A 70,341-nucleotide genomic window follows, 5' to 3' on the forward strand; every position below is an offset into this window, starting at 1 on the left:
TGAACAATGGGTTGTTACCTAATAAATAGGAGGGGCAGATCTTTTGTCTTCTACCTCCATGGCACTGACTGTGCTTCCCCTTTAAAGAGCTGCCAGCCCTGGGATGTTTGCTCCCTTTGGTGCCTGCCCCGCTTTCTTACAATTCTAAAATCTGTTATCATATGACCACACATCATGGTGCCATGAATCTCAAGCTGAGCTGAAATAAAAATACTGGCCTTGGTTCACAATGATGTAATAAATCAGGAATCTGTGGTGATCAGCACTAGGCCCACTGTATGTAGCTGAAGGCAAGATCATTCAGGGTCAGACTCCACATGAGGTGAGGGAGTTGAGCAGGCAGTAGGTGAGTCTTGGCTGGATAGGACTGGGGGTAGTGGGATGCACATTTCTCTCAGTGACCAGGAAGGAAAGGTTATACAGCATAGGACATTATAGTGGGGTACCCCTCTTTACAGGGAACACGGGGCAGCTGCAGCTTGGTAATGTGACACCCATGGAGCCTGCTGCTGTGGACTGGAGGGGTTTCTGTGTTCCAGAGCTGGCGTGGAACCCCAGAGTCCTGTGTAGATGGCCTTGATTTCCTGAGGGCTCCTTGGGATCTACTCGATTTGGGGGTCAGGGCAACCATGTTTTACCCTGGGAGGGAATGATCTGGCCCTAGGCTATTATTAGTACTTAATGGCTATATAACAGTGTGGTATTGTGCATTAAAGAGCTTTTTATAATGTTCCTTTATTCAAATTAAATAACCTTTATATTTGAAACTTTGAACAAATATTTAAAGTAGCTGAGTGAAAAGGGTAGAACATTCCTCCATAATAACCTTTATTCACTTCTCTTCTCCATTTTTCATTCTGTCCCTTGGACTTTGCTGTTTACAAGAGTGATATCAAAGCAAGTTTCCCCACAGCTCTGGGTTACAGTGGACCAATAATCTAGCATCTTTTTAGCCACTGGAGTTTTAAACTAGCCTCAGTGTTTGTGCCAGGAATTGAACTGCTGTTTTTAAAAACAGTGGTAGGTTCTCTGGCCTCTCCTGTGTTACGTGATGAGCCAGCAAGCCACCTTCACATTTTAATTTCTGATTAGCTAAACACACCACAGCAGAGACTGCTGCTTTGCAGAGCTGTGACCAGACTGCTGTATTTCCCGTTTGCAGATAATTCATAGATATTAAGGTCAGAAGGGACCATTATCATCATCTAGTCTGACCTCCTGCACAATGCAGGCCACAGAATCTCACCCACCCACTCCTGCGAAAAACCTCTTACCTGTGTCTGAGCTATTGAAGTCTTTAAACCACGATTTGAGGACTCCAAGGAGCAGAGAATCCTCGATCAAGTGACCCATGCCCCATGCTACAGAGAAAGGCGAAAAACCTCCGGGGCCTCTTCCAATCTGCCCTGGAGGAAAATTCCTTCCAGACCCCAAATATGGTGATCAGTTAAACCCTGAGTATATGGGCAAGATTCACCAGCAAGATACTACAGACAATTATTTCCTGGGTAACTCAGATCCCACCCCATCTAACATCCCATCACAGGCCATTGGGCCTATTTACCATGAATATTGAAAGATCAATTAATTACCAAAATCATGTTATCCCATCATACCATCTCCTCCATAAACTTACCGAGTTGAATCTTAAAGCCAGGTTGGTCTTTTGCCCCCACTGCTTCCCTTGGAAGGTTATTCCAAAAGTTCACTCCTCTGATGGTTAGAAACCTTCATCTAATTTCAAGTCTAAACTTCCTGGTGGCCAGTTTATACCCATTTGTTCTTGTGTCCACATTGGTGCTGAGCTTAAATAATTCCTCTCCCTCTCCGGTATTTATCCCTCTGATATATTTACAGAGAGCAATTTCATCTCCCCTCAACCTTCTTTTAGTTAGGCTAAACAAGCCAAGCTCCTTGAGTCTCCTTTCATAAGACAGGTTTTCTATTCCTCGGATCATCCTAGCAGCCCTTCTCTGTACCTGTTCCAGTTTGAATTCATCCTTCTTAAACATGGGAGACCAGAACTGCACACAGTATTCCAGGTCAGGTCTCACCAGTGCCTTGTATAACGGTACTAAAACCTCCTTATCTCTACTGGAAATACCTCGCCTGATGCATCCCAAGACTGCATTAGCTTTTTTCACAGCCGTATCACATTGGCGGCTCATAGTCATCCTATGATCAACCAATACTCCAAGGTCCTTCTCCTCCTCCATTACTTCTAATTGATGCGTCCCCAGTTTATAACTAAAATTCTTGTTATTAATCCCTAAATTGTTATTAATTAATTGTAATTAAAATTCTTGTTATTAATCCCTAACCTTACACTTCTTACTATTAAATTTCATCCTATTACTATTACTCCAGTTTACAAGGTCATCCAAATCTTCCTGTATGATATCCTGGTCTCTCTCTAAATCGGTAATACCTCCCAGCTTTGTATCATCCGCAAACTTTATTAGTCACTTTTTGTGCCAAGGTCAGTAATAAAAAGATTAAATAAGATTGGTCCCCAAAACCGATCCCTGAGGAACTTCACTGGTAACCTCCCTCCAGCCTGACAGTTCACCTTTCAGTATGACCCGCTGTAGTCTCCCCTTTAATCAGTTCCTTATCCACCTTTCAGTTTTCATATTGATCCCCATCTTTTCCAATTTAACTAATAATTCCCTATGTGGCATGGTATCAAACGCCTTACTGAAATCTAGGTAAATTAGATCCATTGTGTTTCCTTTGTCTAAAAAATCTGTTACTTTCTCAAAGAAGGAGATCAGGTTGGTTTGGCACGATCTACCTTTTGTAAAACCATGTTGTATTTTGTCCCATTTACCATTGACCTCAATGTCCTTAACTACTTTCTCCTTCAAAATTTTTTCCAAAGCCTTGCATGCTACAGATGTCAACTAACAAGCCTGTAGTTACCCGGATCACTTTTTTTTTCCTTTCTTAAAAATAGGAACTATGTTAGCAATTCTCCAATCATACAGTACAGCCCCTGAGTTTACAGATTCATTAAAAATTCTTGCTGATGGGCTTGCAATTTCATGTGCCAATTCCTTTAATATTCTTGTATGAAGATTATCTGGGCCCCTTGATTTAGTCCCATTAAACTGTTCGAGCTTCGCTTCTACCTCAGATATGGTAATATCTGCCTCCGTATCCTCATTCCCATTTGTCATGCTACCATTATCCCTAAGATCCTCTTTAGCCTTATTAAAGACTGAGGCAAAGTATTTGTTTAGATATTGGGCCATGCCTAGATTGTCCTTGACCTCCACTCCATCCTCAGTGTTTAGCGGTCCCACTTCTTCTTTCTTTGTTTTCTTCTTATTTATATGGCTATAGAACCTTTTACTATTGGTTTTAATTCCCTTTGCAAGGTCCAACTCTACCTCAATAAGGTAGCTTTCCTTGCTGATCCCTCCCATCTTCCACCCCTGTACAATTTCTGCTTTTTCTTTATCAGCTCTCTGAGATGCTTGCTCATCCAACTTGGTCTACAACTCCTGCCTATGAATTTTTTCCCCTTTCTTGGGATGCAGGCTTCCGATAGCTTCTGCAGGTTTGATTTAAAGTAATCCCAGGCCTCCTCTACCTTTAGATCCATAAGTTCTTCAGTCCAATCCACTTCCTTAACTAATTTCCTTAATTTTTGAAAGTCAGCCCTTTTGAAATCAAAAACCCTGTTTGCAGATTTATTTTTGTTAATCCTTCCATTCAGTTTGAAGTGAATTAGGTCACGGTCACTTGAACCAAGATTGTCCCTTACAACCATTTCTCTATGAGGTCCTCAGTACTCACGAAAACCAAATCTAAAATGGCATCCCCTCTTGTTGGTTTTGCAACTACTTGATGAAGGAATCAATCAGTTATCACATCTAGGAAAATCTGAGCCCTATTATTATTACTACTAGCATTCGTCCTCCAATCTATATCTGGGAAATTAAAGTCTTGACATGAGTTAATTTTAATTTAAGAATTAAAAAGCCATAAATGTGTAGCTAAAGCTTACCCAATAAAAGCTACCTATTCTAAGTATGATTTGAAATAGGTCTACTGGTATTCAAATACAGTCAACATGTGATTTATATGGACTATCTTATTTCATGGCAATGCTTGACTGGTACCTCACTATAAAGTGATTGAGTCCATTGTTCAGCATGCCATTTAACTACATCACAGTTGCCAAATGCTTAATCCTTTAAAGAGGAAGTTCTAAAATTTAATAGTTTATTTTATTATTACTCTTTTGGATATAATTAACTGGGGCTGCACTTTAAACTGATTTTTTCTTTGCTCTTGAAATGGTTTTTTTTATGTTTTACACTGGGGGGGAAAAAAGTCTGTCAGACCATGGGTCTCTCCCTTGATGCACATTATTAGAGTCTTTTTAGAGACAAGCAAGCAATTTTGCTGTCATTGATCTTGTTCAAACAGAGTATGTTTGTCTATGCAATTCACTTGGGGAAGGGTGTCAAAAAAAGATCACTAGCTAGAAGCTGACATAGCTACTGCTTACTTATCTAAAATCTCCTCAAACAATGGACTTACACAGAGAGTTAATTTTTTTAATATTGCTGATAAAACATTATATCATTAAGTCAAGCTAAAACAATTGGGACCTGATTTCTTATTTTTTCTGAGGCCACTTTATACTGCTTTGGCACTTAAAGTGGGAGTAAAGTCTTAAAGTGGGAGTAAATGATAATTATACTGCAATAGAGGGACATAAAGCGGCCTTAGTGTAAATGAGAATCAGATACTTTGTCTCATAAAAATTTAGTTTAAAACTAAGTCACACCTTTGATACAAATTGGAGCTTTATGTTCAAGTAGTGCACTTTTGCTTTGATGTAAATTTAGAAGCCTTTTGCAGGCACATGTTTCTATAACTATTAAATCGCAGTGCTTATTAACATTATTATTTCATATTTATGTTGTAAGCTTGCATGATGCTTTCTTTACAAGAATAAAAGCATGGTCCCTCGCCCAACAAGCCTACAGTTTAATGCCCTGACTCTACAAAAACATAAGTAACTTTACAACCTGAGTAGTTTCATTGAGTTTAGTGGGAGTACTTGAATGCTTAATTGTTCGCAGCATCAAGGCCTAAATTACACAGACTCAGGGAAAGGCAAGTTCTAGGCTTTGATGCTACAGCATGTTTCAGAGCATTTGAGTATCAATTTAATTTTGAACAGAATTCTTAAATACTGATGTTGTAATAACACCCTTGGGTCTAGAACTCAGGCCTGGTAGCAGGCAGTAGATAGCTTAAGGCTGCTAGCCAGGAGCAACTGCAGCCAGCTTGCATGCAAATTCCCATGACCTTCTGTAGACACAGGCCATTGGAAGTTTTTGACAGACAGAAGCATCCTGGCTCCTGATTGACTCCCTGCCCTATGTAAACCCAAGGGGCAGTTCAGGAAGTGTCCAGGGAACAGTGTGGATTTTCTGCATTTGTAATGATTGCTCTTACATCCCTTGCTTGATCTGGACTTTGCCTCTTGACTCAGATCCTGAAACCTGACTTGGACTCTGACCCTTGGTATGGACCCTGGTCTGGACCTGACTATGAACTAGTCTGCTACTCCCAGCCTTAGATTTGCCCTTGCTCTGACCATTAGCCCTGGCTGCCTTTGTTGGGATTCTGATAGCTGTTATTGAATATATTGTTTGCTACCTGCAACAACTAGTAGGTTGTTTTGTTTTTGCATCTCTATGTGTAGTATCTCTTCTACACACACCCACACGCACACCTTAATATTTATTAAAACAGCCTTTCTTTTGTGCATTAAGAAGCAGGTCCTCCTCCTACTGAAGTTACTGGAAAAACTCCATTTGACCTCAGTGGGAGAAGGATCGGTCTCACAGTTTGCAAATCTGGTGTACAAAGATCAATCTACAAATCAATCTTTTTGTCATTCATTTGAGCAGCACTTTTTTTTTTTTTACAATGCACTTCCCCCCACCCTCCTGAGTATTTATTAAGTATAACTTGTGATTTTCACTCAAATATTTCACAAACATATTTGTAAACTAACTGGAAAGCCTCTATTTTGAGGAGACTTATTTAGGATCCTATCTACTAACCTGAGGGGGCCTTACAACATCAGTATTTCAGAACTCTGGTCAAAATTAAATTGAAACTTAAATGCTCTGAAAGGCGATATAGCATCAGAGCCTAGAATGTTCCTTATGTTTGTGTCTGTGACACTATGCCCCATATTCTTCATAGAGATATTGTTATGATGTGAATATGGCATAACTAAGGTGTTTTATGCAAGATGGATCATGTGATGTATCATTGGAAAGGTTATGATGTACTGACTATGATTATCCTATTTGTATGCACATATCATTTTTGTATCTGAAGTTGGGAATATTGTCTTTGTACCTATTACAACTGTGTTTACACCTAGGGAACACCCACCAGACAAAATGCAATCAGCCTGGATGGGCCATTGGGGGAACAATAGGACTTTGAAGATGCTAATCTCCCACCTTCCCGAGAAGCTTCCTGGCATGCTGCAAACAACCTTTGACTCCTGGCTGCTTTGACATTGCAGGGTCATGTGATCATGTCACCTGGTACTGGATACCATCTTGGACTATAGTATTTTTCCGCTAATAGGGGGTGGGGATCAAACTGGGAAACAAAGGATTCCCGCCATATGTAAATCCTAATTAAGGCAGGGAAGTGAGCTAATCTTGGTTCGTTCTTCATTGAATCCCCACCCAGGATGACTGCTGAAAACATCTAAGGGGGGGGGAGAAGAGAAGGACTGAGCCCAGGCTGGAAAAGGTGTCTGGCCTGTGAAAGAAATGCCTAAAACAACATTTAGGGTGAGAAATTACTACTTGTAACCAGCCTCTCTAATGTATTAAGCTTAGTTTGTGTGTTTGTTTTATTTGTTCAGTAATCTGCTTTGATCTGTTTGCTATACCTTATAATCACTTAAAATCTATCTTTTGTAGCTAATAAACTTGTTTTTGTTTTTTCTAAACCCAGTTTGTGGAATCTATAACTTGGGGGGAGGGAGAATCTGTGCATATCTTCCTCCACATTGAAGGAGGAAGTGAATTTCATGAGTGTACGTTGTAGAGTTTTCTGTGAAACACAAGACAATCCAATATTAGGTTTACACTCAAGAAGGTGTGCATTTGAGTGCGGGGCAATTCCCTAGCTGAGTCTTCCCATGCAGAGCTGATTTCAGTGTCTGTGTCTTTCTGCAGCTAGGTGTGTCCCTACCTGTATGTGCTAGAGGAGGCTTGAAGTCCTGGCTCAGCAGAACAGTGTAAGGAAGCTCAGGCTGGTGGAACAGGCGGGCTCAGTGGTACCCTAGTACATCAGGTGGCACCCCGGAGGTGGGAGGGTAACCCATCACAGTGTAATTTAGACCTTAATCCTGCAAACACTTGTTCACATGAGTAACATTAAACACAAGTTCTCCCAATAATTTGAGTTGAGGTTGCAGGATCATCTGGGAGTTACTTAAGTTGTAAGCTCTTTTGGGGTAGGGATTGTCTTTTTGGGCTGTGTTTGTACAGCACCTAGCACAATGGGGCCCTGGTCCATGACTGGGGCTTCTAGGTAGAACTGTGTTAATAATATATTTTTTTCAGCTGACTGGCAATTCCTAAATGGGGGTGGGGGGGAAATGATATCAAATGAAGCACAATCTTTCAAAATGTGGTGAATTGAAAAGTCATCTATTACTATTATGTTGAATGAAACATTTCACTTAGGCATTTTCAAATGGATCATTGTCAAGATGACCATTTAAAATGTTTTAGATAATTTTTAAATAAAAATTTGTAGCAAAAAGTCACTTCAAATGGAAACCCTTCCATTCAAAAATGTTGAAATGAAATGCTTTGATTTATTTTTTGGGGAATTTTTTTGACCTAACCAGTTTAGTGAAATTAGCATGAGTTTGTGAAAAGTTCTGGTGTCACTGTGTCTGCATTTTTCAGAAAACAAACAAAACCCTCAGTCAAAAAAGTAATTGGTAATGTTCTATAATTAGATTTTACTAACCAAGGAATAAGTGTGAACTCCTAAAGCCCTACAACAGCCTTAACATGGACTCATACAGTCCCTTTAGGCACCGTAGTCTAGCTTGCCACCCAGGCATGACTGCCTTCCTGATAGATGGTACCTTATACCAAAAATCAAAACAATATTGAGATTACTCCCAATCCCCTGGGACCAGTCACTTATCACAGGTCAGTTGTACCTCAGATCTCAAACCAAAGACAACACTTGTAGCTAATCCTATAATGCTAACAAAAGATTTATTAACTAGAAAGAAATGAGTTGTTCACAAGGTTAAAGCATGTAAACATACACACACAAATGAGAGTCTCAGGCTCCAGAAGATAATAGAGCTTGCATATTACAGAAGCTACTATATTTCCTTTAGGACTAAGCCAAGCAGCTACAGGATCCCTTACTTATGCTTAGAAATATTGTCTTCTCCAAATTCCAAGCAGCACAGTGATAACAGTTTCTCCTTACCGGGGATTTTTATTCCCTTCCCCCAGATTTCACCTTGCTCTGATGGGATGAGGACTTGTGCATGTATGCTATTCATGGGTTTGGGGGGAAGAAATCAACCAAGTATTTTGTACACTGATGTTCCACAGTCGTTTGATTGATATCTATAGGCCTGTTTTTGTTGGGGAGAAGGTTACACCTCTTGTGGTAATTTCACACTTGGTAATGTTTCTCCCCTGATTGGGGGTGGGGGAGGAAGGGGCATGAGTGAATCTTAGCAAACATTTTTATAATTACAGAGCAAAAACTAATTCTGGTATGAATACGCAAGTGAAGGAGCTTAGAAGTCACTTTCTGTCTGACCATACATGAGAATAAAATACAAGTGCTTGAATGTTCTTAGCATACAAACCCAGAAGGGACAGAAGGCTGGGGAAAATGTTTGGAAATGCAATACAGAAAACACTGACTTAATACATCCATTGTAGAACTAATTGTAGGGTTTGAATCTTTTTATCTCCAAAAACCCAACCAAACTCTCTTCACACACTGCTTTAGAGCATGCAGTACCAGGGCCAACAAAGATGTGGAGGTGTTATGAGCATTGTGGGTAGAGTGAAGCCACAAAAAGGGGAAAATATACAACAAATTGTTCATTCTGTTCCATCAGTTCATTCACTTTCTATAACTAATGGATGGCTCTCTGGGATGATGCTACTTCACATGAACAAATACTTATTTTTGTTTTTTTTCTGGTGCATTTTTATGCATCACATGGCAATGGAAATCAGAAAGTCCTGATGGTACACAAATGGGCTGCAGCCATATCAGCGAAGAGCTAGCTTTATAGACTGAGAATACGTAGTTTCAAATATTTATGAAAATAAATTGGAATTCATGGCTCTAATCCTGCTATCAGATCTCTGCAGGTGGACCATTAAACACACATTGAAGTGAATGGGGATCCTCATGAGCACAAAGGCTGGCTGCATAGATCCAGTTGCAGAACTGGGTCCTAGGTTTGTAAGATCTGGGTCCCTGAAGAAGCACAGCAGTTATGCATATGTTTAGTTTCATCCTATTCATCTAAGCACTTCTCTTCAGTGAGACTTAAGCATGTGCTTAAAACTAAGCACATGCTTAAGTGTTTTGCTCAGTCAGGGCCAAAGCTTTCCGAGATGTAGCAGAAATTTCTAGGAGACTTGTTTGAATAAAGCCATGTTTGAAAGTAAGTGTCTGGAATGAGATGGGGAAGAACTGGCAAAATTAACTGATTTTTAAATTTAAGCAAGTACTGATGAAAAAATATAGATGTATTTGCATATGACTGCGTTCTCTTAAATTATAAATCTAGCTCTTACTGTTTTGTTTTTAAACAGTGTGAAAAAATAGTTAGTTAGTGACTGGATTTAGCTTGGTGCAGTGGATTATTTTAATTTGCTGACTTTCCATCTTGGCAACACAAATAAAACCTGCTAAGAACCTGAGTTTTGGCCTCTTTTTAGTCTGTAGTGCACATTATCGGTTAGTGGTTGTATACAGTATAGCAGAACATGGCACAGAATATGAGGCAGTTCATCATGCAACATCAGAATATAGCAAGAGACACTTTAGGAAAGACCTAGAAAAGAATTTCATAGCTGTTGCTAGTCAGGATTTGGGTTAATTGACATGACATGTAACAATGCTTCTACAGTGCCTATCTGAGCCATGCATGCTCTGACCACTGCTATCAGTTACTTGCTTTCTTTTGAACTAATCCCTCAATGCACTGGTGTTCTAAAGTGTTTGAACTTCTCTTGCATTATATTGGTCCATATCTGAGTTGTGCATGACAGACAGTTTTTCAAATCTTATAGTCTCATGGGTTCATGGTGTTATATTTCAGACGTTTTTTATTTGCTGAATACCATTCAGATAATACACCCACCTGGCCACACAGATCAGCATATGTACACCCCACCCTCCGCAAAACAAAGCTCTATGACTTTCAACCACATATAGAATTTTAGGCCACCAGTTTGGCAGGCAATCAAGTTCTTCCATCTTTTGAAAACCACAATTAAGTAAAACAGAAGTGTGAGACGTAGTGCTTGTCTGCAGAGTGTTAGTCCACGCCATGTAGACAAGCCCTATGACGAGGTACAATGGCCTGTGTATCCTTATAGAATGTAAGCTCCAAACAATAGTTTAGGTGGTGTTATGGCCAGAAGAAGTAGGCTCTCTACCAATCCCTCATTCTAGACTTTTCACTTAAGTCTTCCACTTCTTTTTATTCTCCTCTTATTCCTTGTCATATCCATTGAATATGCCCATGAGAAATGCTGTCACTGTGGGCAGGCTGAAATGAAAAGATGAGTCTTGTATTTTGATCTTGGCATGCTCAGATTTCTGTTCATTCTGATCTTTGATTTAAAAAAAGCAGACATTCGGCAGCTGGCCCCCTCTGCCGAGAAGAGTCTGGCTCTGAGGCTTGAGATTCTTACTCTGGGCTTCTGTAGAATCCCTGTGGAATTCACCTGGCTCAGTGGGTCATGGATGGTGAGTCAGCCACTGAGATAGTCTGGTTTTAACCCACAGAGGGCCGTATGGATTGGGATTTTGTGTTTCGTGTGGAAGCAGATGGAGCCAACTGTGTGTGCGGAGCACCAGTGTGAGGTGTTTACCCAAAATTTTGCTATGATAGACAGGCTTCTGCATGTTGTGTGGCTTGTAACTTCCAGGGCATGGTAATATTTGACAACTCCAGATGGTCTAACCTGGAAGAGAGGAACTCATGGAGCACAGCAAAAGATCCTCATCTAAGAAGAAAAGACCCAGTCTCTTGGTAAGAGAGAGATGGAAAACAGTGTTTCTTGCCACTGTTCTACTGTGTGCCTAGGGGCAGTGGCAAGTCTAGGGTACCCATGAGGCCACACATGATCTGTATAATCAGAGGTCAATTGCTGGTGAGATTACTATGGCCATGATCTCTGTGCCTTCACGAAGCTCTATCGAAGTCAGTGAAGCTGCTCCACACAAGTCTCTTTGGAGAATCGGAGCCTGTATCAGTAAGATGCTTGAAGTTTTGTCTTTCTTCTACCATCAGTTCTGTCTTTCAGTGTTTGAATATGAGACAGCTACTTTTTATGCATCATGGTTATTTCTTCCAGGCACTGGATCATCTTAATGATGACAAAAGCTGCTCTTTTTGAGGAAAAATCAGCTGTATGTCTCTATTTCTGCATGTTTCTAAGTGGCCTCATACTATATGTTGAAGAGGGATGAAAACCTGTAGTATTCTGCATGTGAGTGGCCTTGTGAAGGAGCAGGTGCCTTTCATATTTCCTGGGAACTCCCTCAGAGGAATATGATTTGATCCAGAAAGGTGTTTGTCCTTTACTTTTGCTAGGTCTAGTATGCCTCTGATGGCTCCATAATGAAAATATTTTTAATCTAGAAGAAGCACAGAGGTTCGTTTTCTGTTCAAGACTAAAAAGCCTGTTTATAAATGCTAGCAGTGCTGTCCCTGTGCCATGTCTCTTCCTTGAAGAATCCAGGATATTAAGAGGATAGACATTGGTATTGGTCACCATCACCTTATAAGAACGACCATACTGGGTCAGACTAAAGGTCCATCCAGCCCAATATCCTGTCTTCCGACAGTGACCAATGTCAGGTGCCCCAGAGGGAATGAACAGAACAGGTAATAATCAAGTAATCCATCCCCTGTTGCCCATTTCCCAGCTTCTGGCAAACAGAGGGTAGGGATACCATCCCTGCCCATCCTGGCTAATAGCCATTGATGAACCTATCCTCCATGAATTTATCTAATTCTTTTTTGAACCCTGTTACAGTCTTGGCCTTCACAACATCCTCTGGCAAGGAGTTCCACAGGTTGACTGTGTGTTGTGTGAAAAAATACTTCCTTTTGCTTGTTTTGAACCTGCTGCCTAATAATTTCATTTGGTGACCCCTAGTTCTTGTGTTATGAGAAGAAGTAAATAATACTTCTTGATGTACTTTCTCCACACCAGTCATGACTTTATAGACCTCCATCATATCCCTCCTGAGCTGTCTCTTTTTTTCAAGATGAAAAGTCCCAGTCTTATTAGTCTCTCCTCATATGGAAGCTGTTCCATATCCCTCATAATTTTGTTGCCCTTTTCTGAACCTTTTCCAATTCCAATATATCTTTTTTGAGATGGGGCAGCCACATCTGCACACAGGATTCAAGATGTGGACATACCATGAATGTATATAGAGGCAATATGATATTTTCTGTCTTATTATCTATCCCTTTCTTAATTATTCCCAACATTCTGTTTGCTTTTTTGACTGCTGCTGCACATTGAATGGATCTTTTCAGAGAACTATGACTCCAAGATCTTTCTTGAGTAGCAACTGCTAATTTAGACCCCATCATTTTATATGTATAGTTGGGATTATGTTTTCCAATGTGCATTTCTTTGCACTTATCAACACTCAATTTCATCTGCCATTTTGTTGCCCAGTCACCCCATTTAAAGAGATCCTTTTGTAGCTCTTCACAGTCTGCCTGGGACTTAACTAGCTTAAGTAGTTTTGTATCATCTGCAAATTTTGCCACCTCACTGTTTATCCCTTTTCCCAGATCATTTATGAATATGTTAAATAGGACTGGGCCCAGTACAGACCCCTGCGGGACACCACTATTTAGCTCTCTCCATTCTGAAAACTGACCATTTATTCCTACTATTTGTTTCCTATCTTTTAACCAGCTACCAATCCATGAGAGAACCTTCCCTCTTATCCCATGACTGCTTACTTTGCTTAAGAAGCTTTGGTGAGGGACCTTGTCAAAGGCTTTTTGAAAATCTAAATATGCTATATCCACTGGATTCCCCTGGTCCACATGCTTGTTCGCCCGCACAAAGAATTCTAGTAAATTGGTGAGGTATGATTTCCCTTTATAAAAACCATGTTAACTATTCACCAACAAATTATGTTCATCTATGTGTCTGACAATTTTGTTCTTTACTATAATTTCATTCAGTTTGCCCAGTACTGAAGTCAGGCTTACCGTCCTGTAATTGCCGGGGTCTTCTCTCGAGCCCTTTTAAAAAATTGGCATCACATTATCTATTCTCCAGTCATTTGGTAGAGAAGCTGATTTAAATGATAGGTTACAGACGACAGTTAGCAGTCCTGCAATTTCGCATTTGAGTTCCTTCAGAACTCTTGGGTGAATACCGTCTTGTCCTGGTGACTTATTACCATTTAGTTTATCATTTTGTTCCAATACCTCCTCTAATGACACTTCAGTCTGGGACAATGAGTTTGGCCAGGAAAGAGAGGTTGGGAAAAGGGCTGTCTTTTCCAAGGTCGTGGAAGGGTGTGCAGTATGGTTAACTTTGGAATAGGTCAGGCTATAGAATTATTTAGGATAACTGGTAGAGCAGGGGTGGCCAACCTGTGGCTCTGGAGCCACATGCCGCTCTTCAGAAGTTAATATGCAGCTCCTTGTATAGGCACCAACTCTGGGGCTGGAGTTACAGGTGCCAACTTTCCAATGTGCCAGGGGGTGCTCACTGTCTCTGTCACAGGCCCTGCCCTCACTCCATCCCTTCCCGCCCCCTCCCCTGAGCTTGCCATACCCTCGCTGCTCCCCCTCTCCCCCAGAGCCTCCTCCATGCCACGAAACAGCTGATCGAGAGGTGCAGGGAGGGAGGGGGAGGTGCTGATTGGCAGGGCTGCCGGTGGGTGGGAGCGCTGGGAGCAGGGCGGGGGAGCCCATGGTGGGGGCTGCTGACGAATTACTGTAGCTCTTTGGCAATGTATTTTGATAAATTCTGGCTCCTTCTCAGGCTCAGGTTGGCCACCCCTGTGGTAGAGCGTCTTCTCTGAAAGATGCTTTGATAATTTTGGTTATCATGGAAGCCAGATGTAGTTCACTAACCTTTACCATCTCTGACCAGGGTGTGCCTGGCCTTCATAGCCACCTGTTGGAGGCCCGGCTCTGCTACATTTATCCTAGGAAATAGCTTTTTGAGGCCTGGTATAAGCTGTAGCTCACGAAAGCTTATGCTCAAATAAATTTGTTAGTCTCTAAGGTGCCACAAGTACTCCTTTTCTTTTTAAGGCAGCTTATGTTGCCCTAATTGTGCATGTGATGCATCTACACTTAAATTTGCCTCTCACCAATGCAACCACTCCATTACACTAACATAGTAACAAGACCTCCCTAAACGGTGCAGAATCACGGTCGATGTACTTAGTTCAATGCAGTGCAAGTGTAGAAATTGCATTACTTATGTTGACCCTAATGGTCTTCTAGCAGCTGTCCCACAACTTCCCATGCTGACTGCTATGGCCACCATTGTGAACTCCACTGCCCAGGGGTCATGGAGACCAGAAATTCCCTCCCCTTTAAAGTACTGCAAATTCTTGAAATTCCTTTTCCTGGTTATCTGGCTTAGTGGAAAGTTGCTAGGTGTGTTCACTGAGTGAAACCTCCCAGCTGACCATGCTGGTTACATGCTCCAGACTCTCTCCTGCTTGGAGTAGACAGATATTGGATCTTCTGGGTCTGTGGGGTGAAGAGGCTGGGCAGACACAACTCTGAACCAATCATAGAAACATTGAGATGTGTGAGCAGATTGCTCAGGGGATGCAGGAGAAGGGGTACGCCAGCAGCAGTGCTTCATGAAAGCCAAGGAGCTGCAGCAGGTCTACTAGAAGGCCCAGAGAGGTCAACAATTGATCTGGTGCTGAGCCACACACCTCTGCCACTGTTAAAAAGAGCTGCACGCCAGACTCAGTGGAGGGCTCACCTCCCAGCACCATGGATTCCTCTGAGGAGCCCAAGTTGCAGGCCCCTGAGGTGAACAAAGAGGAGGAGGTGCTGGATGAGGGATATGGGGGACAGGCGACTGGGGGTGGGGGGAACCAGCTGCACAGCAAGTCAGAACCTGTTTTTTGACTCCGCCACAGTCTAGCCAGTCAAGCATGGGCCAGCCAAATGCAGGGTAAGAAACCTCAGGTATGTGTGTGTAGATAAATTTCCAATTACAGGGATGGGACCCCCAAAGTAGCAGGATACATCTTTTGACTCTTCACTAATTCTCTGTGCTAGAAGAGGTAGCGTTGCTATTCAGTCTTCATTCCCCTCTCATGGGCAGTGGGTGGAGCCCACCTTCAGGGAGGCTAGCCTCTGGTTCTGCCCCTTCCGCCCAAGCTCCCCCCACGTCCAGAGGCCTGAGTGTGTAACCCCCCTTTCTGGCCAGACGAGCCCTGGGGAAAAGCGTCTCATGGTGTCCGTAGTGTTTGCTAGAAGCTGGGAATGGGCGACAGGGAATGGATCACTTGATCATTACCTGTTCTGTTCATTCCCTCTGGGGCACCTGACATTGGTCACTGTCAGGAGATAGGATACTGGGCTAGATGGACCTTTGGTCTGACCCAGTATCGCCGTTCTTATGTCCTGAAAAAGCTTTTGATATGCCCCATGAAGTTTCCAGGGCAGCTGTGGAGGCGGTATTTGCTATTCAGCTTCCCGGGTTCATCAGTAATTTCCCTGGACTTCATCCCAGTGTATTCCCACTATTCAGTGTTTGTTTTTTAGGCCTAGAAGTGGCACTCCATCATCTCATGCAGCTGCCCTACGAAGACCACCACCAACCTTAAATTGGTTCTGGCTGCGTTCTACGGCAATCTGTCCTCCAAGGAACCATCACGTTCCCCACTCATTCGGTGGTTCTTGCAGCTCTGTGAATACTCCAGGATCACACACCCTGTGCTTGCAACACTCATGACAATGATGCGGAGCTGTGCAGGCTCTATGCTTCTGTCAGAGATGGCAGACACCGAGGTGGGCTGCACAGGTTTGTGGAATTTTGGAAGAATGGCATGAAAATTATGGGATACTGATAACACTCAGAGACAGTTACAAACTAAGAAGTTGCCCCCATGCTCCCAGTCACCCCTGCATGACTCATTTTGGCCTCATCCTGCATTGCCAAAACTTCCCAAAAGACAGTGAGCTGAACAGTGATGAGTTACACAGTGGGATTCCTACCCATGGTGTTACCCAGATGTTCTGTAATATAGGTAATGTAATGTAGGTCTCCAACGAACCAAGGTCCCAACAGACCCACAGGATAATGATGGACGCACGGAAGCAGCTGATGTACGTAGGTAGTCATCTGCAGCTGGGCTAGGTGGATCCTGGACCTACCACTGCCTCCAGCGGTTACCAGGGAAAGGAGGAGCACAGATCAGGACCTTCAGCAGATCAGGAGCACAGGAACAGATGGTAAGTTCACTGAGTTACATATGACAGGTAAGTCTCAGGCATAAGATGACTCAGATCGATGGTGAGGTTCGGTGATGACGATGATCTGTGGTGAAAGAAACCTCCTGAAGCCGCAAATAGACTGTTATTGGCTGCCTCTCTAATGGACAGCAACTGTTGACAGGTATGCAGCTCTTATAAAGGTTCTGAATCATAAAGGTTCCACAGAGCCAGTCCCTGCTGGAAAGTTCCAAGTCCTTTAAATGTTCCATAAGCACAACAGCATGAACAACATTAATAAACCCAGTAAACATGAAAATAAACACAAAGGAAACAGCCCCTACAATGGTGCACTGCACCCTGCATCAACACAAGCACTCCTGGTAACTATGTGCACCACTGACACAAAGACCCAAGTATGAACAGCACACATGATGTACTAACTGTGGCAACTATGTGCCAATATAGTTTGTCAACATAAGTTTGTAATGTAGACATGGCCTGGGAGGAAAAGAGCAGCAAGTATTAGACCTCTGGGCTTGCCTAGAGAAGCATCCTGGGAGCAGCCACTTTGGGAACCACTGAGATCTGTTCCTTCAGCAACTAGAAGGGTTGGGGAACAGCAACAGTCAATCAAGGCCCAGCAACCTGAAATAAAAGCAGCTGCCTGGTGTGAGCAAGGCAGCTTGTGCTGGAGCCTTTGGAGCAAAGAGAGAGGCTCCCTAGGCTACAGCCAAAAGAACCAGGTCAAGGCTAGGGCCTATTAGTGGCTACAACTGGAAACAGGAGTTCAGGAGGAACCCTACTGATTTAATTCCTCAGGGGCAATTAAGCCTCAGAAGGGTAAGAAACAATTTTATTTACAAATGACCCTGCAGGGAAAGGAATGTCTTCTGAGTTTATTGTACCCCAAAAGGGGTTTAAACTGTGTGGCCTGGCCAGGGGCCTGACCCACAGAAGACTTGCAAGAGGTAAAACTGACAGCTTGCAGGGGGCACTGGGAACTGAAGAGAGGGGACACCTGGGTGTAGTCAAAGAGGTGTGTGCAGCTCCTCACACCATCCATGAATGGTGTGGGATGCTTTCACAGATGGTGGGCCTGGCCTCCCTTAAATTCTCCAGGGCTTCTGTTTGTTTCAGTGGTACAAACTCCATTAAGGCAGATGTTTTGCGTGAGGATCTTGTTTATTGTTTGGTTTCTTCAGTCCCAAGGAGACCCTCTCTGATTCTGTTGATCTTGTCAGTGATGTAAGACTACAGCACTTTGCATCAGGAGTTAGTGTGGGAATGGAGGCATTTCAGATCAATTAGCTGGGTTTCTATATTGCACAGTTCTGCAGTCATGATCTGGGGGATGCAACTGTAAATTAGAAGAATGGTGTAATGGTTAAAGCAGGAGATTTGGGTTCTTCTATTCCTGGGTTTGCCACTGGCTTGCCATGGGACCTGGGACAAGTCACTTAATTGTTCTATCCCTCAGTTTCCCCATCTGTACAATAGGGGTAATATCTACCTCCCAGTGATTTGCGATGCTTAATCCATTAATGCTTGAGATCCTCTGATGGAAGGTGCTACAAACATACGTTGTTTGCGTTCTGAAAGGTTATGCAATCCTGCTTGTGACTGTAAATCCTGTAATGAAAAGATGCATGTTCCATGAAATATTCTCCTTAGCCAGACATGAGAGAATGGGGCAATACAATAAATGAATGAATTGTTTGATTCCTTACAAGTAGACTTATGGTCTGGGTATGCATGATCTCCTTACTCCTTTCAAATTCAAGCATGTAGAGAAGCTGAAAAATTATATGCATATCATATCTCTCAACTCATACACTCTTGTGATGTAAATTTTCTGCATATTAAGTAAAATGTTCATGATAATGGTCAAAAATAGTATTAGCCCTTTCTCCCAGTCTCGTAGATGTTATCATTGAATAAGTGATATAGAATTATGACGTGTAAAGGAATATGTTTAAGGTGTACATTGCTGGTGTGATAGTAGGAGATTTGGCTCCTTGTTCCTTCATTAAGGACGAATTCAGCCCAAGGGTGTACTATGATCTTGGAAAATAGCATTATAATAGTGAGACTATTGCCCACTGGATAGCAGGAGTTGATGATTAAATTTAAGTGTGTACTGTCCATATAAAGCAATTTTTTTTTTTACATTTACTGTGAACATTCATCACTGGTGCTGAAGATGTGCAGTTGCTAATTATTGTGTTTTTAACTTGTAATATACTGTAAATTTTGTATACTACTACTGTGACCTTCTACAGAATAGAGGGATGACAGGAGGCCCATAATTGTAGCATAGTGAAGAAATGCCTATAATTATCTACTATTTTTAGGACCAGTGTGCATGGCCTCTTAATTTACATAAGCTTTAGACATTCACACATTTTCTGTCTTTGCTTGTGGATGATAAATTTTCTTCAAATGAAATAGGACCACGTTGTGTTAAATGAGAAGTTAGCTGCCTGGGAGCTTGATTATTGGGAACAATAAAATCTTCAGTGCCAGCTTAAAAAAAGGAGCATTTATTTGGAGAAGACTTGTTTAATCCATGATTTAAAACATTTTAAAGAAAATCCACTTATATTGGGTCCTGATAACTTGTGATTTGCTTTTAGAGAATTAGTTAAATTATCATGTGGAAAAAGCATTAGCCTAACAAAAAGCAGGGGAAAAAGAGCAAACTCTATAATCTATTTATCTAATCTAATTTATTTACATGGAGGGAGATTATGACAGTATGTTCTTATTGGAGATGAATATTTTGTGCTCATTAAGGTTGCCCCCTCAAGTACTTGAGGCTATAAAGTGTGTTTCCATTAAGTACTATGGTATAGTACTTCCATTGTCCTGTGTGTCTTTGCTGTTTGCCTTGCTATTTCCTTCAGTATAACTGGTCCTATTAAAAGGAAGAGGCCTGGTAGTATGGGCTATAGGGTAGCAAGTAGGCAATGCCATTTCTGGGAACACTAGGCTAATTACAGACTTTTTTTCAGGGATGTTAAATAACACTAAATACCTTTCAGCTCTGGAATCTGATTTTGCGTGTGCGCACACACACACACACACACACACACACACACACACACACACACACACACACACACACACACACACACACACAAATAGTCCTTAAGGCTCAATGGGGCTACTCATGTGAGTAATAGCTATTCCCCTACCTGTTTGCAGTGTCAGGTCTTGTGGTGACGATTGATCAGCTGAATTTAAACCAGCCACTCAAGTTGTTGTCTTCTGATAGAAATGACGGATCCCAGTTCAACTCCTAGTGGAAAGATACCTATATCACAATTAGCATTGAGGGCCTGATCCTGCACAAGTAAATTTCCCCTCCATTGTGGAGGCCATCATTCACATGGACACAGAATGATGAGGTGAATGTCTGTTTAGACTTTAAAGTGATGACTTTGCTATCGTGTTTGCTTTTCTCAAGGGATAGGGCTAAATTCTAAATAGTATTCTGACTGTAAAGAAAATCCAAGCTCTAGAACTGCTCACTTTCAGTGGAGTAGAGTTTGAGTACTGGTATATTTGGATGCAGAATTCAACAGAGGCGTGAAACATTCAAGCAAAGAAAGTTAACAATGAATCCTTGGCCCCACTCTGGCTACTTTGCAGCCAGAAAGCTGCTGTAAGGGCATAAACCTGGCATAGTTGGTCAATGTCACCTACTCCCCACCCTCTGCATAGCCAGAAGGGCTTGGCTAGTAGGTAGGAACAAGATGGAGTGCATGATGTTCCTCATAATCCTTGGCTGATGCAGCATTGTTATGGGACTGTTGCAGCCACTGAGTTTTACCGGGAGCTGTTGCTCAGGCTTGGGAGAGCAGAAAGGTGACTTGGAGGCACCTTCACCCCCAAACAACCTGTCCAGAAGAGCCAGGCATAAGTTCAGGTCCGCTGAGGACTAAGCCCAGAGAACCTCCATTTTTCTCAGTATTCAAGAACACCAATTCATAGTGATGAGCATGGTATAAAAACTAGGACATAGAGTGGTGAGAAGTATGATATTAAAAACCTGCCTAGATCAATAGCATGATGATACTCAAACCTCCATTTATGAGCACTTATTAGGATGTGATCTATTTTTATGGGAAATGGAAGTGGGGGGGAGAGGATTGAACTCTTCTTACATGGTACCTTAGTGACTCAGGGACTTGACAATGAGATAGTCTTTTTATCGTAGCTTGGTCAAACCCAGCCTGATGTAGTACAGACCAAAAGCTTTTGCCATCTGACAGCTGTTAAGTGGCATACAGCAAAAGAGTGTGGTAAGAGCTGGATCACCAAAACATCACCACTCCACCTGGCACTATAACAGCAATCTATAATACTTTTCAGCTTCAAAGTGTTTTAAAGTAATCCTCACATCATCCATGTTTTATGGATGGGGAAACTGAGGCAGGGACATTGTGTTGGCTTAGGACACAAAGTTAGTGTCAGAACCAGGATAGAATCAACAGATGGGGCTGGATACTGAACTACGCTGTTATCCTTAGAGGGAATCTTTTATGATCAGAGTTTGGTGTAGTTTGGCAGGACAGTGTAGGAAAGCTGGCAGCGTGTTTCCTATACCATATTGATTCTAGAATCCAGAGCTGTCAGGGCAGCACCTTTCAAAAACTGTAATTTTACAGAGGTAGAATGTCACTCGGATTGATTCTTCTTTCCATGGTCATTATCCACCTGTTCCTTGAATTAAAAGCAAATAGAAACAGAAAGAGAAGAAATACATGACTGAAGGAGAAGAAAAGCCTGTTTGCCTTAATTACACAGGAGGGTATTTCAAGAACAGTTGATCCATTTGAAAGTCCGACCTCTTCTAATACTGAAAAATGAGGTCAGTGTTACCTCTGGTTCTCTGATGAGACAGTGCCTTTGTTTTGGAAGTTCAAGCTGCCTGGAATGGAAACACCTTTTACTGCTTTGCCCAAGATATCCAACTTGGGACTGGGAGGTGGGGGGTGGGAAGAGAATTTGCTTATTAGGGCTTTATCTTTTGCTTTTCTGCTTATCCTATATTTAGCATTTGTTTACATAGGCACTATTGTCCCTGCAGATGCTTGCGCATTACTTCCTTTGGAATTTCATATATGCCCCTGAAGAAACTCTCTGGCAGTGTTTTCCCCAGGAATTGAAATTGGGGTGGGGGTGTTCGAATTTACTGGGGTGGGGAGGGGGTCAGGACCAATGAGGGGTGAGACCATGAGGGTGAAAGTGAGCTGTATGGCACAATAGTAAAGACTGAAAAATGTTTCATGACCATTTTTTAGTTTTAACTCATGTTTTAAAACCATCACACAAAATTAAAGTTGGCTACTCAAGCCCTCTATGAAGCACTACATCTACATCCTTCTTGGTTTCTTCTTATAATTTTGCACAACTCTGTTAATGAACTTATTGAATGCAGTGTGTTCATCTTTGGTGGCTTCTCATGCATCCGGTACTTCCATTCCTTCAACTGATATGCTCATTAGTTCATTCACATGATCAGGCAGAAGGTGACTTCTTTCAGAACATAAAATTCTATTAAATGAGGCAGAAGAATGCTCAGCTGTAGCTGTTGTGACTGGGAGTAGCCAGAGATGAATTCCTACTTCTTTCATCCCAGGAAACAAAGCACAAAGATTGAGTCAAGCCACTAGTGATGATAAAAAAAGAAGTGAAGTTGAAGTCAAATTTTCATTCACCGTATGATATTCCACTGTGTTCAAATTCTCTGTTCTGTCCTGAGCCCATGGCAGCCCCATTGCTGGTAGTGCCTTACTCCACTCAGTTGTTGGTGTTTTATAGGACAGGGATCTGTAAAAGCTATGTAGAGATTGAATAGAATCTAGAAGTTGCTGTTACAGATTTTTAAGAATCAAGTCTGTGTACTTTTTCAGTTGTCTTAACAAACACTTCTTGGCCTCTTCACTTAAGGATTCAATATAAATGCCTTCATTAGTCAACTTCTGGACTGAAGTCTTTGCTTCTTCCAGTACTTTTTCAAATGGATAGCTCTCTGATTGATCTAAATGTAGCTTCTATTGCTGGACAAAGATCTACTACTGTTGTAGCGGATGCCTGGATGGCATTGCTTAATGACCCAAGTAATTTCAACAGTAGACTTACAAGAGAGAGAACGGCAATAGTCTTTTCTGAACATAGTAGCAAAAGTAATCCACCAGCCTTACTAATTAGATCTATCCTATCTTGGTAGATACTTTCCAAAGCCAGTAATAATGGCTGGAGTAATTTTAAGACAACAGTCAAGGATTGCTCATGAGAAAACCTGAGGGTTTTCCCAGGTTGGACAAATTTGAATTTCAGTTCTAGAGTATCTTCTATATTTTCCAAGATATTCAGTCTTTTTGGACTCTTGCTGAAAAAAGAATATAATGAAGTCATTAAATTTATAGCTTTTTTAATGCCTTTTGAAGAGTCTGCAGTGCTAGTTGGAAAAGATGGCCTCTGCAGTGTAGGAGAGATTAGGGTTACACTTTTCTCTGAGCAAAGCTTGTACTCCACCATGTCTTCCAGTCTTGCAGCTCCATCAAATGCACAAGCAGCCATCTGTCTGAGGTCCAATTGACAAGCATGTAACTCTTCTAAGATGTGGGTTGTCACAGATGCAGCTGATGTGTCTTCTATAACTTGAACATCTAGAAATGCGTCTACTGGCCTACCACTGACATCAAGGTAACATACACAATGACTTAATACTTGATTCCCATTTGCATCGATGCATTCATCAGCCATGTATGCAAATTTTTGAATGTGGTGAGAGAGTTCTTCACTTTTTCAACTGTTGAGTCTTTCACTGTTGCACCACATACTTCTAGCCAGTCAGTTGAGTTTCTTGCAGAAAGACAGTGAGCATTTGCTGGTCTCGTTTGGAACCAGTATTCAACTTCAGGATGAACAAGGGACAATGCACTTAACGTTGGCCTCCAGTTTGTAGTGTGTGGTATCTCTTGCTTAAATAGAAAGTATGATGCCACGGCCATGTTTGTTCACATGAACTCTATTGTGTCTCCAGCATTCTTAACAGCCTCATTAACATTAATCGGTGTTGTCCTTGGTCAGTGGAGACTCAGACTTCAGAGGTGCTTTCACATGAGTTCACCTCCCACATAGGGGGCAAGAAGGCACCTTGCTCATTCCTCCAGCTGCTCACTGTTCATTCTGGCTGCTGTTGTTTGTTGTGGCACCGTTGACTCCATCGCTCTGTTGCCAATGGCCCTGCACCATCACCTTCTGCTGCCACCTGCCACTGTGACCTCTGCGAGTTGGCCTCTTGAGGTTCCATCCAGCTCTCTGTGATTTCAGCTGAGCTCTCAGTGGGGGAACCTTGCTGCTAGTGCAGACTGAGCCGTCTCTTCCACAGAGAAACTGTCCCACAGCAGGTCTAAGCACTTAGACCTGATTATCAGTGATTTCAGCTGTAGTGGTTACTTAACAAAACAAAAGACTATCTATTGAGCCTAATCAGCTCTGTCTTTAAATAGTGGAGAGGGGTAAGTCAAATAGTACTTGTGACTCAGGCAGACCATCAAGCAAAACACCTGTCCCCATCCTTTCTCTCGATGCCCTCAATCAGAACAGGCTAAGTACAGTTCTACTCTCCTTTACTCATACAATAAGAATAACAACATTTCATTACCCCTCCCCTTCCCCCCCACATTCAAGTGATTTGTAACCCAACCCCAGCCAAAATCTATCACCTGGGCAACGCAGCTGTGTTTGCTGGACACCTAGGTAGATTGGGAATGAATATAAATACAATCTGGTCCTGAAGCCTTCCCCCCCAGCCCCTAGCTCATCACTAGCTGTCAGGGAGAGCTCATTTAGACTTTGCTTACGAATAATAATTTGAAATTATTAGGCTGGCCAATATCACCAAAATGAATGCACTGACGTTGTCCTAGAAAACAACAGCTGTATAAGGAAGCTAGTCTATGTTCATACTTTTCAAATCTATTATACTTTTTCAGCTACCCATGTTTTATCATACACTGTATATGCTTTTAAAGTGTGTACTAATGTTTCAATTTCAATTCAAATTTCCAAACAATCACTAAAATGGCAACACTGCATGTAACTAGTTCACAAAACTGGGGAGGTGCTGGGGAAATTCAGGGGAGTGTAGGGAAATCCCTGCTCTCTGGTCCCATATATTTAACTGTATAATATAACAATGGGAGCCAATGCATTCTAATGTTTATGTCAATGAAATGCAACTGCTGTGGAGTATTTTTGTCTGTGTAGGCACTGCTTTAAATAGCACATGAAATTCATTTTAAAAAATCAGTAACACTACTAAATATCAAGACTTTATTAACAGCTAAATTGCATCCATTGTTGGGGACTGGATGGCTCCCGGCTTTCATGCCTGTAGTGGTTGTAACACTTCATGCTGTGGTCACTTAGTAAGAGAGAGGGCCCCCCTTCCCTGCTTAGCTGCATTAAAAACAAAACAGCAACAAAATCCCAACATTGGGACAGTAGTAAAGGGACAAGAGGAAAATACACTAATTTGAATGCAACAGGTGTAACTATTTATTTACATCCTCTCCCATAGCATACTGACAGGTTTCAGAGTAGCAGCCGTGTTAGTCTGTATTCGCAAAAAGAAAAGGAGTACTTGTGGCACCTTAGAGACTAACAAATTTATTAGAGCATAAGCTTTCGTGAGCTACAGCTCACTTCATCGATGAAGTGAGCTGTAGCTTACGAAAGCTTATGCTCTAATAAATTTGTTAGTCTCTAAGGTGCCACAAGTACTCCTTTTCTTTCTCCCATAGCATAGGACTTCATATCCACTAAAACTGAACCTGCTTTCATTGACTGTAATCCCCATTACTGTAATCCCTCCATGTCACTTTGCAGAATGGCTCTGTCCTCCTATGTGCTTGCCTACTCTCAAACCTGTGTATTTCTGTAAACCTGCTCAGGGCTGGATTTACACTTGATAAAGGAAGACATGAAGCCGCCATGCAGGACAGAGAGAGGAGCTTCCACTTTTGTTTTGTTTCTTTATTTGCTTAAAAACCCTCTGGAAACCCTAAGGATCCTTAGTAGGAGCTACACAGCAAAACCGATCACTGCTTGAAGGGTGGCACGGCTGGCTATGTGGAGGTGCTCCATGGGAGCACAGTTCGTTGGGAACTATTAGCTTATAGGATAACAGTTCCCTGTTTCAAAATCAGCCCAGCTCAGTAGTATTGAGTGACCTAAAACCATGAACCTCTGGTGGTCTATCATGGTATAGATGGGCAGTACCCACGCTGTCAGTCTCAGCAGGGAGGCCAGCAGCCATGGTCCCTTCAGAGTTGGGTGGAGGCATACTAGTGGGGAGGGGATGTCTGAATGACTACTCTTTGCACTGTACCTTTTGTGGGGATAAAAAAAAAATCTGACTGTAAGGACTGTCTGGCATCTTCCACAAGTACTACATTTACTGCTGATAAGGAATGAAGTGTTGCACACAATTTCCTGCATACAACAGTAAGGGAGGAGCTTCTGGAACATGGGAAAGCGGAGCATAGACAAGACAACGGGCAGATCTATCTTGCCATTTAGGCAGTTGTCTGCAAAAGAGTCCTCATGTTAAAACACTTTTTCTGTCCAGTTTATCCAAAAAAGAAGAGAAGTCTTTACAAGGAAACATTGAGCACTACACTTTAATTATCACTTTTGAAACCTGCTGATGTGCAGCCAGATTCCAATATACTTATTCAAATTGGCTAACACTCCACAAGTAACCCGCTGATTTGTGACTGTCACCTGTCTGTCTTGAAGCAGTGATGGTTCCTGCTGTGTAGCCCAATCCAAAAATCTTTTGATGGTTTTCAGAGGGTTTTCTGACCATCAAAACAAACACTTTTAAATGGGGCCACTGCTATCCAGCATGAGTAAGGGTATCAGACTCTGGCCCAGAGTGGTTAGGATTTAAATATTTGAATTTTGCTAAGAAGCAGTCTGTGAATTGCATATTACAGTATTTTAAATCGGATGTTATAATATCTGAATTGCTGTTTGGAACACAAACATTATGCTCATGTTGAGAAATATGTAAAAAAATATCTAAATCTTCAAGCTGCTGTCATGCAGCACCTTTCATAACAATACAGAGTAGTTTAATAACAGTGTGGGAAATCTGGCAATATGTTTGTTTAAAAACTTTAATTAGTGAAGGCCTTTCCCAGAGGCCGACAGTGGCAAAAGGTGCGAATGGTGAAAATATCCCCCACCCTGCTTGCTCCATAGTAGCTATATTCCATGCACAGATGGGCTGGTGAAGTAACTGTGAATGGACAAATGATAACAGACTATTCAGTTATTCCAACATCAGCTCATTAGCAATCTGTCAGATTTCAATTTGTGTACTGTGAAAAATGCAGATATCACATGATTGCCATAGATTGAATGCAGCCCTTTAACTGAGAAGGGCACAATGAATGAATCAGCATAGTGACTTTACTGGTGAGGATGTCCTCTTGTCCAAAAGGCAGGATGCTCCATGCTTTAGGCTTTCAATGGTCACATTCAAAGTTGAAAGAAAAGGAGTACTTGTGGCACCTTAGAGACTAACAAATTTATTAGAGCATAAGCTTTCGTGAGCTACAGCTCACTTCACGAAAGCTTATGCTCTAATAAATTTGTTAGTCTCTAAGGTGCCACAAGTACTCCTTTTCTTTTTGCGAATACAGACTAACACAGCTGCTACTCTGAAACCATTCAAAGTTGACTAAAACTGGTGCAGCCTCAGTGAAGTGGTTTAGCATCCACTTTACTGCTCATTGAAATCAATGGAAAGACACCTTTAACTGCAATGGGTACTGGATCAAGGCCTTGGTAGTTGGTCCACTGTGCTAACTACATGGTTAGTGTAATTCCACTGATTTTGGTGAGGCTACTGTAGGGGTGAATCTGGCCAATTTTTTGTATGTACACTTGCCAAAGAATTAGCTGAGTTTATTAATAAATAGATGTTGGGGAATCATTGATAAACAAGAAGAAAAGGAGTACTTGTGGCACCTTAGAGACTAACAAATTTATTAGAGCATAAGCTTTCGTGAGCTACACACCAAATGCATCCGATGAAGTGAGCTGTAGCTCACGAAAGCTTATGCTCTAATAAATTTGTTAGTCTCTAAGGTGCCACAAGTACTCCTTTTCTTTTTGCGAATACAGACTAACACGGCTGCTACTCTGAAACCATTGATAAACAAGGTTTCAGAGTAGCAGCCGTATTAGTCTGTATTCGCAAAAAGAAAAGAAGTACTTGTGGCACTTTGTTAGTCTCTAAGGTGCCACAAGTACGCCTTTTCTTTTCTTTTTATTTATTATTATTTATTTATTTTTATTTATTCTTTTATTGATAAACAAGAAATTAGCTAAGTCCATTGACATGAGGTAAGAGATGGTCTCATGCAATCCTGGCTTACATTTCATATGATTCAAAAGCTTGATTTAGGCAAATGTGATAAACATGTAACATGTTTCTTTCTAAATTTAAAAAAATTGGCTAGCAGCCCATAAATCGGATTTGCTAAATCATTGGTACCGTATTTCTAAATGAAAATATTTGCATTAGACTTTTCTGGTTAAGTCCTGATATTTGCCTTCATAAATTCAATCCTGCTGTTTCATTTCTCATGACTGAGATCTACTTTCCCTGTCCAAAATAAAATGTGCTCATCTGTCCATAAAAAGCACTTCAAAGTAGGATAATGTCATTGTGTATATATTGATAACCAGATCCTTTTTTGCTGGTAAAAGTGAGAGTTACAGGAGCATTCTGTAGTGAACATACATTATGTTAGCATGGTTCAGCATAAGAAAAACTTTATACTTCTGTGTAGCATTTATGAGCACTGCCAAGTTGGAATATGTAGATAGTAAATGTCTGGATGATGTTGTTGTTATTGTTATTATTATTATTATTATTCATTTTAGAATACCATCATTGAAGCTACACACTTTGAGCATTAACTAGTAGTGCTGTTATAATGGTGATTTTAATGTGGTTGAGACAAGTATAATACCTTTACATAGACGAGAGTTTTATAAACAGTCATCTAATCAGGTTGAAGAGTAACCTCACTCTGTCTGTGGTGCCTTTTCTGTCTGTTCAAACCTCTGATACTTAAAGGAATTTTTTTTCTATACTTAATAACATCATGAATATATGTGAAATAAGATCCACTGAAAATACTGGGATTTGTCTGTCAGACCACAATTTGAAAGTGTATTTCTCTTAATCCGATTGATTTTAAAATATTGCTATAATTTATTATAATTGATTATATTAAATCACGTTGGAATCTCTTTGCTACTAGATCAAGAAATGATATAACTCAAAGTAGTCCTCACCATACAACTGTGTTTAAAAATGTTACGGGCATGAAACCTAAGTCTGATTCACGCCAATAGGATTTTAAACTTCACACTAAATAGTTCCGTCAATCAAGTCACAAAAATCATAGCAACATATTTACTTCAGATAACAACGTGCCTTCTCAATGCAAGGATCTCAACTGCTAGACCACTGTTTTCTAGTGCCAGCTTCATCAAAGTCCAATAAAATATTCTCATTGTAATATGCACCTGTCTGTTGTACTTTTTTGACTACAAGGAACAGCTCCACAAAAATGTATGCACTGAACACGAAGCAGTCTAAAGAATAGTTCTAATACAAAGGCCTGTCTTTCTATAGTGCCCTGTAGCTGAAATAAAACTACACTGGAAAAATGTGTTTTACTGGTAGCAGATTTTCTTGACACACATACATACTTCCTTATGCCAGTGAGAATAGAGAATAACAATATCTAATGAAACGATGCCATATGCATTATAAATGTTGTAGGTAGTTCTGATTGCAGGTGTCACCAATTAACAGAAAGATGAGGCTTCCAAGAAAATAGTGGCTTCTTTATATTAAAAAAAAAAAAGGTGGTGGGGGAGGGAACCAAAGTCACAACAGTAAAGTTTGTGACAATTTGTATGTCATATAGAATACAGACAGCATCTCACATTGTCTTCACTTTAGAGATTTGCATTGTACACTGCTTGATCCCAGTAAGTCCCTGTTCCTATAATCTTTTGGGACACTATAAACTGATAGTCAATGAAACTCAACTTCTTTTAAAGGTGAATTACTTTTCCTCCAGCAGTGCGGACTGGGGCACTCAGTGGCTGAAACCCTGCTAGGTATCGTGTTTTTAAAAAAAAAAAAAAAAAGAACAACTCTTTCTCTTCATCTCAGCTCTCAAAAACTGGTAAAAACCTTTTAAACTCTATTTTTAAAGGAAGTTTTTAATTCAATGGGACTTAGGCGGGTGCCTAAAGGTAAGCACACACTTACCTGCTCTGCTGAATTGGGATGAACTAAATCTCAATCTAGGAGAATTTGCAGTACAAACTTTTTAAAAGCTTCTGTCGTGTGCATACACACACAACCAACATAACTGTAATGAGGTGGGGTAATTGGGGAGTGGGGGAGAATTGCAGAGAAAGAAAGCCTTTACAATGAACAAAAGGGTTAGTGAAATCTTGGCACGTTGGAAATATAAGGTCGATTACAATTGAATATTGGAACCAACAATACCACACACATTATAAAACTAACTTTTTTCTATTTTCTCTCTATTCTGGACTTTTAATTTATTGCAGTGATTCCACAAAGTAGCAGTGGAATACAACGTCTCATGGTGCCTGTGCTGTTTGTTTGTTTTGAAAGTTTTAACTAGGCACATCGGGCATAGATTGTATTGCTCCACCCCATAGGTTGCATTGATAGCAACATCATGTAATATTAACACACACATGCTTTTTCTGATCTTGCTTGAGATTTCTGCTCTAGCACATTAAACAATAACAACATTTTACTGCGAGAACACAATCTGTAAAAGGAGGAACAATAGAGGACATTTGTAGGGTTTTTTGTATTGAATGTTGTCTATGTGCATGGGGACAATTTACAACTTTTTGTGTTTTACTGGGTGTTTTTGAGTATTTTGAGTGCTATACAAATAAATAATGGCATGTAGCGTGCATGCTGTCTCTCAAAAATACACAGGTAAGTGTACAGGGGAACCTGTGTTTTTATAGCCACAGTAGTATTCTATTTAAGAATATACACTGGTACTTGAGGCATTTGTTTTTATACAAATATATGCAGAGGTATTTGGTATAAAGTTATACACCAGTAGTCCACTTGTAATTAGTATAGTGGTTTTAACCCCAGTTAAGTATATGGCTATTTGGTGCAGAATTGTTATCAGGTAACGATGTGTTACTCAGTATATGCATGAGACTGGCATCTTTCTAGATGTCCAATGTAATTTCTGTGCAAGGTAATTGTTTGCTAGTAGTAACACAAGCTTTTTGGCTTTGTTCCTTAAGACCAACATTCCTCACAAGTCTGGACTGTCTCTAATCCTAGCCAGGTTTAGTTCTGTAACAGTATCTTATGAGCCATAGTTTGATGCATTTCCTTGCTGCCATGGCTAATAATAGGAGAAATCCAGTGGTCTATCAGTAGTCAAATCCCATTTGGGCCATATTAACATCTTTATTCACGTTGAGTAGTCCCATTTTGGGGTGTGTTGTTAGGTTGTGGGTGTTTTTTATTTATTTTTATTTTATTATTATGACCTACTTCCTCACATCTTATCTACAAGATTGGGAGGTTTTGGTAATTATTGCGGTATAGAGGCATATGTTTACTTTTACTTTGGGATTCTCTCAATGATGAGGTGGTGGTGTTCATTTAGAGGGCTTCCTGCCCACAGGTTATCTTGTATAAAACTCTGCTTCACTTTTTTTTTTAATGTGACTCACTTCATACTATTTAAAGCTGTGTAAAGATAACAGCTTGTCCTGTAGATCTACCTGATTTTTCTGTCTTTAAAATTTGTTTTTGCATATACCCACTCTATCCTCAGTAGAGATAATGTTGAAGTTGGAGATAATTACAAAAATCTTTAAAGGTTTTTAAGTCCACACAAAGATGGACTACAAGCTGTCAGGAACAGTATCCCCGATACGGTCACGGCTAACCTGGTGGCTGAACTTTGTGACTTTGTCCTGACCCACAACTATTTCACATTTGGTGACAATGTATACCTTCAAATCAGCGGCACTGCGATGGGTACCCGCATGGCCCCACAGTATGCCAACATTTTTATGGCTGACTTAGAACAACGCTTCCTCAGCTCTCGTCCCCTAATGCCCCTACTCTACTTGCGCTACATTGATGACATCTTCATCATCTGGACCCATGGAAAAGAAGCTCTTGAGGAATTCCACCATGATTTCAACAATTTCCATCCCACCATCAACCTCAGCCTGGACCAGTCCACACAAGAGATCCACTTCCTGGACACTACGGTGCTAATAAGCGATGGTCACATAACCACCACCCTATATCGGAAACCTACTGACCGCTATTCCTACCTACATGCCTCTAGCTTTCATCCAGATCATACCACTCGATCCATTGTCTACAGCCAAGCGCTACGATATAACCGCATTTGCTCCAACCCCTCAGACAGAGACAAACACCTACAAGATCTCTATCATGCATTCCTACAACTACAGTACCCACCTGCTGAAGTGAAGAAACAGATTGACAGAGCCAGAAGAGTACCCAGAAGTCACCTACTACAGGACAGGCCCAACAAAGAAAACAACAGAACGCCACTAGCCATCACCTTCAGCCCCCAACTAAAACCTCTCCAACGCATCATCAAGGATTTACAACCTATCCTGAAGGACGAGCCATCACTCTCACAGATCTTGGGAGACAGACCAGTCCTTGCTTACAGACAGCCCCCCAATCTGAAGCAAATACTCACCAGCAACCACACACCACACAACAGAACCACTAACCCAGGAACCTGTGCTTGCAACAAAGCCCGTTGCCAACTCTGTCCACATATCTATTCAGGGGATACCATCATAGGGCCTAATCACATCAGCCACACTATCAGAGGCTCGTTCACCTGCGCATCTACCAATGTGATATATGCCATCATGTGCCAGCAATGCCCCTCTGCCATGTACATTGGCCAAACTGGACAGTCTCTACGTAAAAGAATGAATGGACACAAATCAGATGTCAAGAATTATAACATTCAAAAACCGGTTGGAGAACACTTCAATCTCTCTGGTCACTCGATCACAGACCTAAGAGTGGCTATACTTCAACAAAAAAGCTTCAAAAACAGACTCCAACGAGAGACTGCTGAATTGGAATTAATTTGCAAACTGGATACAATTAACTTAGGCTTAAATAGAGACTGGGAATGGATGAGTCATTACACAAAGTAAAACTATTTCCCCATGGTATTTTTCCCTCCCACCCCACCCCCCACTGTTCCTCTGATATTCTTGTTAACTGCTGGAATTAGCCTACCTTGCTTGTCACCATGAAAGGTTTTCCTCCTTTCCCCCCCCCTGCTGCTGGTGATGGCTTATCTTAAGTGATCACTCTCCTTACAGTGTGTATGATAAACCCATTGTTTCATGTTCTCTGTGTGTGTGTATATAAATCTCTCCTCTGTTTTTTCCACCAAATGCATCCGATGAAGTGAGCTGTAGCTCACGAAAGCTTATGCTCTAATAAATTTGTTAGTCTCTAAGGTGCCACAAGTACTCCTTTTCTTTTTGCAAATACAGACTAACACGGCTGCTACTCTGAAACCTGTTAAAGGTTGTGTGTGTGAATGATGTGGGAGCTGCCTGTATTTTATGAATATTATATGTTTATCTGTTTGTGTTTTGATATATAGCTACTAGTGGTTAATTCCAACAGGAGCAGTTAGCACATAGGTCGGAAAATATTTCAACTGAACACATTAAAACACAACAAATACAGCTGCTTCCTATTCTACTGTACATGAACTATCAACACAGGAAAGTTGACGGGTAGTGTTGGTTATCACATTTCCTCATTTTTATTTTAATCTTTTTACACATCTCTCCTACTCACCACCTGATGAGATACTATTCTGTAACAAAGCTTAGTCCTAAAAAGATCTAAAATGTAAAAGAACATTACAAAATTAAAAGTCAATCCTAACCACAGCTAAGTGTCCCACTCGTTCAGTGGGTATCTTTATAACCACTGCTATTGACCTGAAGTTACTGTGTCTGGTGTCACTTGGTAATCAAGTTCAAAATAAAGTCTTTTTCAGAACAGGATGGTGTTAGAGACAGCTAAGGTTTTGAGAAGAAAATGTCCCAATACCCAGCAACATAAAGACCTAATCCAGGGATCGGCAACCTTTGGCACACAGCCCACCAGGATAAGCCCCCTGCCGGGCCAGGCCGGTTTATTTACCTGCTGCGTCTGCAGGTTCGCAGCTCCCACTGGCTGTGGTTCGCCACTCCAGGCCAATGGAGGCTGTGGGAAGTGGCGCGGGCCAAGGGATGTGCTGGCTGCCGCTTCCCGCAGCTCCCATTGGCCTGGAGCGGCAAACCGCAGCCAGTGGGAGCCGCGATCTGCTGAACCTGTGGACGCAGCAGGTAAATAAACCGTCCTGGCCCGCCAGGGGGCTTACCCTGGTGGGCCGCGTGCCAAAGGTTGTCAATCCCCGAATCTCCTTGTTTTTTTTAAACCACTAAGCAAACCTAGAAAATTCAAGTTGTGTAATCAGTATAAGAACTATGTTCTTAATCCAACAAGTTGCTTAAGTTGTGTGTAGTCCCAATGAAGTGATCAATGAGATTACTGATGTGCTTAAGTGCTTTGCTGAATAGGGATGGACTGCTGAATTAGGGCCTATGGGTAAAATTTCCAAAAGCACCTAATGACTTAAGAACTCAAGTTCCATTTTCAAAAGTGACTTAAGCACATAATAGAATTTAGGTTACTGACTTTCATTGAAATGTAGGTTCCTAAATACCTAAGTGGCTATTGAAAATGGGACTTTAGGGGCCTATATTAGTTAAGTGCTTGGGCAATTTTACCCTATATTCTTAGCACATCTTGCATATAGAGACACAATAATGCTTGATACTATGTCCATCTAGATTCAGAAGAAAGATTCTGCCAAGTTGCTGATAGGCTGAGAATAGAACTGGTCTGTTGGTATGTTTATTTTTTTTATTCATAACAAATTTAAGGCTTTCCTTCTGTTTTATTCCAAAACAAACTGATATTCTGTTTTCTGAAATCTTGTAGAATTGTAACAATTTAAAAATATTAAGTTCTGAAATAGAATTCCTTTAATGTATTTATTTTTTGAAAAATGTTAGCATCTGACTAAACTGACAATTCAAAATTGGCAATTGGAAAAGAAATCCCAAACCTAAAACTGGTAAATAACTGAAAATGATAAATGAACTTTTTAATTTAAAAAAAAATTAAAATGCTTCTGAAAGAAACTTCTAATTTCAGCAAAGAAAAAAATTGATCAAAACCACATTCACTTGTCCCACTTGATTTGTGAGTCTAAGGGCTCAATCACCAAATCAAATGGATGAAAAAAGGAAATAGAACAAGACCTTGTCTATCCTAGGAAAGTTCTACTTGTTTAACTAACTCCAGTTTTAAGGTGAAATTCTGGCACCACTGAAGTCAGTGGCAAAACTCTTACTGACTTGCAATGAAGCCAGAATTTCACCATAAATCACTCTAGTTACACTGGTGCAATTCCCTATGTAAATGCATTTAAACTGGTTTAACTTTCACTTAATTAAGCTAAAATCAACTTGGTAAAATCCAGTACAATTTTTCTTGTATAAACAAAGCCCAAGAGATGTGGTTCTGACAGAAGCTTGTTGGGGAGGGAATGTTTCAGGGAATATTTTCAGGACAGCAAGTGGGGCAGAGAAACAGAGAAAAAAATTAAAGCAACACTCTCTTTGTTACCTTATATATTAAAAAAAAAAAACACAAAACAAAAAAACAAAACCCAGGGCAAAATCCACTCAGTTACTTCCAGGCCATGTCACATCCTCTTATCAGGTAATGGAGCCACAAGGCACAATGCAAAAGAAGTCAGAAGTCTGGCAAGTTTCTTAATATTGTTTCAGAGACTACGCAACAGGTCATTTGCACCATATGGTACCCAAGAGTTAATCCAGAAAAGGATGCTGGGTACCTAGGAAGATCAATGTTGAAATGCCATTTAGAGAGAATACATTAACTCAAGAGGCAAAAGTCCATAAAACCAAACAAGCGAGGGAGACCAAGAGGCAGGAAGGGAGATGGAGGAGTAGGGAGACTGGCATGGTTTCTGAAAGATTATCTGAGTTTAGTCTCCAGTTATCCCCATGTCCACTTACATTTTATAACAAGGTTTTCCATCTCTAGAATGCAGTGGTGTATCTTCAAGTGTCTCGGCAAGGAAGACCAATTGGTGTCTCTCTGTTTTTATATACATTAGTGTAGGCCAGTGGTTCTCAAACTTTAGCAACCTGAGAACCCCCATTTTTATTTAAACATTTTCATGGACCCCAAACCCCCGGCTCAGCCCCAGACCCCACCTCCCGCTCCACCTCTTCCCTGCCTCTTTCTGCTCCCTCCCCCCAAGTGTGCCCCGTCCCCGCTTCTCTGCCTCCTGCACACTACTGAGCAGCTCTTCCCGGGTATGCAGGTGGTGCTGGGAGGGAAGGGGAGGAGTTGATTAGCAGGGCTGACAGACCCCCTGGAGTACCCTTGCAGACCCCCAGGGGGCCATGGATCCCACTTTGAGAAACGCTGGTGTAGGCTAGTCTGGATATGTAGCTTGGTGATCATTCCAGGCACTTAATGTCTGTCTTTATATGTTGAACAAGTTCCACACAGGCAGCTCTGCCTTATTCAGCTCTACTAAGTCTCCTTGAGAAACAAGCAGCACTGTGTGATTGAAAAATATCATTCTGCATTCAGCCCAGTAAAAGTAAAATAAGGATCTGATTCTGAGTGTTGAGCACTTCCTAGGGCCCCATGGGTCCTGGACTTTAGGCTCAGAGTTGCAATGCCTATCTTTAGGCATTCTGCTGCCTGGCAGAATCCTCAGCCATGAGGTGCCTAGAGTCCCTGTGCAATGCCTGAGGAGAGTTAGCTGCTGAAGAATGGGATCCACAAAAGCCAGCAAGCTGAGCAGGGAGCTGCCTGCATTAGCCAGAGAAAATGCAGAGGAGAGGGGTGAGGCCTGAGTACTGCCCCATCTCAGGGAGGTAGGTGGCTGCTTCCCTGCAGTTGAGGGTTCACAGCTGTGAATCCTCTACTGAAGTTAAGTGCCTAAGCCAGCTCAACCCTTTCTTGCAAAAAACAGAAGAGGTGGTGATGCTGCCCCACCCCCTCCATTTACCCAGCAGTTGGAACACTCAGCTGAGATGTGGGAGACCAAGGTTAGAGCCCTCCTATTCTCTGATATGGAGGAGGGCTATGTCTCCCATATCCTGCAAGAGTGCACTAGCCATGGAGTTGTAGGGTATGCTAAATTGGGTCTCTTAGTTTCACCTGTTGGAGCTGTTCCACTTTGGATTAAATAGTCATTGGACCAGACAAATTGAGAATGATTCTATAGCCTATGTTTAGGGGATACACCTGCAAGGGTTCCAATCCTTATGCGGATGAATTTTGCAAGGCGCCAATTTCGGTCAACTTTCATTGATCTCAATGGGAGTTTAGGGTGCTCTGCAGTTTGCAGAATTGGGATCCTGGTCATAAGCTGCTGTCAATCAGCATAGCTCTCTGGATCTGTCCCAAGGCTTTCCTTTATTTTCAAATGTATTTTACACATGCACCTCTAAACTTGAATCACCATCATTGTACAGATAACATATTTTTATTTGTGGAATTGTTGTAATAAACAAATGACATTCCCTGATCATTCTTCATCTGTTTTCAGGTTTTTATGAATAGATCTTGTCACATCCATTGATTTTCTCCCCCCTCCCCTTTTTTATAGGAACTGGATGCTCCAGAAATAGTTGTTAACCACATAGGTCCCAGTGTTCTAAATGACAGACAACAACTGGCTGTCACTATAAATATTTGTTAAAGTTTGATAGTGGGCAAAAAAGAGCAGGAGTGTCTTTTATGCACCAAAAGTCTAGAAATAGACTTATTTCTTTCTTGACTGAGTTCATAAAGAACATAGGAATTGTCATCCCAGATCAGACCAATGATACTGCGTGTATCTTGTTCCTTATGGTGGCCAGAACAGATGCTTCAGTGTAAGGTATAAAATTCCAAGGGTCAGACTCCTAGCTGGTATTAATTGTCATAGCTACATTGACTTCCTCTGAACATAGCAAGTTGTATTCTGGCGTGACCAGAACAGCACTAACTTCAATATTGATTTATATTTTTCTGTATTATTCTTTCCTCCTTTTCACAAATAATCTTAACACATTTTTGACTACTGCTGCACATTGAATTGATTTTAGTTGAAGCTGTCCACAGTGATGACTGGGTCTTTTTCCTGAGTGGCTGCAGGACTTATCATTGTGTATAAGTAGCTGACATTGTTCCTCCAAATATGTATTACCTTGCACCCATCCACAAAGAATTTCATTTAGCTTTGTGATGCCCAATTGGCTAGCATTTTAATAGACAAATGTTGGAGTAAAGGGTGGTGGCTGTATCCATATACCATGTTTTATACATAGAATTGTTGATTGATTATTATTTGCATATGATGTATCCGATGAGACTCACCATAGAATGGGATCCTGATCTATTTGGCACTATACAAACACAGCACAGAAAGATGGTCCTTGCCGAAAAGAGGTCATAATTTAAATGAATGTCCTGACTAATCAAATTATTAAAATAGTTGTGCACATAAATTAGTAATTCACTAGTAGTGCACTGTTTGGTCAGCAAAGGCTACGAGACAGTCTATTTGTAGATCTTGAACCTTATGATGCTTTAAAGCAAGTATGAGCGAAGTTCATCCACTTATTGGCACAGTGCTGCCCCTGTTTGAGAAAAATGCAAAGTGAATTTAAACCAAAAGGGAGACCCATGCAGTCACATACTTTAAAAAAATAAAAACATTAACAACACCAGCATGTAAGATGTCAGGCTCAAGAATTAATGGAATGCATAAAAAGGAAGGATGTTTGCAACACTGCTTGATCAGTGCCTGAAAAATAGAAATGATTCTATACTTTTCCCCAGCATGGACACAGATTGCTGGAAGGGGTATGTTCTCCTGAACAAAATGCTGGAGGTCATCTTATCTTCCTCTTCCTTCTCCAGAGCTTCCAAGCCAAGCTCATCTCATGTAGCTTAATGGCTTCCTAGGAATTCTAGAAGTTTGAAAGAAACTAAAACAGCTGTATTAATTTTTACTCACACTAGCAATAACAAAACCTGGGTAGTATGCACCTAATTTCTTCATCTATGCAGTGTATAAATAGCCTGGGCCTTTTCTCCTTGCAGGTGCATAGCAGGCTTATACAGGCAAATGGAATCTGCCTCTACATCAGTAGATAGCTCTGTGGCTGTCAGGGCAGACCCTTTCAGGTATTTGGAATTTCTGAGTTGGTTGAAAAAATTGTTTTTATTACATCAATTGTCCACCATTCCCAGTTTGCTTACTTGAGTGCTGATGGTAGCATTATTACAAATAAATGGCTCTTTTTAATGCAGCTAATATTGAACAAAGCTGAGAGAATTTAAGGAAGGTTAGGAAGTTCACTTTTGTTCAGATGCTTTTATGAGCATATATAAAATCTTCCTCCCTCTGCCTGCAGCCCTGGCTTCACAAAAGCTGTCCCTGTCTCCCAGCTCTCTTCTCTATATCCTTCCATCCATGAACTGCAGTCAGTCCCTGCTCTCTCCTGACACTTTTTTAGTTCTTCAGTATACCTTTTTGCTTCAGTGACCCTGCATTAGTCCACACCCAGATCCCTTCTTTTCTTTCCTAAACAGCCTTCAATAGATTCCAGTCCAGTCTCATCCCATCCAACTGGTAAATTGCATCCCATCCTGGTACCTAGCTGTCTTGCTTCTGAGCCCTTGCATAAGTGTAAGATTTATGGGCTCAGCTCATATATTTGAATTTAAGTGGCTAGGGCTGCAAGTTAGATTTTGAGCTCTTTTAAATGGCTTATAAACATCCAGATATGATAAACTTACAAGTGTAATGGATGATTAGAAAGAAGATTGCTTGTTTCAATAATCAGATTTATCTAGCAATATTATTTTTATAAAACCATAATGCTAATTGCCTACAGGCTGTTAATTATTAGTCCATTATTTTACTACAGGTCCATTATTACTTGGTAAGTCTATGAGATCATTCTTATATATTTTAAATAAGTAAAATATTTTCCCTTTTCCAATCCTTTAGAAGTTCTCTGTTATTTTTTAGGAATAATTATCTGTATTTTAAAGGCCATTTTTCAATCCTGTTAACATACTGTGGCAGGTCACCCAAACTGTGTATGAGTCGCATAAGTCAGTCTCCAAAAATTATGCTCATTATCAATAGCTCCTTTTCATAAAGTCTTCATTGCTTCATAAATAAACTGTTTTTCTTTCTTATTTTTATTTTTAAAAGGAACTTAATCTCAACCATTTGAGCCAACATTAATGGGCCTTTTTTTTGCTAGTATTTCTCCTTTTCTTGATATATTTGTAATACCCCCTTTTATGCCTTTAAATGCTGTTATCTAGCAGTGATTCATTCTGCTTTTTTTGCTGCCTTGTGAGCCTTAATTGATTCTTTATATTCTTGTTTGGTTCTCTCCCCACCCCTTCATTATTTTCAGTACAGCTTTCATCTTTTACTTTCAGATCTTTGAGCAGTCCCCCATGAAGCCACATTGGCTGCATCTTGTTCTTTGCATTCTTCTTTTTCAGAGGAATTGTAATCTGCTGTGCTTTAATTACACTGTCTGTTAGGATTCTCCAGCTGTTTTCCACACTGTTGGATTCCAATACCTCCCCTTGTGACACTGCTGACAAGAGGATGTCTTCCAACAAACTTTACTAATGCAGCTAGGGCTTGATCCTACACCTACTGAAGTCAATGGCAACACTTCCACTCATTTCAATAGGTGTGGGATTGAGCCTTTAGTCCTTACTACTCACACAAATAGTATCATTGATGGTCTGAATGAAGTACCCTCCATTCAAGCCAATGAGACACCAAGCTTTTAGAGTTCAATAATGGCAAGATCTTTTAAGTGGATTTTAAATTTGATAGTAAGAGGGGAGAAGGGGAGTTTCCATAGAATTCAAATACACTGACATGGATTTCCAACATAGAGAACAGAACCTGAACAATAAGGAGCAACATACTAAAGAACTGGTGCGTACAGTGCAGTAGTACACTACAGTGGGACTATCTCCTGCATATCACGGGAAGAATTCTCACCACAAAGCCGTGCACTAGTAGAAGAACTGCTCCAGCCTTGCCCCCTTTTCTGCTCACCCAACATTCCATCCCTTTCTGCTTATTAGCTTGTAGGGAGTGACTGCAGTGCCGGGTTGTATGGCATATGGGGGTGCACACCCTCTGTACTGTTCCTCCAAATTCTGTCCCCGCTGTGCAGCAAGAGTGCAATGAATGCCCTCCATGCCCAGGCAAGCAGGGGCAGGGCTTCCTCCTTCTTGCCTCATTTGTGCAGGAAGATCTGTGAGACTATCACCTGTACTATACCACCTCCATCTTCAATTCTTTCCTCCTGTTTTTGAAATTATCCTGAAGTTCCTATAATCTCCTCCTTTCAGTTGTGTCCTTTATTCCTGTGTGGAGAATTAGTGAGAATTTTCCTACATTTTTCAGGATATCCTTAGCCCTCATTATCACATTCTTTGACTTAACACCTGGAAGGCAGCATGATGTCCTATTTTCTTTATCTGGGTCACAGATGACTACATAGTGAGGAACCTGGCTCAAGTTATCAGGCAGGATTGTTTGCTTCTACCTTCTTTCCAGTGCCTGTTCACTGCTTATTTCTTGTACCCTGCTCAGGCTAATTCCTGTCTTTAGTCTGTTCCTATACTGTTGCTTCTCATCTTGTCACAGATAGATTGTTTGTTTAATAAGGGTGACTAGGATGGAAGACTCTTACCCCTTCACTCTTGCTTTTCCTAATGGCCACATTCTTCTACTTTCCTTCAACCTCCTTCACAATTATCCCATACGGTCAGAGCCTCTGTCTGGTATCTCTCATTGTGTTCCATCTAATCTGCTTCTCCAAGTACTGGCTTCAGCAGCTTTCCAAGACCTGCTGCTGTCTTCACCATAAAAGGAAATAAAATTGCACTTTATAAATGCATAGCCCTCCTAGGGTTCACTTAGAAACTGGAACATCACACATGTCCCTCACCTGTAGCCTTCAGGATTCTATACCACAACTGATATATAATTCAGGTAATGCCCATTTCTGATCCTGTTAGCAGAATCCCTTGGCAGTATCTTTCCCTCTGTGAATTCACCCTGAAGGGCTGTGTTTTGTGGCTCTCTTCCTGTCCTTTGGTCACAGTGTTTTCTCAGTAGGAGGTATTCTACCTAGTTGGTTCTTCTGCCTTGTTATCAGCAACTAATCACAATCGCCCCCAGCAGCTCACACAGGGAGTCAAAACAAAACGCGGGGAATAAACCAGCTCTTGTTTTCAGCCATTGCTTAAAGTTCAGCATCTGAAGTTGCTTCTGTACTGTGACAGAGAAGTCACTCCTTCTAAAGCTCCCATTTACTGGTTTTTATTGACCAAAAACTTTCCGGTGAAAAAGGAAGTTTGGTGATAGAAAACCTTGGAAAGAAAGCACACAGCAAAACAGACTTGCAGAGAAATGGGGAAACTCACACCACACCACATCCTACCTGTGTAACCCCACCCAGGTCCTGCCCAGAGGCAGGACTTCCCATGAGCCTAGGGCATGAGGAACTGCAGCATACAGAGGTCCTAGTGAACAAAATCATAGTGGCTGCAAAATGACTTCTTTACACAATATACAATTGGATTCAGATTTTCAAAGCCATGTGTGCAATTCTGCAGGTTCCAAGCTTGTAAGAAATTCTCTTTCTACTCTGCTCCCTATATGATACCAGCATTTCCTGGCAACTGATGATGAGAGCCTTCTCTGCAACTCCTGTCTTCTGGGCCTGACTTCATGGATCTCAACCTCTCATGAACTTCCCATCATATTTCAAATCTCATCTTAAAGCTTATCTTTTCTGGTTTCCTCTACTCCTGAATGCATCTCTCCCTTTGCTGTTAATAATCTCTGCAACTGTGTCATTTAACTCTGTAAATAAAGCATTTTGGGATACAGTATAGTGATGAACAGTATGCAAAATAAAGTCAGTACTGTATGTTGTAGTTTTGTTGTATGTTGTGATTTTGTAGCAATACAATTTCACTACTTTTGTTTAAGAAAAGAAAATCAAATATAAAAATGATGTAAAATCTTGCTGCTGCTCCCCACCCCCACCCCGAACCCTAAACAAGAATGGGCTCTGAATGGAAGCTGCAGGTCTGCCCTATTGAGACATGCAGCAGGACCTCTTTAGGGGCTCTGTTCTTGGGAAAGCATGTCTGGTAAGGCAGAAGTTAAACCACAAATTAATTGGCCATTAAGCTACATTCTGCCTAGATTGCTGAACCCAAATCTGTGTATAAAAATGAAAGAAAAAATATTTAAATTCTAACATTCTGGCATGTTAATTATAAGTTCAAATCTGTTTCTAGACATAGGGTATTGTGCTGAACTGTATTTTCCCTTTAGAAGATATACCCTAATATATTATTGTTTTTTTTTATTGTAACTATCAGATACAATAGTTTGCATTAACAAAAAGGGAACTGGAGGCTCTTGGACTATTCTGTGGTGCTGAAACCTCCATTTATCATCTATTTTAAAATGTACATCTCTTTCAGATATCTAAATTCTTTTTTATAGAACAGTAAGCTTAGGCTCTGAGCCTGGATTTATAGAGTTGTTCTTGGAATTGATTTTGAAAGCCCTGTACAATAAAAACTTGATTACAGGACTGCAACTACTTGTCCTGAAGGAAATGAAATCACTCTCTGTTTTTGTAAAGGTGGTTAACCTGAAGGTGAAAACCACTGCTCAAAATAGTTTGTACATTCACATTTATGTTTGTTGATTCCATATAAAACTGAATAACCAAGCATGCTGAAGGTAAAGCCCTCATTTAATTAACCCTCTTGGTGTAGTACCATGTGATTAAATGTGACTGAGCTGCTCCTTGGGGTTTCTGCTACTGAAAATACTAACAATAATCATTTGTTTTGTTTTTATATTTAAACACATTATTGCATAGCTTGGTGCAGAGATAATTACCAATTTTATCTCCTGTGTTTTTCTAACGTTCATTAATAACAATAAAGGGTTGTAGGTTAAAAACTCATTTAATTGCCTTTATGTTAATGACATTATGAATAGCCTTAGCTACAAGATTCTAATTCTGTCCAGTATTCTGTTTCATATTAAGGCCCCAGGAGAGCTGCTCATTTTATCAGCATTACTGATTCAGAGTTTTTCCTTGCAGGTGGATTTTTGTACATAATCAGAATTAATGCACAACACATTTTGCAAGGAACAGAGTAGAAGCACTCTGAATAAGTAATTAACTAGAGTGCCCAAGGAAAAATGCCTGAGAAAATTTCTTAGCATATTCATAAAACATTAAGAACAGTGACAAACACAGTGGAAACAATTTACTGATAATATGCTTTCATGCCATTTTCTAACTCTTTATTCATCTATTTGTTAAAAAAAAAAAGAGCTAGATTTCAGATCTCTCATTAAGGAGCACCTGCCCTTGAAACAGCTTACATTCTAAGCTTATTGGAAGATAAATGGACTTCTTTAAGTAAATAGACAATAGACTTATGTATCATATATGGACAAATAGCATTCTCTTCCAAGCACCTCCCAGGCCTTGAAAGACCAAACAAAAAAGAGGGTGGAGGTAGTATTTACTTGTATATGCCATGGTTATTAAAAATAAGAGACAATAGCAAAGATGCTAATGGAGTGCAACATATTGTGCACTGTTATGCCACAATCCCACATTTCCACATGAATTGAGGGTTTTTTCATCATTTTTAGGTGAGAAAAGTGGTTGAACTTGGATCTTGCCTATAATGTATGTAAAATGTCTTGTCACCAGGAATTTTCCCTGTGGAACAGTGATGGAGCCTTTGTGTTCACTGAATACTAGATCCAGTACTCAGCCCATGTATCTGGCTGGGAGCTGGGATTCTCTGCAGTCAGTGAGAGAGCAGGACCCACCCTACAGGACTATGCTTCAGTCATTTGTCTGAAATAATTTTCATGGAGTAGCCTCAATGGCCCATCTGCATGGGAAAGAACTGTAGGATATGTACTGTGGTGGATCATCTGACCATATGCCCAAATCATCCTGTGCAGCATACCCCAGGGAGCCCCTGCACTGCATGTCTTCTATATACTTCTCTCCAAAAAAATTTCTGCTCCATGTCTTTGTTCAGCAGAACTGCACCAGACAACGATCTGTGCACCCACCGATGGGGCTGAGGATTTGCCTCTGAATTCTCTCAGAAAGAGTGGGGACCATGTTTCAAAAACACATTATACAGGGTCACAATTTTGCATGGTATGTTCTTGTTTGTTTGTTGCATACTTGCAAATCTGAATGCCTGACTTTATTAACATTAATCAGTAATGCAACCACCAAGCATTAAAGATTCATGAGCTCAGAAATAACCCCCATGAGCCTATCTCGAAAACTGAGATTTAAAAAATAATAAAGCTGAGAAGGTGGTTTGGGTTTTTTTTAAACCTTTTAGCTTCTGAGCTTTAGGAGACACATAGGTCAAACTTTCAGGCTTGTCTCCACAACCACAAGGCAAGAAACTTACTTTAAGAAAATTAAAAAAAGTTGAAATTCATATAGTTACACGATGTCAGGAGTTGGCACATTAAGAAAAACATCAAATATTGCGAGACTCATGATAAAGTTGGAAGAGTTTGCAATACTGAATTGCAAGGTTACTTTGGGGGTCAATCTTTACACAAAAAGAGAAGGCCAAATTCACCCTGGTTTTACTCCATTTACTTCAGTGGAATTAGCCAAATTCACTTTGGTATATTAGTGCTTTTGAATAACACCTCTAAGGCAAAAACATATTTTTCTTCAACATCAGTAACAACAAACCTCATATTGTTCCACCTCTTTTGTCTCTTCAGTGACAAATTTGTTATTTCAAGCCTCTGATGCCCTAAAGCAGAGGTTCCCAAATGAAGACTCGTGTAATCCCATTGAACTCACATGCAAAAAGTAAGGCATGTACTTAAAATACCATGCTTGGTGTAGTATTGGACCATAAGACTTGTCATTCACTTGTAAGTTCTGACTCAAAACTAGAGCTGGTTAGGAATATTTTTTTTTTAACTAGAAAATGCCTGTTCATCAAAACTGAAACTTTTTTTGCAGCAACCTATTGGATTTGGACTAAAATTTTGTTGGGAACATTTCTCAGGTCCAGGATGGATTTTTTTAGTCATGGGGGAGAGAGAGCAAGAGCGCCTGAGACCTCCCACATCCCAGGTGAGTGCTGTAACTACAGACTATAGTATCAGTCTTTCTCTGCCCCAGTGAATATTTCATTATTTATTTATTTGAAGTGAAGCAGCTTCACCAGGAGAGACAAAGCTTGATTCTATAATTCCAACGTGCACCAAAAATAGATGTTAAAACCTCAATTTTTCTCAAGAGGGGATTCTTCTTTTCTGGCCAGCCCTACTCAAAACATTGCATGTTCTGCTCTAATGTCACACAATGCTGGAGTATGGAGCAGCAGCAGCCTGTGCTTTATTGCAATTTAGAGCAGCCATAAATTAACGGTAACCTACCAGTGATGGATCACTGAGGCCCAACAAATTGGGCTCCACAACCCTGGTTTTACAATGAACCAGAGTACCTGTCTCAAAATCCCGAAGAACCAATACTGGCATGTGTACCATTGATTGCAGTGAAGGTCTTGCTGGTAAATGGTGATTTAACGATCCTACAATATGCATCCAGAGTTCCGTTTATCTTTGCTTTAAAATTATTTTTCTAAATTTTGGCAATCTAACAGTTCTGAGTGTGTTTGAAACATGCTGACCAAGAGTGTGTAGTAGCACCAATAGCCAGCAATTTGGCAATCGCTTTTAGGACGTTCAAAGTGTCAGCGCTAGAGACACTAATATGATTAAACCATGCAGAATCAATTAGTTTACTTCTTCCTTCAGTACTACAAACCCAGTCAGTTTTCACCTGTGTGTATTACACAGGGTCTATCTTACTAAAAGTTACTTGAGGTGCATGGGTAGCATTAAAACTTATGATTTTAAGGCCTGATCCTGAGAACAGGTGAGCACCTTTTGCCAACCATTGAATTCAGTGGGAGATGAGAACACACAGCACGTTACAAAAGGTGTTGAATCTGCTCAGAAGGATGGACCCTAGCTTGTGTGTTAAGAAAATCTTCCTGCCAGTATGGACAATAATAAAATTAAACAATTGGTCTTGTAAGGAGATTAGGGGCCTGCATTCAAGGCAAGGCTAGATAATCAAATGGAAAGTGTTTTGTACGATTGTCCTAGATGCTGGTGCATGAACATAGTGTTTGGGTGTACTGTGCAGTGAAAACACTTGTCTTTTCACCTATAAAATTATAAAGGCAAATCTATATGTATAACTCCAAAGAGGTCATAATAAATCCCTTTACATTTAACTCAGGCTCCCTGAAATATTCACCTAGAAGGTTAGGAATAGGAAATGATTGTATCCACAGTGCATGATTTTTTTTTTTTCAATGCAGAGAGCAGTGTCAGTTTAATTTAGTTTAAACTTCATTTGAATCTACAGTTGTGAGCAGCTGTTATGGCTATGTATGTTAACAGTGCAATTTACTTCCGTAGGAGCATGTCAAAGGACATAAAAACTCAGTGAGAAGAAAAGACAACAAACAACAACCATGCCTGTTCATAAATTTGGCATACATCTTGATTCCACAAGGGGCTCTGAAGTAGAACTGGGCAGAAATGGTTTTCCCATCACGTGAGAATTTTTTGAGATTTCAACAAAATTTTCCACCACAAATTAGGACAAAGTCAAAATTTTCTTGAACAAAAAATCTGGGGAGGTAGGGAGGGACGACATTGAATTGGGCCAATTTAAACATTTTATTTTGACTTTGAGCTTAGTTGATTTTGTTTTTAAAATTACAAATTTAAATTTTGAAATGAAAAGTAATTTTTACCTGAAAATGGAATTTTTTAACTTTAGTGTTTGAAACAGGACATTTTGACAATTTTGAAACTTTTTTTTTCAAAATGGGGAATTTATCTAACCCACTCTTTCCAGTGAAGAGTTTGTTTTGATGAATCTGCTTTTTCCAAGAAAAAAGGTTTCATTGAAAAATTCCCAGCCACCTCTATTCCATAGTAAACAACTTGTTCTCATGTTTTTGTACACGTGGTACATAGATAGCATGAGGCCATATAAACTGTTATTTGAAAATAGATCTGTTTTATATTATAGGGAAATAAATCTAGCAAGCAAATTGCTGGTTTTGAAGTACACGTTTCACTTGCAAGCCAACTTCTTGCTATGAAACTTTGGCTATGTACATACAATTTTTGTAACATCTTAAAAATCATTATGGGAGGAACACTGATTCTTATGTGGAATATTAGGTATTTTGTATCTTAATTTCAAGTAGAATTTTATTCTGACCTGATGTTTATTCATGTTCAACTTGTTTTGTCACAGCAATATTTCTGCATATTTTGATGGCAAAGCATATAATATGACCTCTCCGCAATTCATTAATCTCTGTTTTTTCTGTAAATCTATCCAGCTATGCAATACTCTCAAGGCTTTCAGTTAAGTTTTGCACTATTTACTGTCACAACTCGCACACCAGCAAAAATCCCCAGATGCTAAAAGATCAGAAGTGAATTTGGGGGAAATTTTAATCTGCAAAAGATATGGATTTTTTTAAAAAGGGAAAATAGAAGCCATGAAAAATATGCAGCCTCAATGTAGATTCACAGAAAAATAAAATATATTGGTGCAACAATAATTGCAAACCTTGTCTTGGCATATTTTCTAACAAAGTGGTGAGTTCTACAAAGCTTATGCCTGTAGAACTCTCACTCAAATCAATAAGGGCTCTGTGTGCTGAGCACTGACAGGATTGGGCCCTATTTTTCCATGCTGTCTAACATGAATTAGTTACATGATCATTTTAGGTGCCTGTTTGATCTGCTTTTAAAACTCAACATTTTTTCCCCTTTTCTGCAAATCATCTAAAGTGTTGTTTTTATGGTAAATAAATTACAGAAGAATTGCTTAAGAAATCTTTGCTATTACTTGAAGAAAGTAATTTTCCTTTAAATAATTATTTGTACTAAAATAGTGATTGGACCTGTGAAGTCAACATTTCCCTTAAAGCTAGACACATTCCTAACATTTTGCATTTGGTAAATATGCATACCTACCAGTTATAGAGTAACAAACTTCTCTATTTGCAATAGATTGTAAAGAAGAAAAACAAAATCATGTATATTTTTCAACTTCCTTATGCTTTAACCTTTCTTGAGAAAAGACTCATGGGACATAATTGAAGGAAAGTGTTTTTCTTTAGCAGATGGATTGCTTTGCTAAGATAATATTTTAGTTATGCCAATAAAATGAAGGGTACACAGAAAACCATGAAACTGCCAGGAGTTGTTAGTGTATGACTATTACCAAGGCAGAAATGAGGCCAAAGCAATGATAAATGTGCACATCTCACACACTCCATCAGCTGAAGAATGACCTGGATACTCTTTACATCTGAACACCAAGTGGGCCAACATTTTTCACAGCAGCACTTAATAGTGGACATTAACTTTACCCTCCTCAAAAGGGCTGACCTGAAGACTACCCTCTGTGGTTTTCCAAACTGTAATCACTTGTTCAGCCTGTAATTTTATCAAATAGCATGCACCTTTTCCAGCCACTTATTGGCCAATTAAGTCAAGTTCTCACTGAGGGGGTCCAGCTGGCTTCAAGTTATCTTAGATGAATTGATTGAAGACATTCTGCAATCTATGAACCCAGTTTAATGATCTAGGTGATAATACTTGTAATTCTTCTCAGTCAAGGGAATTCGCTGCAGCTGTTGTCTGCAAATCCATGGTCTGATAGAGTGAAGTACCAGAAGAGCATTAATCCGCCCTCAGAGTTTTATAGCGATGACTGCATTGTGAAATGGGAAATTTAAAATTCACACAGCATTGCCAAGTGAAGACAATTTTTTGTTGATGTGGTTTTTTTTATTTTATTCTATTGTAAATGTTAAAAAGGTTACACGTTATAGATAATACTTAAAAATGGTGGCTGGATAGCCATATAAAACAGCCTACTAAAAATATTGCATAAAATGGTTGAGATACAAAATAAGCTTTAACCTAAAGCATGAACATAATAATTTTTGAAATGCAGAGGTGGGATGGGACTCATAGAACTAAAATCACTGGACCAGATTTTGCTCTAGCCACACAGGAGTAAATCCAGAGTAACGCCACTGAAGTCAGTGATGTTACTTCAGATTTACACAGTGTAAATGAAAGCAGAATCAGCCTCATTATTTTTTACATGAAATATATTACAAGGAGGACCTAAATCAATACTAAGGATCAGATTCTGCTCTCAGCTACAAGGCTGTAAACCTGGAATAACTCCATATTTACCCCAGTATAAATGAGAGTAGAATATGTCCCTACATTTGAGCTCCTACCCCTCTCTGGATTTACTACTAGTGAAATGACAATAAAGAAGTGTCTTACTTTGACACAGGCCTTTAGAGTATCTCTAAAACCTATACTAGTCTGCAGGATGACATATGAAAAAAGAAGTAAGCATGTTTGCTTGCTTTCGTTGTGTATGTACATTTCTTAAACCAATTGAATGTTAATCCCTTCCCTATGAAACAAATAATGTAACTAACACTAGGGAATATTTTTCATGTTGAAAATTCAAAATACTTAGAAATGAAATATCCCACAGTGCATCTGTGAAGTTTCTGTTTATAAAATGGAATGACTGGGTTTTGATTTTCCTGTAGAAGTGGCAGCTGCAATATTAATTTATGCTGTGCAGAAAAGATATCCATTCCATTTCTCAGTAGAATGGACTTCCTTTTTTCTGAGTGGTGTGATTGAACCTAGCTTTGGGAATGTATGGCTTGCTGAGAGATTCTCCTGCTTTTGATGAGATTTTAAATTTTTACTGTAGGATACTGGGAATTTTTTTTAAAGGGTACACTTTCAAAGTGTGAAATGGGGTTTCAAGGCCTCCTTCATTTCCACCCATTACTCAGGAGTGGTGAATAGAGCCCAAAATCATATGGATGTTGATGTGGCTATAACACTGCGCTGCTTTGACAAGGATGTAATTATTTAGGTCCTGAATCTGTCATTTTTATTTATATTGAATAGCAGCTTGAAATCAATGGGACTACTTATGTAGAATAGTGCTCTCAGCCTGACCAATGGTAACAAAACCAGTCCCTTTAATGAATTAGAACTTATTTCAGGCACTAGTGTCTGGGGACTTCAACAATAATTAAAACTGATGTAAACATTCTAAACCCCTATATATAAAAAACAATGAACTCCTCTCCTTACCTTGCAATCTTTATCTGCCTCATAGGAGGAGATGTGGCCTAGTAGCTAGAGAGCTGGACTGGGAGTCAGAGATGTAGGTTCCAGTTGTTGCTCTTCTACTAACCTGCTGAATGACAATGGGCCAGTCACTTCACCTCTTCGTGCCTCACCTTCCCCATCTATGAATTAGGGATAATAATAGTTATCTGCTTTGTAAAATGCTTTGAGATCTACTGATGAAAAGCATTATAGAGGAGCTAGATGTTATATTTAAATACCCTTGTAATCCCAATTAGATTTGGTTAAATACTATTCAACAAATATTAGCTGCACATTTCCTTCAGCCCACCCTTCATAAACATCTTACAGTTTGCCTGGAAAGTTTACACATCTTGGATCATTTGGACCAACATGGGGAAAATAACACCCCCTAGCAGAATGCCCTGCACCATTTAAACTGGGGGGCAGGGACAAGCTGGGGCAAGAGTTCCAGTTTGAGGATCTCAACTGTTTGCTTCTGTGGCAGCTCTGCACAGGAGACAGGCAGGCTTTCAGGTAGGCATGTCAGTGATTGGGTACTATAGGGGTGGGTGCTATAGAAAACCCTCAGATAGGTGGATAGGTCCCACATTATTTAGAGCAGTCATTCTCAATCTTCTCTGTGTCTATAGTAGTTTACGCCTCCCCCCTGGGCGCCCAGCCAGCAGCCACCACTCATCAACCACCCAGCTCTGAAGATCGAGCGGAGAGGGGCGGCTGCTGGTTGGGCTCCCAGCTCTGAAGGCAGTGCTGCTGCCAGCAGCAGTGCAGATCTAAGGGTGACTATACCATCCCATCCCACCCTTACTTCTCTGCTGCTGTTGGCGACAGCACTACCTTCAGAGCTGGACTCCAGGCCAGCAGCAGCACTCTCCAGCTGCCCAGCTCTGAAAGTGCGCAATAAGTTTTGTTTTTCCCCCTTTTCTGCCCCCCTTAATGTTCTCATGCCCCCCAGAATACATTCCATGCCCCCTCCGAGGGGCACAGCCCCCAGTTTGAGAACCTCTGATTTAGAGCTTTATGGGAAATTTGGGGGATAAATCTAAGAGGCTGCATGGAGAAAGGATCTCAGAGCTATGTTGTTGTTCTCAAAACCAGTGAGATGTTTTGTTCTAGGTCTTAGTTTTTTTTGTCACGGTTTGTCCTTTGTGGTCTCATGAAACTACCAGTTTAAACTTGCACTATTATATGGCCCCTATTTTTTTTTCCTTTAAGTTATTATTAACGGTGAAGTGCAAACCACCTAGTTAGTACAATTGGATTCATCACTCTTTGCAGCTATTTCCCACCTCCTCCCCCATTAAAACATGCTGGTCTGCCAGATATGGATCTTCCAGTGCTCTGGGAGAAAGTGGTGAGTGTGGATCACTATTTATATCAGTTTGGTGGATCACTCTTGATTTATTATATGGAACTCCAGTCTGGGCCAGCCTTATGTGTTTTGTGGCACAGGGTGGAAAACATTTTCAGCAGTCCATCTTCCCTCCCCACCCCCCCAAAGCGAAAAAGCAAACCCATAAACAAAACTGGGGATTTGGCACCCTGGAATGTGATGGAGTGCCCATGAATTATGGCACCCCGGTGGCCTCCCCGATCATCCACCTTTAAGGTTGGTCCTGATGCCAGTCCTCCAGCACTGCATGAGCTAGCCGCACCCTATGAACTGGACATTTAGAAATCCCTGGTTGTTTTGGTTTCTATTTCAGCACTTTATCATCTCTGCAGAATTACTACACTATTGTTCACCCACTTTGCATTCCCTGTGTGGTGGTGTAAATGATTATATGCTGTGCAGGGAAGTGGCATATCATGGTCATATACACTGTATGAGGCCTCTCATGATATGCAGAATGAGTTAGCAGTAGGGCAAACCACTTTGCAAAATACAGTTGCTTATGCTGCATGACCCAAGTGAGTTTTTCTGTGGGCTGTCCCATGCAGGCGAATCTACCCTTGACTACAACAGTTTTGCTTGCATATGGACTACAGACTCAAACCCTCTGAGTCTGTACAAATTTATTTGAGGAATTCCACCATGATTTCAACAATTTCCATCCCACCATCAACTTCAGCCTGGACCAGTCCACACAAGAGATCCACTTCCTGGACACTACAGTGCTAATACGTGATGGTCACATAAACACCACCCTATATGGAAACCTACTGACCGCTATTCCTTCCTACATGCCTCTAGCTTTCATCCAGATCATATCACACAATCCATTGTCTACAGCCAAGCTCTACGATATAACTGCATTTGCTCCAACCCCTCAGACAGAGACAAACACCTACAAGGTCTCTATCATGCATTCTTACAACTACAATACCCACCTGCTGAAGTGAAGAAACAGATTGACAGAGCCAGAAGAGTACCCAGAAGTCACCTACTACAGGACAGGCCCAACAAAGAAAATAACAGAACGCCACTAGCCATCACCTTCAGCCCCCAACTAAAACCTCTCCAACGCATCATCAAGGATCTACAACCTATCCTGAAGGACGACTCATCACTCTCACAGATCTTGGGAGACAGGCCAGTCCTTGCTTACAGACAGCCCCCCAGTCTGAAGCAAATACTCACCAGCAACCACACACCACACAACAGAACCACTAACCCAGGAACCTATCCTTGCAACAAAGCCCGTTGCCAACTCTGTCCACATATCTATTCAGGGGACCATCATAGGGCCTAATCACATCAGCCACACTATCAGAGGCTCGTTCACCTGCGCATCTACCAATGTGATATATGCCATCATGTGCCAGCAATGCCCCTCTGCCATATACATTGGTCAAACTGGACAGTCTCTACGTAAAAGAATAAATGGACACAAATCAGACGTCAAGAATTATAACATTCAAAAACCAGTCGGAGAACACTTCAATATCTCTGGTCACTCGATTACAGACCTGAGGGTGGCTCTCCTTCAATAAAAAAACTTCAAAAACAGACTCCAACGAGAGACTGCTGAATTGGAATTAATTTGCAAACTGGATACAATTAATTTAGGCTTGAATAGAGACTGGGAATGGATGAGTCATTACACAAAGTAAAACTATTTCCCCATGTTATTTCTTCCCCCCCCATCCCACCCCCCACTGTTCCTCAGATGTTCTTGTTAACTGCTGGAAATAGCCTACCTTGCTTGTCACCATGAAAGGTTTTCCTCCTTCCCCCCCCCCCCGCTGCTGGTGATGGCTCATCTTAAGTGATCACTCTCCTTACAGTGTGTATGATAAAATCCATTGTTTCATGTTCTCTGTGTGTGTATATAAATCTCCCCTCTGTATTTTCCACCAAATGCATCCGATGAAGTGAGCTGTAGCTCACGAAAGCTTATGCTCAAATAAATGTGTTAGTCTCTAAGGTGCCACAGGTACTCCTTTTCTTTTTGCAAATACAGACTAACACGGTTGCTACTCTGAAACCTGATCTTATAGACATATTTTAAAATGATGGGTTAGATTCTCAGAGTGCTTCTTAAGTTCACAGAAAAGGATTTATAAAATCTTCAAGCTTGGGTGCTTAACGTTAGTCTCCTAAATCTATTAGGCATCTAAATAAAAGTGGCCTGATTTCCCAAGGGGCTTAGTACAGACATCCCACTAAAGTCAATGGGCTTTTCAGATGCTTAGCACCGAAACATGATTTTTAGGAACCTACCTTTAGGCACTCTAGTTTCAAAATGTGGGCCTTAGGGCCCAACCGTACTACAAGTAGAAACCTGTTTGGGGCTCCAGATACAACACAGGTGTCCCCCAGCATGGTTAAAGTACAGCTCCATCATGTGGTACAGAGATAATCTAGTCATGTTTTCATTTCAGAGTGGTAGCCATGTTAGTCTGTATCAGCAAAAACAACGAGGAGTCCTTGTGGCACTTTAGAGACTAACAAATTTATTTGGGCATAAGCTTTTGTGGCTAAAACCCACTTCATCAGACGCATTGCATCATTGCAATTTTGACCAGTGTTGCTGACTTGGCTGTATCAAAGGATAAGTTCTGGTTATGTAAGTCTCTTTCATTCTATTGCTAAGGTACATGGAGCCTGAATTCCCTAAGTGCACTTAGAGGGGAGAGGGGACATCCTGCCCTTTTTTCTGCAGCACCAGAGACAGAGGACTGGTGTCATTCAGCTTTGCAAGGAGGGAATAAGCGTGGAGTCATGGAGACATTGCTCATTTCCTGTATAGCACAGAGCTTTGCTCTGTGGTGGCTCCCTGTGCAGGGGAAGTACAGGCCTGGACAATCTGCTGTTTTCTTGACCCTCCTGTCCTGCAAAGATGGAGGGTCTCTGTTAAGCTGTCTGTTAACCACTCGCATTAATGTGATTTACCATTATTGTCTAGGTCTCTCATTTGCAGTATAAGGGTCAATGATCTCACCAAGCAACTGGTTTTGTATACAGAAAATGTGGCTTTCCCCAGTGACCTTCTGATGAGGTTTGAGGTATTGGTGAAACTTTTGACTGACTATCAGTTTGCAGTCCACCTCATGTTGCCCCTGGAATGTATTTTAGGCCTGCAGCATCTCTGGGTCTACTCTACACAACAGCTAGGAGGTTTTCACCCTCTCCTATTATTCTTTCATATCCCGTGGGAAGCTTTGGAAGTGCTGCAGCCTCCTCCTCCAGCTCTCTGCCAGGATCCCTTCCAGCCTGAGGGATCCAGTAGGCTTCTCAGCCTATATTTTTTGGTCAGGATGGAGTTTATTTCTCACACTGTGCAGTGAATGAATGGATGACACACAGGAGTTGGTAAAATGCTAACAGCAGGTATTCAATATGACCTTTGAGCAGCAGCATTGTGTCCCTGCTCCCCCACCTGCCCGCTCAGTTCCCTGCTCCCCACCATGGTGGCTGCTTTTACACAACTGGCAGTGGCTCCTGCCTTAGAGAGGAAACAGCTCTCCCCTTCCTGTAATGACACGGCTCTGCCTGGTCATCGCTTCCTTACCCAGCCCTGCTCCAGCTATTGTCTCCAGGTGCCCCCTTTCCCTGAGCTGCCCCATTTCATGCCCTCCCGGAGTACTGAGGAAATATTGTGGGGGAGAAAACATGGAGCTGCCCTCACCATATTTCCATTGCATGGGTGCTAGCTCCCCTGGGACTAGCACTCAGGGGATCTGGGTTCAATTCCTGGCTTTGCTGCTGGCCTGCTGGATGACATTTCCCTCTCTGTGCCTCAGTTTCCTCATTTATAAAATGGGGAGAATGATACTGTCTTCCTTTGTAAAGCGCTTTGAGATCTACACATAAACAGTACTAAAGAAGACCTAGGTATTATTTTATTTATTACTCACAGTGCATAAAGTTAAGTGTATGTGTAGACTTTGCAGGACTGGGACCTTAATTTGTACATTTTTAGCATTATAGATAGCTATAGTAATGGTTGGCTATGGATTTTGGTTTTTGTCTTTTTAGATGTTGCTCTTTAATATGAAGGAAAATTAAAACAATGAAAAAGCATTCTCTAAATAAGTGCAAAATTGCAACTAATCCCTCAGGAATGTGATTTGTAGGAAATATAAATCAATTGTTCAAAAGAAAGTGATTTTCAGTCAGTTAAATTTTCTTAAATGTGCAAATCCCTCAGCTCTGTTTAGGAGCACAGTTTTCCCTAGCTCTATTGAGAATTCACATGCAACCTTTAATAAATGGTCAAGCCTCCAGGCATGGCTCTTGTGGCTGCTGTTCTGCTTGGACACAAGATAATGATGCACATAGTTATTCATAAGTGCTACCTATTGAAAACATAACCACGGGCACATTTGCAAATTGCTGGCCTGATACTGCACTCCTGGCACACCCCAAATTTCCAGAGTCTTCCAATGACCCCTCTGATCCAGTGGTTTGAAAATCTCTGATCCTCACTCTCCATTTCTCCTGTTATGGAGGACTCGCAGAATAGCCTGTGACTTTTAGAGGGAGCCAAAATAAAGGTGGAAAATTTCAACCCCATGCTCCTACTTTACATGTGTTTTCTGGCAGATGCTTTAGCTCATCTTCCTCATCACAATCTGCCTTGTAATTTGGTTAAAATAATGGGCTTTATGCTAGTCTGACATTGGTGTAATGCCATTGACTTAAGTGGAGCACTTCTTACCAGGGTGTAAACAGGAGAAGAATCAGGTCCAATATATTGATGGATGTAGAAGGTAGTACTGTAACTCCACATCACTTTAAATACATGCTCTTGATTATGGAAAATAGCTTTCTGATTGGAATGTAAATTTAAGAAATAATTGGTACAGAAAATTAGGGAAGCAGATTTACAGTTTTTACTTTATTCATTTCTGGTATCATCACATCTTTCTACATCTGTAGGTATAATTATAAACTGCCTCTACAAAAGGCATTCATGGTACCCACACACCTATATAATGGCATATATATTATGCCATTAATGCTTTCGTGTGTTTGTATATGTATTTTCCTCATGTTTATGTAAGCCATTTTATTGTGCTTTAATCTTTAGCAGTACTACATTTTGCTTGTAGTAATGTTTTGTAAGAAAAAAATTACTTCTGATTATGAAATCTAACATAACTCAAGTTCTTTTCAGTAATTTCCAAAAAGTATCATTAGATTCATAAAAAGTAGAATAGAAAATATGAATAATATTTAAATAAATAATTTGAGCCATCAGCATTGAAAATAAGTGTAACCCTATATTTACATGAAAGGTCAGTTGTGATTTTAACTCTTGTGTAAACCAATTTATATATGAACTGCACATTTATCATGCATACACATGTGCCTCATAACATACTGTGTGCATTTTTGCTCATTAGAATCAGGACAGTCTAATTGCATCTGGACATTCTGAAGGAACATATGAATAGCGGGACAGGAACTTCTCTACTCTGTTACACCACCTTAAAACTGCATTGGCATAAATCTGCGTTTATTTTTAATTTATTTGGGAGTATAAATCTGGTGCGACAAGGTGGAGAATGAGGCCCATGTAGTTTAAAGAGTAGAAAGTTCTGCTCATGTCATTCAACAGACATACAATAAGGCCTTTGGATTGCAACTCTGATCTCTGTCATAAAGGTATTAATGGTCTCCAAAAAGGTAACATGTAGGCAAACAAATATAGAAGAAGGGTTTTTGGAGGGCAGGTGAGGATTTCCATGATATGGAGCTACTTAGTGGAACATGAAATACAACCTGAACCTTTAGATGGATTCCCTGTGGGGTTGGGGGGGGATGATGTGCACAACACACTAACCCCCTTCCTGCCCTTATGATGGATTCTCAGTCCCTTGGAAAGCTCACTATAGATACAAGTACAGGCGGATGATGCTCCAGAGATGACCGTGAATCATTCTTGATGTAAATAGGGCAAGATCCACCAACACAATAGCCCTCCATGACTGTCTCACGCCTACCTTGTGCTCCTCCCCTCTGCTTGTTGTGTACTAGCTGCTTCTCATCTGATACTTAATCTGTAAGCTCTTTGAGGCAGAAAATCTTTCTGTTATGTGTGCACGGTTCCTCGCGTAATGGGTCTCCTTTGAATGGGCCATTTAGGTGCTACTGCACCACAAAAAATAAATAATAGAAAGGACAATACATCCCTCAGTAAGGACCTCAGAATTTGGCCCACACTGAATATACCCATTTCTTGAATAGGAATCTCACTGGCTGTTAGTTTTCACAATACAAACTGAACTGTATCCAGGATGCAAGGCAATATTTAGCGAGGGGTTCCTGATGAACCGTTATATAAACCATGATGATAAAGTTTAAGCTGTTGGTATATGACACCAAGCTTTATGTTATGGACCCAGTTACACTGGAATAACTCTATTCAGGTTAATGGAGCTCCAATGAGCTCTGAAGCTAGTCTTAGAAGCCCAAGAGAGCAAAACAGCCTTATGTCTATTTTTAATGTCTTTAATTTCTTTGTGATAAAAGTGCCCACAAACTAATGGAGACAGAACATAAACTTTACATCACCTACTATGTTTCTTAATCTTCTGTACTTACATTTCCCATGTAGGATACTGTCTGTCAGGCTCTGTCCCTTGACATATCCTGCAGGGATGGCATGGAAGCCAGAAAAGGAAGCATCAGGTTGTAATCATTTAGGAACACAAGTGAAATGCTTCTCAACCAAAAAAGATCAGGACTCAGCCAATACGTGTGGATCCCAGGAACGCTCTTGGGAAATTGGGATACAAGAACTGTAAAAGAACTCCCTGCATCAGCTCTGGAATGAAAAAGGTAAATGTTGCAAAACATTGATGTAGCAGGGTACTGGTGTATAAGCACCTAATTAGCCCCTGCCCAGTCAGCTCCAATCAGGGGAAACAGTTTAGGGCTGATGGAACAGGCCTGATGCTGGCCTGAGGATTGGCAACACCTGCTGGCCTGACAAGCCAAGGGATAGAAAGGCTGGGAGGGAGCTAGAAGGCAGGGGACAGCCAGGGAGGAGTCGGTCAGTGAATGAATGAATGAATGAATGAATTAATTAATTAATTAATTAATTGGAGGCCTCCTAGCTGAAGGCTGACTCTGCCTGTAAAAGAGGTTGAATAATCCTGTAAATAGACAGATGCTGGTGTGGGAAAACTGTAGGTAAATAAAGACATGGGTGTTGCACAACCCTGAAGCCTCTCTGAGCCTTACTGGGGACAGCAAGTGGGCTCCAGGAAGAGGGGTGGGTTGTGGACCCTGTTACATGTGGGGGCTTGTCTGGGATCCTTTGCCAGAGATACAGTTTGGTGACCCGGAGATGGGGGGGCACTCTGCAGTAGCTCACAAAGCAACATGGGGAGATGCAGAAGACGCTGCAAGTCTTTCAGCAGTCCCACCAGCTACAGTGGCAAGCTTTACTGGCTTGGCAGGCTAAGCAACAACAGACTTCGCAAGACTTTATCAAGGAACAGGCAACGGGGCAGCAGCAGCAGCTCCTGCAGAAACTCGTCAGTCCTATGTGGGGAGATGGCACCTGGGCCTCTGTAAGATGGCCCTGGTGGATGACCCCATTGCCTTTTTGGGTACCTTTGAGCTGGTGGCCCTGGGCGCAGGATGGGACAGGACAACCTGGGTCCTGCGGTTAGCCCCATATCTTGCTGGGGAGGTGCAGGTGGCATATATGTTCCCCAGGCTAGGCACTATGATACAGTGAAGGCAGCCATCTTGGACTGCCTGGAGCTTTCAACAGAGAAATACCTGCAAAAGTTTCAGGCAGCCCGGGGAACGTGTGGCCCCAGGCCTTTGCCCAGAAATTGATGGACTGGGCGATGCGGTGGTTGAGGCCCAACGCCCAAACTGTGGGGCAAATCATGGATCTGGTGATCCTCAAACAATTTGTGCAGTGCCTCCCAGATAGCGTGCGTGTCTGGGTGCGGCGACATCAGTTGGCCATTGTCAAAGCTGCTGTCAAATGGACGGAGGAATATGCAGGGGCAGACTTCCCTCTGAGGGAGTATCAGACCCTGCAAGATACAGAGGGAGGCAAGAAACCCTGTGAGCATCCTGCTGGGAAGCTCAGTAGACAAGCGACAGGAGAAGCATAAGGGAACCCCTTGCCTCCCAGGGCAGCTTGTGTGCTGGTGCTGTGGACATCCAGGGCATAAGAGCCATGACTATGGGGTTGCTGAATTCTGTGGTTGGACCAAGCCTGGGGGGTGGAAGAAGAGGTGTGGAATAGCCACCATCCCTGTGCAGGTAGAGAGAAAACCGCAGAGGGGTCTAGTGGATACAGCCTCAGTCCACTCCCTCATACAGCGGCGCTTGGTGAAGTCTTATTGGCTCATCCCTGGAGAAAGGATGCTGGTGGAATGCATCCACGGGGATAGGGAGTATTGTCCTGTGGCCCATGTACCCCTGAAAGTGCAGGAAAGGTTTGCCTGGAAGCGAGTGGGAGTGATAGAGGGGTTGCCCTACCCCGTGATCCTGGGGTTGGATTGAAACCCTGCACCAAAAGGGAAAGAAGGCACAGGGAGGGGACCAACAGAGAAAGCAAGAGAGAAGGACCTGAAGGGAAGAGGCCAGTCCCCTATGGGGGTGGACCCTGAGAAAGGAGAGTCCCCACAACCTCAAGGGGAGAAAGATAGAAACCCTAGACAACACAGCCAGGCTAGGGACCCTATGGGAGGGACCAAGGAAGGAACAAATGTTCCAGGACAGGACCACCCAGGAGAGAGAATCCCCATGATAGAGGCAGAAAAGCTAAAGAAAGATCAGAAGACCAAAAGGGGGAGGCCCTATCTTCAGGAGACAGAGGGGCCGAACCAGAGACAGGGGGCAGACTTGGGGCAGTTGGCTCTGATCCATCTCCTTAGCCAGAAAAGGAAAGAGTGTGTCCGGGGCGACCTGCCCAAGGTTGCGACTGGTGTGACGACCTCTGGGCGGAGGTGGACTTGCGGGGTGGCCTACCTCCTACCCAATGCACCTTTTGTGGGTAGGGTATGCCAAAACCCCACAGGGTTGAGCCCAGAGACCACCACACTGGGCAAGGAGGCCACCCCCAGAGTAAACCCCAGGCCAAGGAGGAGCAGGCCTGGCATTGGCTTAAGTGGGGAGGAATGCAGCAGGGTGCTGGTGCAAAAGCATCTAATTAGCCCCTGCCCAGTCAGCTCCAATCAGGTGGAACCAATTGGGGCTGATGGAAAAGGCCTGATGCTGGCTTGAGGATTGGCAACATCTGCTGGTCTGATAAGCCAAAGGCTATAAAGGCTGGGAGCAGCCAGGGAGGGAACTGGAGGTCTCTTAGCTGAAGGCTGATTCTGTTTCTAAAAGAGGTTGAATAATCCTGTAAAGCTTGTAAATAGACAGATGCTGGGGGTGGGATAACTGTAGGTAAATAAAGACATGGGTGTTGCATAACCCTGACGCCTCTCTGAGCCTTATTGGGGGCAGCAAACAGGCCCCAGGAAGAGGGGCGGGTTGTGGACCCTGTTACAACTGGTTACACTCATGGCATAGTAAATCCACTGAAAAAAATCCATGTAAGGCCCAAACAATTCATAGTGTCAGTCTAGTGGTAGGGTTCTATTAAGGTCATGGGATAGAGAGTTGAACGTAACAGGATTAACCTCATTTTTATTTTTGGTTTCTCTATTAGAAATAACTCAAATTTATTTCACCAGCAATGAATCTTAAAGTGGTTAAAGCTGTGGCATTTGAAAGACACCTTTAGATTGGGGAATATATGGAAGAAGATCAGCACTAGCTATGGACACAAGTACATTGATTTTACAATGCATAGGAAAGATTCAGCTTTCAGTAGGGTCAGGGGAGTTTCATTGTTAGCATGATGGAGATTAAGATGGAAACCCAAAGCATTCTTCAAAAATTAGAGTAAATTTGGTTGGGATGAGGATGCTCAAAAGAGTTATTTTATAACAACACGTTACTTCCTGAAGAGCTTATGAAGATGAAATCCTAAAATATGCCATGTATAGGACTCCAACCACTGCAGAGCCATGGAGACAATGGGAGAAGAGCAGCACTCTCCCGGAAATGTAAAACTATTACAGAAAAATACAAAATGATATAAAGATATAATTCTGTTCTCAGTTACACCAGTGTCAATCTACAATAGCTCCAGTTATGTCAGTGGAGTTACTTTTGGTTTACACAAGAGTAACTGAGAGCAGAATCTGACCTGTAGTGATTTACACTTGAGCATTTAATCTGTATAATAAGATTCCAGGATTGTCACCCTCTGTGTTCCTCTGAATCCTCAAATGTCTGAGTCAGGGTGAAGCAACAGAAAGTGCTACAAGCATGATTAAGCTTCTTTTTTTATCATCCAGTTCAATCATCATTGGGATTCACAGTCTGTTACTGTCCAAAGTTTGTTCTAAGCCATTTTCTGCTTGTTTATGCTTGCAAATTACACCACTATGACATCATGAGTTTTCACCTAGTATAGGTATAAGGAGGGAAAGTATGTTGCTGGGGGGGAAGGACCTGTATGCATATTTGGTACTAAAGTCCAATCATTTGGGAGTGAGGCATGCCAACAGATAAAAGTGATCATGCAGTTATAGTGCCTCTCCAACCTACTAGTAATGTGTTTGAGGTCTCCAGAAAGCGTGGCCTTGAGACTAATAGGGAATATGCAATTAACATTTAATGAATTGTGATCACCTTTTGGAGGTAGCTAAGTGTGTGACAGATTATTACTGAGGAAAATCAGGCTTGTCTGGGTGAATGAGTGGGACTACTTACATTTGTAAGTGCTAATCAGAATGGGTAAGGGTTGCAGAATCAGGCCGTGTGTGTGTTCCTGTCCTGTGCTGCTAATTGGAGAAAAGTCAGAAAGAGGTTGAAGGGAAGCCAGCCCTCAAGTCTGTTTACTTTGCTTTTCTGGCAGAATGGTCATGCTGGGTACTTGGAAAGCCATGTTGTTACTATGTAGTAAATTTAAGTTTTTGGAATGCTTACTTAGCTCTCATTGCACCTCAGTGGGAGGTGTGCAGTCACGCTGAGTTAAGAATGGCCCCTCCATAGTTCTGTTGGCTCAGATTTTACAATCTAGACAGAGGTATAACTGCAATAGCAAGTTTAGTGCTCATGAAAGGAATTGGACTGACACCACTAGAGACAGAAATCCCTTTTTATCCATTAGGCAATTATAGCAGTACCTGTTCTATGGCCTACCCAAACCATAGCTCTTCAGACCCCAGCACATATAGAAAGCTGCCATTCACCTTGCACACACAAAAACATGTGACAATGTTACTCCTATCCACAAACATCTCTGCTGATTCAGCTTTCATTTAACTCAGTTCACCAAGCTGACCCAGGAAGTTGTAAGTTGTACCACCTTGTTAGCCTTGCCTCTTATGCCCAAGTAAGAATTTAGGTGCAAAGAGAATAGATGGTATTGCTGTTGCCCACCCTCCTTCCTCTTTTCCACTAGGGGGAGCTACTGAAAAATTATGGCCAGGTCTTGCTAGTGGTGGTAGAGGCTGTTAAAATTATATACAGAATCAGTGCAAGCACCAAGGTAGTACAGCAGAGGGAAGGTTGGGACCATTTGCTGAATCTGGTACATCTGAATCTAGGGATGAATCTGTCTCTCTCTTTGTAAACCCTCCCTCTACCTACCTACTCAAGCCCATTTCAGATACTCCCAGCTTCCCAACCATCCTCTACCATAGGCATCCTCTTTGTTCTTCCACTCTCTGACCACTGCCAATGTGAAATCCTCCTTCTCTACAATTCTAGCCTTCCCATCGCCTTCCATCTCTTTCCAATGTCACTAGAAAACATGCTTCTCTCCCTTAACTCTATGTGTCTCCCTGTCCGTGCTATGATTACTTCTCTTTGTCATTGCATCAGTGACTCTGGAAAGCATTTTTGGAGTACAACTTTCATGGAATGTGTGATATCATACCATAGCCTGGAGAAACCACCTGTAAGAATGTCATGGTGCGTCTGTGGATCACAACTGAGAATACCAAATTCAGGACAAACTGCTGAGAAATAAGGCAGACATACCCCAAACTGGGGGTTATTCTCCCATAAGATATAGCAAACCAGCAACAAAAGTAAACTTCTGCCTCACCACACTGACTAACAAGAAGTCAGAAAAGCAGTCTCCTTAGGCATTTCAGTCCTTATATCACCACCAAAAACACTAGACTTAATGATGAGTGGTTATTTAAAACCAATTTCATCAAACAAAAGGTTTCAGAGTAGCAGCCGTGTTAGTCTGTATTTACAAAAAGAAAAGGAGTACTTGTGGCACCTTAGAGACTAACAAATTTATTAGAGCATAAGCTTTCATGAGCTATAGCTCACTTCATCGGATGCATCTGTTTCTGATCTGCCGGGGGTACTCCCCCCACTGGCTCCACCCGGGCCCTGCCCCCACGCCACTCTTTCCCCTAAGGCCCACCCTCACCCCACCTCTTTCCTGCCCAGTTCAACCCGTTCCCCTGTGTGCACTGGGCCCTCTCTTCTCTCCACCCTAGCGCCTCCTGATGCTGCAAAATAGCTGATCCGCAGCAGGCGGTAGGCATTGACAGGAAGGGGGAGGCGCTAATCGGCAGGGCCTGCAAGTGAGCAGGAAGAATTGGGGGACTGCTGGTGGTTGCTCTAGCCCTGGAGCACTGGGCCCCCCCAAAGTGCAGGACCCAGGGCGGTCACCCCAATTCACTGTATCTTAGGGATGGCTTTGCAGGTCTCTATATAACTCAGATATTAACCAATAATCACGCTGTTGCCAATACTTTAGTATCTAAAATATAAAGTTTATTTATAAAAGAAAGAAAAGTGAGTTAAAATTGGTTAAAGGAATCAAATACATACAATAATTGCAAAGTTCTTGGATCAGGCTTGTAGCAGGGATGGAATAAACTGCTGGCTTGTTAAGTCTCTGGTTGCTTCTAAATCATTGGAAGGTTCTCAGTCCCTTGATTAGAATGCTCCCATTAGTATAAATTCATAGTCCAGAGGTGTGAGCAGGAAAGAGGCCCCCCGCCAAAAAAGGGAGATGTTTCCAAGGCCTTCTGTAGCTTCTACCAAATGAAGAGAAACCCATTGTTCTCACTGTGTGGAAAATTACAGGTAACAAGATGGTGCTTGGAGTCACATGAGCAAGTCACATGTCCATGGATGACTATGCTTAGTCACAGCAGAAGCTATTACCTATTATCCAGATGGAACGTTCACAGGAAAGTCCAATAACTCTAGATAGGAGTCCCCCATGGTCCACTGGGAGGTTAGTGTTCCTTGATGAGCCATTTAATCTGAATAGTCCCTTCAAGATGTGCAGGCTAAATACCTTGTGGGCTTTACCACAGGAGCAAACATATTTGAAATACAGGGTATAGAGCCAATACGCATAACTTCAAATGCAAAAATGATACATGCATACAAATAGCATAATCATATTCAGCAAATCATACCCTTTCCATAGACACCTTACTTGACATACTTTGTACAAGATTTGTTGCAATTATGTAGTAGTGGTAGCAACAATGATCTACATGGTCATATTTTAATCAGATAACATCACAAAGAGTGAGAGAGTACTTAAGGTGCCATGCCCATTCAGTCCTTGGCCTCTCTGTTGAAACTGCTGACAAGTCTGCCAATTAGCATCAGTTGTGGTGGTATTCTTGTGATGTGGACACCTGTCCACTAGTAACTGGAAAGACCACCACTTAATTTCATATAGCCTTTTTGTATGGCTGTCAGAAGGAAGCCATTTTTGTCACTACTGATCTGGGCCAGTTTTGAATAGTGATTTAAGAGGTGAAAGGCATAACATCATATTACCAATCTTCTAAACCATGCAGCTGCTTTATAACAAGAGAGTATATTGTTATAGCTCAGGATCTCCAGTTCTAGAATTATCTATTATTTGTGAAATGCTCAGTAAAGGTACATTGCTTCATCAGAATGTGTGACATTACACTGTAAACTACAAGGCTGTAAAATCATGTATTTAGAACGCTCACTAGATCAGGTTTGCATCCATCCATCTATCTGTCCAAGAACACATGAAGGCTGATCAGTCTTGTGACATTTATCTTCATGAGTGAAGGGAAGAGAGATAACTCATAAAAAGAGTAAAGATAAAATGTCACAAAAGATCAGCCATCATTTGTGTGCATATGGGTTGTGTAATTTGTGCGTGTGAAAATTCCTACACACACACATGCTACACATTCAGTGAGTGCATGTATGTGTGACTAGTGTGTGTGCGTGTATATATATATTCCTACACAGCCATAGAAAAACACATATATGTGCACATACTCACTAGAAGTATGTATATACATATATGTATAGAGTGTATAGGGCGGTGTATATACTTATATAGTACAAAGAATTGAAAGTGTTGTAGATGGCAATGTAAAGTGTGAGAATATATATGAAGTTTTAATACTATGTATGCTGTCATGTCATCAGTCAAATAAGTTGTGTATTAAACAAGAAAAAAGAACACCTGGAAATGTGTGTATAATATATATGAGCAATATATTCATTTATATACAGAAACACATACTTATAAATGAATGTGTCTATTTGTGTATATACACACACAAACAGATATGGATGTTTATATATGTCTGAGGGGCTTCTCAGAAATAATAATGAAACATGAAACAAATGTATGTTTATATTAAGTTAAATTTCTGGCATAAAGAGGATTATATGACTGTATTAATGGGGACACTATGGCTCCAGTTTCACTTAACATCTGAGTTGTTCACATTAAAACATGCCTTTGGCCTGACAAGGCATTATTAACTTGCATTTAATAAAAATAAAATATTACTTTAAAAAAATTGAAAGCTGACAAATTTGATTTAAATGGATACTGAACTTCAGGCAAATGTGTTGTTTGAACTCTGCCTGCTGCACTGTAGATGACAGGAAGCATTAAAATAATACTGAGTGGTCAATATGTGATTAAATATCACATGTCAAGCTTAGCAAGAGTGTTTCTTCCAAAGAAAATTATATTGGTAAAAACAAGTGACAAATTCTAAGCAGCCCCTTCAAATCCATAAAGACATGTGAAAGAAGGGAAGCATACTTGTAATAAAACAGGATCTCTGCAGGAGAGAGAGGATATAGTATCTCCTGTACAGTGGCATATATGGCATCTACAGGTAATCAGATAAAAATGATTACACATATTGTAAACAATAAATTTCCTTTGCATTTGCCATAAGAACATAAAGAGAGGAGACAAGCTACATTTTTACACCATGTTTTCATCTGAAAGCTTTTGCTGTCATGCTGTTCTGTCTAAAGGATATAGAACATTTCTTGCTGAGCAAAGCTTGAGCTGCACTTGCAACAGAAAACTTGCATTTAAATCCAGGTTTAAACTGGCTACCTGCCTCCTAACCAGGCATAGTAATAATTAATAAGAATAAATAATCAATCCCTGACATTAAAAACATAGGGATGTGTGGTTATAACAGTGGAAGTCTGTGGTTCTATCCCTGATTGAGGAATACACTTAAGCATGAGCTGAAAGTTAAGCCCATGCTTAAATCCCATCAACTTCACTGAAAGTTAAGATCAGGCTTAAATGTTTTCCTAAACAGGGTTACTTTCCTGAATCGGGATGCCTGGCTCCAGTGGGGTCACTCCAGCTTCACAGGGTAAACGAGTTCAGAATCTAGAACTCTGTTTAGAAGATTAAGGACCACCAGTATGAGACAAATTACTTTATATGCTTAGTTCAGGAGGTTATCAAAGCCAGGAGAAATCTGAGGTACATTTATCACTGCCTGAGCTCAAAATAAGTTTTAAATATTGTCAAAAATGAAAAACTGCTACCAGATGGTGTCAAGATAACTCCTCTTACAGAGTTCAGAAAATGTAGTTTAGCTCAATAGCAAGATCAGATATTCTGAATTAGTTTATACTTATCAGAAGCCCTCATTTTATGAACTGATATGAAGGATAGGGTTAGAGGTTAGCACTTTCAGAGGACTAGTACTACCAAATTATCAATAAGTGATTGTGAATTATTTGCACACTATGGGCCTGTTCCTCATCTACTCTGCATCCGGTGTGGTCATTTACACTTTCACAATGTGGATCTAAAAGGCTATTATTCTGACTTGGCAACTCTCTACAGCCAATTTGCACTCTAGTATAAATAACTACACTAGGTACAAGGCAGTGGAGAATTAGGAATTTTTTTTAAGTGCAGTAATTTAAAATGCATTAATGTTTTTGTTCTAAAACCTGTAATCCAATCATGTCTAAAACACCTGTGCTAATGAGGCAGTTCCACTCAGCTCTAGTTTGCTTGAACACAATGATTTAGATTGGTGTAAATGAGAGAGGCATCAGCTTCATTTGAACTGTTCTTGGAATAAGGTCCTTGGGACCAAACTCTGGTCCTGTTAGATTAGTGCAAAAAGACCTAATGGTGCCCTTCACGAGCAGCTGAGCACTCTCCCAGTGAAGGAAAAGCCACAGATGGCACAGAACTAAAAGAGTGGTGCTACACCACTCCTTCCAACCTTGTTGCCCGTTGTGGGGGGGAAGTTGGGAACATGCCCAGTCTGGTGGCTGCAATGGCCCCCTGGGTGATTGCATTTGGGCAAGATTAGAACAGGCCTGGTACTGCTGTAATTTACAGAGGGGTTGAAAGGAGCGTAAAGGTGACGCAAGGCCAACTTTATCCTTTTTACCAGCTCAGGTCCTGGGCCAAGCATAGGTTGGCCAAACGCAAGACTTGGGCCCTTAGGCTTCAATGGACCTACTTGCAGTGTGTAAAGTTAAGCAGGAGTGAGGCCTTAGTGACTGCCAAGCTAGTAGTGCCTAAAGAAAGGCTTTTCTCTTGTCAGCCAGCCTACTCCATGTGTCTGATTCCAAACTCCAGCATTCAGGACATGTCATCCCCAGTGGAATGAAGAGGGAGGAAAAGAGAACTTCACACACAACAGTCTTCATAATGGAAAGCGAAGGAAAAGAAAACAGGCAGCAGCTCCTGACGTTGTAACAGACGTCTGAGGCAGTATTTTCTCTGTTTAATGTTTCCTTGCTGTGGGTACTGGAAAACGTTGCTCTTTCATAGCTACAGCTGATCAGGTGCCATGATAAGGAGCTTTGCAGGGTATGTGTATAGGCTGAGCTGCTCCATTGCTTCAGTCCCCAAACCAAACAACAATAAGCCCCATTGTTCCTTAGAAACATTGTTTTAATTGCAGAGCTAGGAGTAAAAATAATGCTTGAAGCTTTCAAGTGTGTATCCTTATGTAGGATAGTAATTACAGGGAGGATCCTTATGTGGAAATAATTCTGTAAGTGTGAAAAATATAAACGTAGCCTTTTATATTGTAGTTTGTGTTAAACCTGGAAGAATCATGTCAAATTTCTAAATACTTGAAACCTCTTTAAAAGGAGACATTTGAAATTGCAAACAGTGTAGTGTATATAGAAATAAAAAGGCTTACCAGATTTACATACAA

At 41.1% G+C, this 70,341-nt stretch overlaps 2 long non-coding RNA genes across 4 annotated transcripts; one reads left to right on the forward strand and one right to left on the reverse strand.

The window, feature by feature from the left end:
* The first annotated feature begins 17,441 nt into the window (after positions 1–17,441).
* On the forward strand, positions 17,442–46,291 carry LOC122455535. 3 transcript variants are annotated; one of them, XR_006273769.1, is made up of 5 exons: positions 17,442–17,593; positions 44,812–44,848; positions 45,216–45,337; positions 45,931–46,021; positions 46,178–46,291. It is a non-coding gene; the product is annotated as an uncharacterized LOC122455535 (long non-coding RNA). The 3 variants fall into 3 exon arrangements; XR_006273771.1 differs by having other exon boundaries at positions 46,224–46,271; XR_006273770.1 differs by lacking the exon at positions 45,931–46,021.
* On the reverse strand, positions 38,105–59,741 carry LOC119860408. Its single transcript, XR_005294529.2, has 3 exons — positions 59,417–59,741; positions 51,406–51,563; positions 38,105–38,695 (listed from the first exon to the last, which is right to left on the reverse strand). It is a non-coding gene; the product is annotated as an uncharacterized LOC119860408 (long non-coding RNA).
* Positions 59,742–70,341: the final 10,600 nt, after the last annotated feature.

The sequence above is a fragment of the Dermochelys coriacea genome, chromosome 8 (genome assembly GCF_009764565.3).
Source record: "Dermochelys coriacea isolate rDerCor1 chromosome 8, rDerCor1.pri.v4, whole genome shotgun sequence".
In the NCBI taxonomy this organism is placed as follows: domain Eukaryota; kingdom Metazoa; phylum Chordata; order Testudines; family Dermochelyidae; genus Dermochelys; species Dermochelys coriacea.